This window comes from Phyllobates terribilis, unplaced genomic scaffold, assembly GCF_046119375.1.
Source record: "Phyllobates terribilis strain yellow unplaced genomic scaffold, ASM4611937v1 Scaffold_2__4_contigs__length_985480577, whole genome shotgun sequence".
In the NCBI taxonomy this organism is placed as follows: Eukaryota; Metazoa; Chordata; class Amphibia; order Anura; family Dendrobatidae; genus Phyllobates; species Phyllobates terribilis.
Window position 1 is genome coordinate 964,278,222 of NW_027362762.1, and position 72,089 is coordinate 964,350,310.

The following is a 72,089-nucleotide window of genomic DNA, read 5'->3' on the forward strand; positions in this document are numbered from 1 at the left end:
CATCACACACACTGGTGCCGGAAGCAGGTGGTCATGTGCCTGCAAGTATGTGACTTACATATCTCCGGCCACATTCCGACTAGACTATATCTGACCTCGCTCAGTAAACTTGCATTAAGCGAGGCCATGGTCATCTAGTTCGCATGTGACCACAGGTTTACAAATCATGCCCACCGCTGGAGGATCATAGAGTGACTGCAGACTTGTAGATTAAGACCGGACAACCCTTTTAATTCCAGAGAGCCGTACATGTGAAGAGGGTTCACATTATATATAAAGTTCAGCAAGAGCTGGATGTACGTGTGATATTAATCCCCACCCCTCGTAAATAGCTGATGGCACACATTATCACCCCCTTCCCCATGTAAATAACTGGGTGCACATCCCCCCCCCCTTGTTAATAGCTGGATGCACTTTTTGCACATTATCCCCCTCCCACCTTATAATGTGCAGCTATCTATCACCCCTCCCCATGTAGTCAGATGGGGGCACATTTTGTATTATTGCCCCCTTCCATTGAACATGTGGTAAATGTTCTTTATTAACTATTTGTGTGGTATGACTAATGGTTTAAGGACATAAAAATTCCAATTTCGGAAAATTATGACAAATAAATAAAATGGGAAAATAAGAAAGTCATGTCTCTTTAAAAAAGTGGAGGAAAAAATGAAAATGGAAAAACAAAAATTGGCCTCCATCAATTTTTTTCTTTTTTTTTTGTATATGAGAAAAAATTGATGACACCTGGAGGGTAAAAACGACCATTCTGACCGAAAACGGATGAAAAACAGACGAGGAAAAAATGGTTGTCAGCTTCCCATAGATCAGAATACATGAAAAATAATGATGGGAAAAAACATCTAGTTTTATACATAACAGCACACAATAGACTTACCTCCAAATGGAGAAGACTCCTCGTCAATGATCTTCAGAAAAATCCAGAAATAATCTGCTAATCCGCAAGTGATTCGCAAGTAATTCGCTAGTCCACAAGTAATTCGCAAGTAAATCGCTAATCCACAAGTAGAAGATCTAGGTAAGTGCTATCAAGAGACAGACAAATACCAAGTCTGACCTCTATGAGACGGAACGGAGTGTTTAAAGTTTCCGCTCTATTGTGACATCACTCACCTGTGTGACATCACTGCCAGCTTCCATATAAGGTAAGTGATGATGTCACAATGCAGCGTAATAACCAATCATTTTCTGTCACTACCTGCCCCTTATAAGGCAGCTGATAATGATGGTGGCACAAAGAGGGATGGATGAAATAAAATCCTGGCCGTTCTCCAGTTAATAGATGACAGCCGGTGGTTACAGAGGTTTGGCTGAGCTTCTCCTGTTTCCAGTTCTCTTCATATGGACATTATATCACATTTCATCTTTTTCTGACTGTTTCCTTTATCTTCTCATTCTGTGTAGAAAGATACATTGAGCTATATAATCTAGTGCTCAGGAGAACGTCTTCACACATTTGGTGGCGTCATTGGATTGTCTCACATTTCCACTGATAGGGGGCAGTGTTCTGAGAACTGTGTCATCATCTGTTGATAGAATTGTCCATGATTATCCATAAAGAGCCAGTGGTATAAGATGAGAATAATATGTATGAGATGAACTTCAGGAAAGGACAGACGACCACAAATAGGGAAAAAAAATTAGAGTAAAAGACAGGATTGAAAAACTGAAAAGTAAAAGTAATTGCTTCACTAAGATGATGGGGGGCTAATGTGTCCAGAGTCACCGTCCATCTACAATCACGCTGCTTTATATCCACCCCTCTAATGTTACAGTAACTTTTATCACTTTGTGTAACCATGAAGGATTTGGGATTTACACCCATGGTGCATCCTAAAATGTTATGGGATTGTCTTACCTGCTCTAATATCTCCTACGTGTTCCCGTGTGAGGACTTTTCGTTCTCCAGATGTCAGGCCCATATGTTTGGACAATCACATGTAGCAGTAAATCACATTAGAAGTATTACAAATGATTTAGTGATTGATTTGAAATTGGCACAAACTATCCAGAGATGTAATAGAGGTGTTGCATCAGAAATTGCAGCCCGGATAACGGCCATTATTGACACCACTTGAGTGTAAAGGATTCAGTAATGCAGGGGGGACATATCGCCGGTGCAGCTGCATCAGGGTCCCAGGGTGGAGGGGGGCCCACCGACACTAATGACTATTCCAGATGGATGTACATTAGAGGACGCACATTCTGCTGAAATGTATTGTGACGCAAAGACCCGCCGGCCAGTCAGAGGCCGGAAGCTGACATTGGCGCCTGTGACTATGGGCACGTGGCAGTGACGTGATTCGCCATGGCTAGGACGACGAAGTCAGCTGCCGACTCCTACTCTGGCTATAGAAGAGGACACCACGTCACCTGGGAGCGGAGGAAGGGAAGAATCAGGTTTTTATGTGTTGGAAAAGAACAGAACAGGACACATTATATCAGGAAGAGGCCCAAGATGGAGCACATTACCCCTGAAAGGGGCACATTATCCCAGGAAGGGATCCAGGATGGGGCACATTATCCCAGGAAGGGATCCAGGATGGGGCACATTATCCCAGGAAGGGATCCAGGATGGGGCACATTATCCCAGAAAGGGGCACATTATCCCAGGACGGGATCCAGAATGGGGCACATTATCCCAGGAAGGGATCCAGGATGGAGCACATTATCCCAGGAAGGGATCCAGGATGGGGCACATTATCCCAGGAAGGGATCCAGGATGGAGCACATTACCCCAATAAAGGGGCCAGGATGGGACACATTACTCCAGGAAGGGGCCAGGATGGGGCACATTTTCCAAGGAAGGGGACCAAGATAGGGCACACTATGCCAAGAAGGAGTCCAGGTTGGGAGACATTATCCCAGGAAGGGGTCCAGTATGGGGGATATTATTACTGGAAAGGGCCCAGGATGAAGGACATTATATCAAGAAGGAGACCAGGAAGGAGGACATTATTACTGGAAGAGGCCCAGGAAGGGGGACATTATACCAGGAAGGGGCCAGAATGAGGGATATCATTATATGGGGGGTGAACACATATGTCTTTATAGGACACTATAAGGGCCCATACATCTGACAAACATGCAGGTGACACACATTTATGTGATATGTCCGTGTGCTGACAGATTTTTTTTATCGGATGGCACATGGACTCAGAGTTTCATAGATCTATTCACATATCCATGAAAATCACAAATCACAGAATGAGATTTGCGAGACTCATAGCACGTCCATTTCTGATAGAATTTTGAGTATGAACATAGGAGAAACTCAATGGGTCCGTGTGCTGTCTGAGAAAAAAATCGGGCAGCACACCAACACATCACATTGTTACAGGAATGAAGCCTCATTATGAATAGCACAGTGCCATAGTATACAGTGGTGGCCAAAAGTATTGGCACCCCTGCAATTCTGTCAGATAATACTCAGTTTCTTCCTGAAAATGATTGCAATCACAAATTCTTTGGTCTTATTATCTTCATTTAATTTGCTTGCAAGGAAAAAACACAAAAGAGAATGAAGCAAAAATCAAATCATTGATCATCTCACATAAAACTCCAAAAATGGGCCAGACAAAAGTATTGGCACCCTCAGCCTAATACTTGATTGCACAACCTTTAGCCAAAATAACTGCGAACAACCGCTTCCGGTAACCATCAATGAGTTTCTTACAATGCTCTGCTGGAATTGTAGACCATTCTTCTTTGGCAAACTGCTCCAGGTCCCTGATATTTGAAGGGTGCCTTCTCCAAACTGCCATTTTGAGATCTCTCCACAGGTGTTCTATGGGATTCAGGTCTGGACTCATTGCTGGCCACCTTAGAAGTCTCCAGTGCTTTCTCTAAAACCATTTTATAGTGCTTTTGGAAGTGTGTTTTGGGTCATTGTCCTGCTGGAAGACCCATGACCTCTGAGGGAGACCCAGCTTTCTCACACTGGGCCCTACATTATGCTGCAAAATTTGTTGGTAGTCTTCAGACTTCATAATGCCATGCACACGGTCAAGCAGTCCAGTGCCAGAGGCAGCAAAGCAACCCCAAAACATCAGGGAACCTCCGCCATGTTTGACTGTAGGGACTGTGTTCTTTTCTTTGAATGCCTCTTTTTTTTCCTGTACACTCTATGTTGATGCTTTTTCCCCAAAAGCTCTACTTTTGTCTCATCTGACCAGAGAACATTCTTCCAAAACGTTTTAGGCTTTCTCAGGTAAGTTTTGGCAAACTCCAGCCTGGCTTTTTTATGTCTCGGGGTAAGAAGTGGGGTCTTCCTGGGTATCCTACCATACAGTCCCTTTTCATTCAGACGCCAACGGATAGTACGGGTTGACACTGTTGTACCCTCGGACTGCAGGGCAGCTTTAACTTGTTTGGATGTTAGTCGAGGTTCTTTATCCACCATCCGCACAATCTTGCGTTGAAATCTCTCGGCAATTTTTCTTTTCCGTCCACATCTAGGGAGGTTAGCCACAGTGCCATGGGCTTTACACTTCTTGATGACACTGTGCATGGAAGACACAGGAACATTCAGGTCTTTGGAGATGGACTTGTAGCCTTGAGATTGCTCATGCTTCCTCACAATTTGGTTTCTCAAGTCCTCAGACAGTTCTTTGGTCTTCTTTCTTTTCTCCATGCTCAATGTGGTACACACAAGGACACAGGACAGAGGTTGAGTCAACTTTAATCCATGTTAACTGGCTGCAAGAGTGATTTAGTTATTGCCAACACCTGTTAGGTGCCACAGGTAAGTTACAGGTGCTGTTAATTACACGAATTAGAGAAGCATCACATGATTTTTCAAACAGTGCCAATACTTTTGTCCACCCCCTTTTTTAGGTTTGGTGTGGAATTATATCCAATTTGGCTTTAGGACAATTCTTTTTGTGTTTTTTCATTGAAGACAAATTAAATGAAGAGAATAAGACCAAAGAATTTGTGATTGCAATCATTTTCAGGAAGAAACTGAGTATTATCTGACAGAATTGCAGGGGTGCCAATACTTTTGGCACCACTGTGTAGTGCACTGACTTGTTATATATAGTACCGTTCCTTAGTATACAGTGTACATTCTTGTTATATATAGCGCCATCTTTAATGATATAGTTTCCTCATATAACGCCGTCCCTTATTAGGTAGCATCCTCACTAGTTACAGTATGTATAGGGAGGTCTTTTATTATGTAACATCCTCTGTTATCATCAGCGCCGTCCCATTATTACATAGTATCATCTCTTCTTATGTACAGCACCGTCTCTTACGTAGCGTATTCTCGTTATTGTTATTCACAGCACCCTCTTTTATTACATAGTCCTCTCTTGTTAGATATAAATTGATTGCTGATGGGGGAGCAACTGACCAGAAGACCAGTCCATCAGCCCCTCCATCAGAAAAGAAGCTTTCCCATCCTCCATCAGCGGACATATCATTATATACAGTAGTGTTCAAAATAATAGCAGTCCAATATGACTAACCAGACTAATCACTGTTGTTGGTATAAATTATATCACCACATATCAAACAATTTATAAGTTGGTGCCGAATAGGGCCACAGATAGTTCATCAGACGATCCCCAAACTCAGCATTCAAGCCACAGTACACTGCAAACAGTGAAGCATGGTGGTGAAGCATCATGATATGGGCGTGTTTCTGTTACTATGGTCCGGACCTATTTACCACATACCAGGGATCATAGACCTGTTTGCATATATTAAAATACTTGAAGAGGTCATGTTGCTTTATGCTGAAGAGGATATGCCCTTGAAATGGGTGTTTTTCCACAAGACAGTGACCCTAAACACACCAGTAAATGAGAAAAATCTTGGTTCCAGTCTAACAAAATTGAGGTTCTGGAGTAGCCAGCCCAATTCCCGGACGTTAATCCGATAGAACACTTGTGGGGTGACATCAAAAATGCAGTTCCTGAGGCAAAGCCAACAAATGCCAAAAAATTATGGGATGTAATCAAAGCATCCTGGGCTGGAATAACAGTTGATATGTGCCAGACGTTGGTTGACTCTATGCAACATAGATGTGAAGCAGTTCTATAAAACTGTGGGTACACACCTAAATATTAGGTTAGTGATTGACAGGAATGCTCAATCATCAAAAAAAGAAGAGGACAGCTTGTGAGTTTCTAAACACAAATCCAGACACTGCTATTTTTTAGAGAAGCCCAATGTTCATGTTTCGTTATTTTCTGCAAAGTATTTAAAAATTATACCCATTTCTCTTCATGCTTTGAGTCAGAAAACAGCGTGCAATGTTCCCAATGCTGGAAATAAAAACTAGGATAAAGATTTTGTGCTTAACTCATGTTTTTGAACACATTGCTAATATTTTGAAAATTACTGTATATCTAACAAGAGAGGACGGTATGTAATAAAGAACAAGGAGCCATAAATAACAAAAAAACAAGAGAATCTGATGTGTAAGGAATGGTGCTGAACATAAAAAGAGAAGGCACTGTGTAATATGGGACAATAATATACATATGAGAGGAGTCTATGCAATACAGTATATATATATATTGTAAGGTGGCTGCCGGACAGGTCGTGGACGGGAGGTATGTGTCCCCGAAGTGCCAAGCTTCGGTGATGTAGGACTCAGAGAAGCAGGCTCCAGCACACATAGTGCTGAGAGGAATTTAATGGGCCCGGATTACAGGGCCGGGTTTTACGAGCAGCTGAAAGAGCTGGGGGGGGGGACAGCTGCTCACTTACCTCCAGTCCAGGTCTTGGAAGGCTGATTTAAGACAGCTGCGCCTGTCTATGTCAGTCTGTGTGTGTTGGGCAAGGTTAGCAGACCTTGCATGTGACTCGCCCCCTGGGCCGTGGGGTACCCGGAACCGGGCCTTCTAGTGTACGGTGCTGATGGGGGTAGTAGTGGCAACCCAATCCCGTGGCTCAGGGTGGTCAGACCAAGTTGTGGCAGTCTATCAATCAGTGCTTTAAATGTCCGACTACGCCACCCGTGGATTGCGGTCAGAGATTACCGCCGCTGTGAGGCAGACCGCTGAGGCTGGTGTTGGTGTGCAGCACAGGGGTAGGATAACTCCCCACGGGAAGAGTGTAGCCTCAGGGCAGTGTAGGTGGATGCTGGGGGTGATGGTGCAGGCGCAGCAGAAATCACACAGAGTCCAATGATGCAGTCCAGGGTCTTTTACTCACAGTTGTTATTAATGACCCCGCAGTACCGGTTAGGAATGGGCCTCGGTGTCTGAGAGCATTCGGGGAACCCCACTGGTCAGGGTGAGTGTGTAGGCCTACCATTCTCTCTATGCTCTTTCTGACTATCCCCCTTTTCGTGGTGTAATAGCCCACGTCCCTGAGCTGGCCGTGTACTACTCGCCTGTATGGCTTGCGACTCGGGCCTTGGGTACCTGTTGCTTGCTCCTCGCTGTACCGGTCCCTCTGTGTGGCGGAGCCTCCAGGCTTCTTAGGCCAAGGGACCTGAAATCCCTCGCGGGTTGGTTCTCTGCTGCTGGGCTTGTAACCCTGACAGCCTCCGACCCCAATGTCCGGTTGGATTGGTTCTCTGCCAGGACCGACTCTCGTCGCCTCTGTCCCTGGCTCGTGGCTTCTCCACTGCCTCACGACCTCCTCAGCTACAGCTGAACTGTCCCTCCTTCTCTGGGGCACAGCTCACTCCAGAGCTAGGTCGTCCAGTTCTCTCTAACCCTGCCCCCAGTTCCAGCTTTTATAGGGGCAGCCAGCTCCCCCTGCTGGCCTGGGACAGGAGGTGCTGTATGCTAATTGTCCCTGACCAGGGAACCTCCCTCCTGCTCTCAGACACAACATTAAAAGACATTTGTGGGACCCAGACCTGGGGTGACACATTCCTCCCTAGTAAAAGTTTAGTACTCCGGGACTAAGCCTTTTTGGCCAAAAAACAAACAGGTTAAATATGCATGACCATAAAACATTACACGGAAAGAAAATAGCAAACAACAGCACAAATTGAGTTCTTAGGGTCACAGTGTGGTCTGTGATCAGGTGTCCATATCACCAACACAAGGGGAGCCCTAACCAGGTGGGGGTCTGTCCTAGCCCCGAGTCCTTGACAGTCTTTATTCATTCCGTTGGTTAAGCTCCGAACATATTTTACAAGAAAGTCCCGGTTACTCAAAGTTTATAACCTGTTAGTCCATTTAGTCAACTGAAAGAAACTGAAAAAACATAATAACTGGTCATGCAATTAACTGTTTAAACATTTGACAATTATTTACAAGGGTTATTTACAGTTCTTAATACACCCTATATTTTTCAGCGAGTGGGTATCTGCCCCCTAGTGCTCAGGGTTGACCTGCGTAACCCACTGTCTGGTGGTGGTCTAACCTGGCTTTCCCCACTAGCATTTAGGGTACAGCTACTAGCTGGGTTTACAGGCAGTGCAGGCAGCTGTCTGCGGGTCCTTTGACTTACCGCAGGTATGGCAGGCTCACTGTCAGCAGAGGGTTGACTCTCCTGGGCTGCTGGCATGGGTTCTTCTGCCTCTGGGGCTGCTTGGTCTTCTGATTCCCACTGCTCTCCTGTAGGTTCCTGCTGGGTTGGTGGAAGGAAGTGTAGGACGGGTACCACTATTGCATCATTTATCCGAGTCCAGGACCGGGGAAACTCTCCAAGTACTGTGCTGATCATTTCTTCCTTGTCCTCTGCGGGTTCAAGGTCTTCTTGATATTCTCCTGCACTCTGTAGTTGCTCGGGGCACCTTTTTAGGTGGTCTCTGGAGACGGTGCTAGTGGTTTCTCCTCCATCCTTGGTAATTACACATACCTTCGGGTTGTTGTGGTCGGACTGCAGTACTGTGTACGGGTCGCTCTCTTACTGGTCATCTAGATTGTGTAACCTTCTCTTCCGCTTCAGGACCTGCTCACCAGGTTCAAGGGGACCAGCAGGGGCGTGTTGGTTGAAGAGCCTCTCTTGCTTTTCTCTCGCTTGAGCCAGACTCCTCTCCACACTCTCCTGTACCTTCTACTGTAGCCGCCGTTCCGTATCCCAGTCCGTGTCTGGGGAGGTGTCCTCAGGTGTCAGGACTCCCATCTCCAGGTCGATCGGCAGCTTACCTGGTCTTGCCCGCATCAGTAAGCCGGGGTGCAATTTGTAGCATTCACCGGGATATGGTTGTATAAGTCTATCAGGTCTGGCAGCTTCTCCGGCCACAGGCTGCGTTCTTCCAGGGGCAAAGTTTTGAGGAGATCAATGACGATATTATTCATTTTCTCACACAGCCCATTTGTTTGCGGGTGGTAAGGCTTTGTTTGAATCTTCTTACAGCCGTAGAGGTTGCAGAACTCCTGGAAGATTTCAGCCTCAAACGCTGGACCTTGATCTGTCAAGACCTGTTCCGGATACCCGTGTGGACGGCAGAAGTGCTGTTGGAAGGCTCTGGCCGCTGTTTGGGCTGTCAAGTCTTTAACAGGAACCACCACCAGGAACCGGGAATAGTGGTCCACTATTGTCAGGGCATAGACGTAGCCCGACCGGCTTGGAGCCAGTTTCACATGGTCCAGAGCTACCAGCTCAAGAGGCTGCCTGGTGACGATAGGCATCAAGGGTGTCTTCTGGCTGGTACCGTCCTTCCTTCTGAGGTTACATGGGCCGCAGTCCCTGCTCCACTTCTCTATGGCCCCTCTCATACCGACCCAGTAGAACCGCTCTCTCAGTAGGAACTCCAGTTTCTTCCACCCGAAGTGTCCCGCTCTGTCATGGTAGGCCTCCAGGAACATTGCTGCATCTCGTCTCGGGACCACTACCTGCCAGGTCAGCTCGTGCGTCCGGTGGTTGACAAACCTTCTACACAGCTTACCCTCATAGAGGAATAGCCTGCTTTTCTCCTTCCATAACTGCTTGGCTTCCTCTGGAGCGTCCGAGCCAGGGCTAGCGTCTGCCTGGGTCAACAGGTCTTTCACCAAGCGAATTGCAGTGTCACTATCTTGCGTTTCAACCCAGCCGTGGTGAGGTAAGGGATTGAACATGCCGGTGGTCAAGTCTTTGTCTCTTACACAGTGGGAGTACTGAGTGGCCCCATACCGGTGGAATGCAGGGAGCTCTATTTCCTCCAACTCGTCTGGATCTTCTCCCTCATTGGGCAAGTGGGGCATTCTCGATAGGGCATCTGCATTGACATTGGCTCGGCCTGCCCGGTACTTGATGGTGAAGTCATAGTTTGCTAGCCGGGCCATCCACCGCTGCTCTAGGGCACCAAGTCTTGCATTGTCCAGATGCGTCAACGGATTGTTGTCCATGTACACAGTGAACTTCGCAGAGGCCAGGTAATGCTTGAAACGTTCCGTTACGGCCCACACCACTGCCAAGAACTCCAGCTTAAAGGAGCTGTAATTCTCCGGGTTTCTCTCGGTGGGCCTCAGCTTCCGGCTGGCGTACGCGATCACCCTTTCTCTGCCCTGTTGTTTCTGTGACAGTACGGCTCCCAGACCCACATTACTGGCATCTGTGTGGAGGAAAAAAGGCTGGCCATAATCGGGGTAGGCCAGGATCTCATCCCCCGTGAGGGCCATCTTCAGCTGGCGGAAGGACTCCTCTTCCGGCTTGTCCCACTTGAAGGGTGGCTTTTGGCTTCGGGTCTTAGATTGTCCTATAAGGAGGTCCTGCATAGGGGCTGCCATCTTGGTGAACCCGGGGATGAACCTTCGGTAGTAGCCTACCAACCCGAGGAACTGCCTCACTTCTTTTATGTTAGAGGTGCTTGGACAGTTCTTTATTGCCATGATTTTGTCAGGGTCGGGGGCTACTCCTTCTGCACTCACCACGTGTCCCAGGTACTGTACCTTCGGCTTTAACAGATGGCACTTGGAGGGTTTCACTTTCATGCCAAAGCCTGCCAGGGCCTCGAACACCTCGGCCAGGTGCTTTAGATGTTCCTCGTAAGTCGTCGAATAGACATTCACGTCGTCCAGGTAAAGTAGGACCGTCTCAAAGTTTCGGTGCCCTAGACAGCATTCCATCAGCCTCTGGAAGGTCCCGGGTGCGTTGCAGAGCCCGAATGGCATACAGTTGAATTCACTTAATCCCATCGGGGTGGTGAAGGCGGTCTTCTCCTTATCAGCCTCTGCCACAGGAACCTGCCAGTACCCGCTTGTAAGATCCAAAGTGGAGAAGAAGTTAGCTGATTTTAGTGCGGCTAAAGACTCCTCTATCCTAGGTAACGGGTACGCGTCTTTATGGGTGATACAATTGACCTTTCTTTAGTCCACGCACATTCTCATGGTACCGTCTTTCTTTTTTACCAAAACTAAGGGAGCTGCCCAGGGGCTACAGCTATCTCTAATGACCCCAGCTTCTTTCATTTCTCTCAGCATGCCCTTTGCGTTCTGATAATGTGCAGGGGGTACAGGTCTGTGTCTCTCTTTTATTGGTGGGTGGTTCCCCGTGGGGATGTGGTCTTCTACCCCTTTCACTCTGCCGAAGTCTAGCCGGTGCTTACTAAAGATTCTCTCGTACTCTTGAACCACCCGGTAGACTCCTTGTTTTTGGTGCAAGGGAGTGAAGTCAGCACCCACATGGAGTTTCTGGCACCAGTCCTCCTTGGTTTTCTGGGAGCCATTACCCTCCGCCTGGGGAGATGGAGGCAAGGGTTCCACGGCCCTGACAGCATTGTGTTCAACAGTATATAATTTGGCTAGTGTAGCGTACCGGGGCAAGTGTACTTCCCTTTCCCCAATGTTTAAGATCCGGACGGGCACCCTTCCATGGCGGACATCGACCACCCCCCGGGCTGTCAAAATTGTGGGCCTGCTGTCTGAGTACACGGGTTCTACCATGGCTTGGTAGTCTCTCCCTCTTAACCCGATTGCAGTCCGACACCAGATCATCATTTCACTTTTGGGGGGCATGGCAATGGGGAACGGGTCGCTCATCCTCACGCTACCGATCTAACCACCAGACAGTTCTACCTGTTGCCGTCTCATCAGGGCTCTTATCTCTTTCTGGAGGACCCTCTGTTGGCTTGAGCTCGCATTCATCGCCACCTGCTCCAAAATTACAATTACTTCTGAAAGACCATTTTCAATCACTTTAGTACCCAAGGTTATTTTAGGGTGACTTTCTTGACGGTCAATGTCCACAATGATCACTCCCTGTGCCGGCAGTTCAACTTTACCAATCTTAATGGTCATCTCTCTGAACCCCACCTGCGGCACGGATTGACCATTGCTGGCGATGATGCTCAAGTCATCGTCTGGATAACGAGTTATATCAGTGTCACTCCAGTACTGCTTGAAAAGTACATAGGGGATGGTAGTCACTTGGGACCCGGTGTCCAGCAGTGCACTCATGGGGACACCGTCCAGCACTACGGGTAAAACCGGGCATCCCCCTACGTACTTATCATGCCAATTAGACGGGCCTGATGACCTTATGCCTGGGAGTTGGCCCTTTGCCCCAGGTCGGACCCATTTAAAGTATAGTACCTGGCTACGTGTCCCGGCTGGCTGCAACGGCGGCAAATCGGCTGACCATCCTCAGTGTAACGGTCGGTGGGCCTCCCTCTGAACGACGGGATCCTCCTCTGTCGACGCCATGGGACATCCTCCAGACTGGAATCCAGCTTGATTGGTCCTGACGGGTCCCCCTGTAACGACTGTACGGTCCTGGTCAATGCAGCAACACTCTTTGTTAGTTCTTGGACCTGATGGTGCAGGTTTGCAGACGGGGATGGATTTAGGGCCTGCGCATCAGCCCCCACAAGGTCTGCGGGATGGGGCGCTGGTAAGTGATGGCAGGGCGCCGGGAAGCTACAGCGCCACCCGGTGCAGGTTCTCGGAGCACCCGGATGGCCCTATCTTTGAACTGTGCAAAAGTAAAATCGGGGTTCTGTAGGGCCATGAGGCGCAGCTGGGTTCTGTGGACGCTGGACAGCAGACCTTCTATGAACTGGTCAGTCAATAGTTTATCCGTATCCTGCACGCTGCCAGGGTCAGCTTGCTTAATTGCTCCCAAAGCTTCCTGTAAATTTAGGGCATAATCTCTGATGCTATCTTGAGCTCGCTGCTTACATCCATAGAACCGCATTTTGATTTCTGCTGAGGTACGGGTATCAAAGGTGTCCCGTAGACGGGTCAGAACCCCCCTTACAGTCTTTTTCTCCTCAGCTGTCCAAGACTTTACCTCCCGCTGGGCCGCACCAGTTAACTGCCCTATCAGTATGCTTACTTTCTGTTCTTCTGTCAGGGGATAAACTTTGAACAGGCTATACAGCCTTTCTTTAAAGTCGCCCAAGGTATGCGACTCGCCGGCATACTGTGGCAGCCAGGCCGCTCCGGGGATATAGGGCATGGAAAACGGCATCACAGCTGCAGCGGCTACGCTGGTGGTAGAGGGTCCCTCCGCGTCCGACATCTTCCTCCCCCCTAGTTAACTGTGGCCTACCTTCCGGCGATCCTCTTCTGTAGGCCGCAGCTCCGCTCGCGATGCTCTGGGCGAGGACCTTGCGTCGCTCGGTGATGACGTCGGCGTCCGCTGGATCTCCTTCCAGGACCTTGCGCAGCGTCTCAGCGTAGGGCGGGGCTTCAGTTCTCGCGCGTTTTTGACGTCCACGCCCCTCTTCTTCCCGCGCGGCGTCCCGAAGATGGCGCACGATGGCAGGAAACGGCTCCGATTGGCGGGAAATGGCCCCGAATGGCGGGAAACTTCACTCAGGTATGGTATAGAGTCTTTTTCAGGCACGCAATACCCGTTTGTGGCGGGTTGGTCACAATACTGCCGACTATGCCAAAGCTGACTCGCCCCCTGGGCCGTGGGGTACCCGGAACCGGGCCTTCTAGTGTACGGTGCTGATGGGGGTAGTAGTGGCAACCCGATCCCATGGCTCAGGTTGGTCAGACCAAGTTGTGGCAGTCTATCAATCATTGCTTTAAATGTCCGACTACGCCACCCGTGGATTGCGGTCAGAGGTAACCGCCGCTGCGAGGCAGACCGCTGAGGCTGGTGTTGGTGTGCAGCACAGGGGTAGGATAACTCCCCACGGGAAGAGTGTAGCCTCAGGGCAGTGTAGGTGGATGTTGGGGGTGATGGTGCAGGCGCAGCAGAAATCACACAGAGTCCAATGATGCAGTCCAGGGTCTTTTACTCACAGTTGTTGTTAATGACCCAGCAGTACCGGTTAGGAATGGGCCTGGGTGTCTGAGAGCATTCGGGGAACCCCACTGGTCAGGGTGAGTGTGTAGGCCTACCGTTCTCTCTATGCTCTTTCTGACTATCCCCCTTTTCATGGTGTAATAGCCCACGTCCCTGAGCTGGCCGTGTACTTCTCGCCTGAATGGCTTGCGACTCGGGCCTTGGGTACCTGTTGCTTGCTCCTCGCTGTACCGGTCCCTCTGTGTGGCGGAGCCTCCAGGCTTCTTAGGCCAAGGGACCTGAAATCCCTCGCGGGTTGGTTCTCTGCTGCTGGGCTTGTAACCCTGACAGCCTCGGACCAAAATGTCCGGTTGGATTGGTTCTCTGCCAGGACCGGCTCTCGTCGCCTCTGTCCCTGGCTTGCAGTTTCTCCTCTGCCTCACGGACTCCTCAGCTACAGCTGAACTGTCCCTCCTTCTCTGGGGCACAGCTCACTCCAGAGCTAGGTCGTCCAGTTCTCTCTAACCCTGCCCCCAGTTCCAGCTTTTATAGGGGCAGCCAGCTCCCCCTGCTGGCCTGGGACAGGAGGTGCTGTATGCTAATTGTCTCTGACCAGGGAACCTCCCTCCTGCTCTCAGACACAACATTAAAAGACATTTGTGGGACCCAGACCTGGGGTGACACACATGTGCTTCTCAGACTCTGCTGGAGGCAGAGAAAAAGCACTTTGTTTAAACGGCTGAGGCCGTGCTGCATGGACTTGTTATTTTGAGCTTTGTTCTGTTATTCCTTTTTGTCCCAGGAAAAGGCTGTTACTTTTGTTTCCTCACTGGTGTATGGACCCTAAATAAACCACCAGTTTGTTTGAACCCGTGGACTGCATCACTGTGTGAACCTGTAACTACCTCCAACGTGGCTCAGTGAGTACAAATCCCTACAATTGGTGCTAGAAGCACGGGCACAGATCCCAAGCGGCAGTGTGACTGCTACAAGAAGATGTATATATCCTGGGTGAAGTCAGCCATAAGCCAGCAAGTGTCACCGGACAAAATGGAGGACCTGCTTAAACATCTGTTGCAAGCACAGCAGGCGCAACAAGCGCAGCACCAGCAGCAGCAAGCGCGGCACCAGCAGCAGTACCTGCAGAGCCAGCAGAGCATGCAGCAGCAGCAGCAGCAGGAAACAAATAAAGTTCTGATGCAGCAGATCCAACAGCAGCAAAGACAAATGGAAATCTTGGCAGAGCAGATCCGTGGCAGGACGACCGCCACATCCTCAGATCCAGGTGATGACTCACACGTCAGGAACAAGTAAGAAGAGCATTACAAAAGATGACCCCGAGTGATGACGTTAAGGCATTCCTGACGGTCTTTGAGAGGGTGGCAGAGAGGGAGAAATTGCCTCAAGAGCAGTGGGCGGAGGTACTGGCGCCATATTTGACAGGCGAGCCGCAGAAGGCCTATTATGACTTAGCCTTGTAGGCACTGAGTTGAAAACTGAGATTTTGGCAAGCTTGGGAGTGACTCTGACTGTCAGGGCGCAACGGGTGCACCACTGGGCCTATTGCAGTGACAAACCTCCCTGGACCCAGATGTTTGACCTCCTGCACCTGGTCCAAAAGTGGTTGCAACCTGAATCTTCCTCCCCAGCACAGATGGTGGAGAAGGTCGTTATAGACAGGTTTACACACTTTCTCCCGAAGTCGGTGAAATCCTGGGTTGCCCAGGGAGATCCCCATAATGCCGATGACTTGGTGGGGTTGGTGGAAAGATACCAGGCGGTTGAAAGTCCGTTGGAAAAACAAGGGGTCATAGCCTCTCAATACTGGGGTTCCCAAAAGGCGGCGGACACCCAAAAGAAGGGAGCTAGAGCCACACCTGCGGGGCGTCCTAGAGTTCAAGAGGGGTCTGAGTTGATGCCCAAGTCCCACCCCATAATATAGTGTCTTGGAGATGTCATACCCCTGGCCATATTGCCGCCCAGTGTCCCATAAACTCTGAGCCAATGGACTGCAACATGGGCCGGCGTTGCTCTTATTTTACCTACCACGCCTGCAGCGCGGTTCCTCAGCATGGCGAGGGCCCTCAGGCATGCTCAGTGTCAGTAAACAGGGCACAAGTCTCTGGACTATTGGACTCAGGAAGTTTGGTGACCCTGATAAGGGCCACACTCCCTCATCGACTGGTTCCTGGGAAGGTGGTGGGTGTTCGGTGTATCCATGGGGACGCTAAGAACTATCCTGTGGCCCAGGTGGATGCAAACACGGACTGTGGCAGCACATCTCACGAAGTGGTGGTCGTTAAGGACCTATTGTATCCCATAATAATTGGACGTGACTTTGCATTATTCTGGGAAATGTGGGGGAAAGCGGGGACACCTGGTTGCTCGGACGACAGCCAAATCGCCCTTATGGAAACTTACCCGCAGAACATGGTAGATGAGTTTCCCATGTGTGTGTTTGTGGGCGATGAGGATGAGGCAACATCCCCTGAGGCCAATATCCCTGAGCTGGAGGTGTCCGAGGGAAACTTTGGAACTGCCCAACTCAGGGATTTAACTCTGAAAGGAGCCTTTGAAAATGTTACTGTGTTAAATGGGGTGCCTCAGGAACCGAGGGCTGACACTCGGTTCCCTCATTTTGCTGTGAATGTGGATTTACTGTACAGAGTAACCAAGCCACGGGGTGAGGTAATAGAACAGTTGCTGGTGCCAGGGCCCTATAGACACAGGATGTTAGACATGGCTCATTCTCATGTGTTGGGTGGTCACCTGGGTTCAGACAAGACTCAGGAACGGGTCCTCCAGAGATTCTACTGGCCAGGTTGCTATAGAGAAATAAAGAGTTATTGTCATTTCTACCCCACATGCAAGATAACCTCCCCATTGGCCCACTTTCGCAGTCCCCTAGTGCCTCTACCCGTCATACAGGTTCCATTCGAATGCATAGCAATGGATCTAGTGGGGCCTCTGGTCAAGTCCGACCGAGGGCATCAGTATATCCTGGTGGTATTAGATTATGCTACACGGTATCCGGAGGCTGTACCACTACGAAACTCCTCCGCCAGGTGTATAGACCGGGAGTTAGTCCACATGTTTTCAAGAACGGGTTTGCCTAAGGAGATCCTAATAGACCAAGGAACTCCATTTATGTTGAAGTTCATGAGGGAATTGTGCAAGACATTGCAGATTGCATAACTGAGAACCTCTGTGTACCATCCCCAGACGGATGGACTGGTCGAGAGGTTTAACAAAACCTTGAAAGCAATGTTGAGGAAAGCAGTGGAAAAGGATGGCCGAGACTGGGACTGTCTGCTTCCCTATCTGTTGTTCACCATCAGGGAAGTTCCACAAGCTTCCACAGGTTTCTCCCCGTTTGAACCACTCTATGGACGACACCGTCGAGGACTCCTGGATGTGGTGGAAGAGTCCTGGGAAGCTGAGACCACTTCCTATAGGAGCGTGGTGGTGCACGTTGCCCAGATGCAAGAGAGGATTGCCCACGTGATGCCCATTGTGGGGGAGCACCTCCTCAAGGCACAAAAGGGACAGTCCAGGGTGTATAATAGGTCGGCCAGGGTGAGATCGTTACACCCAGGAGATCGAGTGCTTGTGCTAGTACCCACAGTGGAGAGCAAGTTCATGGCCAAGTGGCAGGGCCCCTATGAGGTGGTAGATAATGTGGGGGAAGTCAACTATAAAATCCACCAACAGGGGAAGAGGAAGCCCTACCAAATTTACCATGTTAACTTGATTAAGCCATGGCAAGATAGAGAGCCCGCGGAAGCTCCCTGTTTAGTGGGTGAGGCTGAGGCCGATGTGAAAGAGGTTAAGGTGGCAGAGTCACTGTCACATGCCCAAAAGCAACAGTGCAAAGAGTTGCTACAGCGAAATAAAGACCTGTTTTCGGAGTAGCCAGGACTCACTCAGGTCATAGAGCATGAGGTTCTCACAGAGCCTCATGTTCGAGTCAATCTAAAACCATACCGGACACCCGAGGCCCGCAGCGAGGTGATCTCAAAAGAAGTGAGGCGGATGCTCAACCTGGGAGTAATTGAAGAGTCCAAAAGTGGATGGTCCAGTCCTATAGTCTTAGTGCCGAAACCAGATGGGGAATGGCGGTTTTGCAACGACTATACTGTAGGAGGCTGAACGAGGTCTCGAAGTTCGACACCTACCCAATGCTTAGGGTAGATGAGCTTATCGAAAGGCTAGGACCCGCTTGGTACATCACCACTCTGGACCTCACCAAAGGATATTAGCAAATTCCCCTGTCCAAAGAGGCCAAGGGGAAGACAGCCTTCTTGACGCCAGACATATGTTATCAATACGTCAGGATGCCATTTAGGTTGCATGGAGCTCCGGCCACCTTCCAGAGAGCCATGGACCGGATCTTAGCACCCCACAAAAAGTGTGCAGCGGCCTACCTAGATGACATCGTCATATTCAGCCAGGACTGGGAAAGTCATCTGGACAAAGTTCAAGCCATACTTGATGCCCTAAGGAAGGCAGGCTTTTCTATCAACCCGAAGAAATGTGCCATGGGGATGGAGGAAGCCAATTACCAAGGGTACGTGGTTGGTAGATAGGAAATAAAACCACAAATAAATAAGGTCGAGGCGATCTTGAACTGGCCACAGCCCCTCTCGAAGAAGCAGGTCAGGGTGTTTCTAGGCATTGTGGGCTACTATCGAAGATTTGTCCCTAATTTTGCCCTGATAGCAGCCCTACTGACGGTTCTTCTGAAAGAGACGAAGTCGGCTATGGCCAAGTGGTCCTCAGAAGCAGAAGAGGCCTTCCAGGAATTGAAACTTGTCCTCTGTAAACAGCCAGTTTTAGTGGTGCCCAACTTCTCCAAGGAGTTTGTGGTCCAGACGGATGCATTGGATGTCGGGTTGGGACCAGTCGTGTCCCAGGAGATTAACGGAGAAGAACACCCTGTAATATACCTCAGTCGGAAGCTCTCCACTTGTGAGAAGAACTACTCCATTGTAGAAAAAGAATGTTTGGCGTTAGACACTCTGAGATATTACCTGTTAGGTAGAAGGTTCAGGTTAGTGTCAGACCATGCCCCACTGAGGTGGATGCAAGAAAAGAAGGGGAACAATGCCAGAGTGACTAGGTGGTTCCTGGCTCTACAAGATTTTAGTGTCCGGGTACAGCATAGGCCTGGGAAACAACATGAGAATGCTGATGCCTTGTCAAGGGTTTATTGTATGGTGACAGAAGGTGGCAAGGTATGTAAGGTGGCTGCCGGACAGGTCGTGGACGGGAGGTATGTGTCCCCAAAAGTTTGGACACACCTTCTCATTTAAAGATTTTTCTGTATTTTCATGACTATGAAAATTGTACATTTACACTGAAGGCATCAAAACTATGAATTGACACATGAGGAATTATATACTTAACAAAAAAGTGTGAAACAACTGAAAATATGTCTTATATTCTAGGTTCTTCAAAGTAGCCACCTTTTGCTTTAATGACTGCTTTGCACACTCTTGGCATTCTCTTGATGAGCTTCAAGAGGTAGTCACCGGAAATGGTCTTCCAACAATCTTGAAGAAGTTCCCAGAGATGCTTAGCACTCGTTGGCCCTTTTGCCTTCACTCTGTGGTCCAGCTCACCCCAAACCATCTCGATTGGGTTCAGGTCTGGTGACTGTGGAGGCCAAGTCATCTGGCGTAGCACCCCATCACTCTCACCCTTGGTCAAATAGCCCTTACACAGCCTGGAGGTGTGTTTGGGGTCATTGTCCTGTTGAAAAATAAATGATGGTCCAACTAAACGCAAACCGGATGGAATAGCATGCCTCTGCAAGATGCTGTGGTAGCCATGCTGGTTCAGCATGCCTTCAATTTTGAATAAATCCCCAACAGTGTCATCAGCAAAGCCCCCCCACACCATCACACCTCCTCCTCCATGCTTCACGGTGGGAACCAGGCATGTAGAGTCCATCCATTCACCTTTTCTGCGTCGCACAAAGACACGGTGGTTGGAACCAAAGATCTCAAATTTGGACTCATCAGACCAAAGCACAGATTTCCACTGGTCTAATGTCAATTCCTTGTGTTCTTTAGCCCAAACAAGTCTCTTCTGCTTGTTGCCTGTGTGACGCTCACAGCCCTCACCCTGGGAAGTGGGGTTACTCGGAGCCGGGTCAGATGTTTGGTGGGTTGTAGCCGTGGCCTGGACCCGTTCCGTGCCCAGGGCGGTCACATTAAAAGATGTAATGGGCTTTCAGAGTTGGTGTTAATCGAGTGGTAGTGTTGACTACGCCACCTGTGGTTTCTGGTGATCCACCACCAGCGCTGCGTTCAGTCCTCTGAGGCGGGATGTAGTGGCAGCAGAAGATGGTACTACTCCCCACAGGCGGAGCAGGGCCTCAGGGCAGAGGAAAGGACTGGTGGAGGATTTGAGTAGTAGTGGGAGATGAGGTGCGGTGTAGTGCAGTGCAGCGCAGAAATATAGGACCGGAGGCCATAGGGGTAGTCTTCCAAGCTTTACTCACGATAGAATGCACAGCTGCAAGGCTTCTCCCTGCTCCTCACGGTGTGCTGCGGCCACCAGGAAAGGGCGTTTGGCACACTCCGGATAATTCAGGTGCGCTAATCAGGATCCCAAGCACCCAGGTGTTCCTAGAATGTTCCACTAGGTCCTATCCTGTCCGTGTGTGATGCGTGTACTAAGGCCGGGTCTCCCTCTGGACTTTGCACAGAACAAAGGTACGGGTGGCGACTCCGCTTCGTCCGTTACCCGTTGGGATCCACTGAGCCTCCGGGCTTCTCCGACTAAGACTTGAAGTGACAGAGTCAGATATCGGGGGCTGGTACCCCTTTTGCAGCAGGAGTCCCTCTGGCTAGGCCAGAATAGCGAGGACAGGTGGCGTATGCCGCTCCGTCTGCATCCTCCTGGGATCCTTTTGCCTGTGGAGCTTTTCTCCTCTATTCCCCTCCAGGCCTTCTTAGGTAGGAACCTTGACCGGGTAGAGACAACAGTTAACTCCCGCCTGATCCTCGCCTCAAGGCCAGAACACGAGGACCGTGTCCCCATCAACTGCAGGTTCACAAAGAAAGCCACGTTCAGTGATGAAGATCACAATCAAAGACCTTGAACCCAAGATGGCCGTTAATTAAATATGAATTAGCAAGTGTAACCTCTAAGTGTGTCCTCCACCCTCACCCACTACTAGGTTCCCCCTATCTTTGGTTCCCCCATCTCCTCTTATCCCGGCTGGGGCAGCACTCTGGTGCATATTAGCCCCCCTACAGGTGGGAGAGGTGTAGTGTTGAATGCAGAGGTGGGGTCCTGAAAGGCACTCCATCCTTACCTCGGAGAGGAGATACCGCACCTCATTAAAGAGATGCAGTACCCCTGTGGCGACCGAACCCTCAGGGGCGCCACACCTGTCCTTAGCAGTGGTTTACTAGCAGCTATTTTACCATGAACGCCTGCTGCACAAAGTCTCCTCTTAACAGTTGTTGTAGAGATGTGCGTGCTGCTAGAACTCTGTTTGGCATTGACCTGGTCTCTAATCTGAGCTGCTGTTAACCTGCGATTTCTGAGGCTGGTGACTCGGATAAACGTATCCTCAGAAGCAGAGGTGACTCTTGGTCTTCTTTTCCTGGGGCGGTCCTCATGTGAGCCAGTTTCTTTGTAGCGCTTGATGGTTTTTGCAACTCCACTTGGGGACACTTTCAAAGTTTTCCCAATTTTTCGGACTGACTGACCTTCATTTCTTAAAGTAATGATGGCCACTCGTTTTTCTTTACTTACAGTAACTGCTTTTTTCTTGCCATAATACAAATTCTAACAGTCTATTCAGGAGGACTATCAGCCGTGTATCCACCAGACTTCTGCACAACACAACTGATGGTCCCAACCCCATTTATAAGGCAAGAAATCCCACTTATTAAACCTGACAGGGCACACCTGTGAAGTGAAAACCATTTCTGGTTACTACCTCTTGAAGCTCATCAAGAGAATGCCAAGAGTGTGCAAAGCAGTCATCAAAGCAAAAGGTGGCTACTTTGAAGAACCTAGAATATAAGACATATTTTCAGTTGTTTCACACTTTTTTGTTAAGTATATAATTCCACATGTGTTAATTCATAGTTTTGATGCCTTCAGTGTGAATGTACAATTTTCATAGTCATAAAAATACAGAAAAATCTTTAAATGAGAAGGTGTGTCCAAACTTTTGGTCTGTACTGTATATAAAATTTACAGCTTGGTCACCAGGGGCCTCAAGCTGTCAGTGTCTTCCCCTGATCCTCAGTGTCTCTTTAATGTAATAATGCTCCTGAACATGGATGTAGATAGAAAGAATAGGCGTCCTATAGGAAAAGTCCTTTTGCGTCACAATCAAAAAAGGGCATATCTCACAATTTTTAAGAAAGAGAGAAGGATATAAATTGCAGCATTTACACAATTATTTGGCCCCTACTGAGGCCCCTAAGTGGCTTCGCCCACTATGATACCCCTTTCATGACCACCATTTAGTGTTATTCCCCCACACAGTAGGATGACCCCAACAGTATGATTGTCCCACAAACCCCACTCAACACATGATGTCACACAACACCCCACACAGTAAAATGGTCACCAAAGCCCTCCCTCACATTATGGTATTCACCACAGCCCCTAATATACAGCATGAGGTGCACAGCAGACCCCCACACAGTATGATGTCCACCACAGGCCCCTATATAAAGTATGATGTCCAGCAACGTCGCCCCATACAGTATGATTTCAACCATAACCACTCCATACTGTATGATGGTCAACACAGCCCCCCACACAGTATAATGGAACCCATAGACATCCACATAGTATGATGGCCTCCACAGCCCCCCACACAGTATAATGGACCCCATAGATATCCACATAGTATGATGGCATCCACAACCCCCCACACAGTATAATGGACCCCATAGATATCCACATAGTATGATGGCCTCCACAGCCCCCCATACAATATGATGGTCCCACACAGTATAAAGTCCACCATAGCCACCCCACACAGCATGATGGTCACCCACAGTCATCTCACACAATATGATGCATCACCCACAGCACCCCCCCAGCACAAACACTAGGATGATCCCTCATAGCCTTAATACAGTATAATTGTCTCCTCACAGCCCCCCCATAAACTATGATAGCCTCCCCAACAGCTCCCCATATAATATTATGGTCCCCCCAAATAGCTCCCCATATAGTATGATCGTCCCCCCAACAATCCCCCATATAGTATGATAGTCCAGTCCACTCCACAGCTCTCCATTTACTATGATGGTACCCCCAACAGCAGCCTACATCAGCACAATCTTTGAAACATAATTTTTTTTGTTAGGGAGCTATAAGGGTTAAAAGTTCACCAGCGATTTCTCAACTTTACTACAAAATTTACAAATCATTTTTTTAGGGACCACCTCACATTTGAAGTGACTTTGAGGGGTCTTTATGACAGAAAATACCCATTCTAAAAACTGCACCCCTCAAGGTTCTCAAAAGCACATTCCAGAAGTTTATTAACCCTTTAGGTGCTTCACAGGAATTAATGCAATGTGGACGGAAGAAAATAGCATTTAAGATTTTTTTCCCAAAAATATTAATTTAGGCCCAGTTTTTTCTATTTTCACAAGGGTAATTGGGGAAAATGGACCAGCTTCGAGCAGGGCAACAGAAGATGGCATGTAGCGATTTGAGCAGCCATGGTCACCCGATGGTGAAGGTGGGAAAGTGCAATTACTGTCGCAAGAGGTGGATAATGATGAATCACAATGGAGAGAAAGTCAGGAGGAGGACCAGGGTGCGGAAGACGAACCAGTGGATGATGAAGTCACTGACCCAACCTCGCATGGGGACATGCAGAGTGAGGACAGCAGCACACAGGGGGAGGGAGGCGTAGCACCACAACAGGCAGGAACAAGAAGTGTGGTGGCCACAGACACAAGGCGAGCAAATGCTCTCCGGAACACCAACACAACAGAAGTTGCCAGTACAACTATTAGGTCTTCCTGAGTCTGGTTATTTTTTACAGACTGTTTAGATAACCCCAAAAAGGCCATTTGCAACATCTGCCAGGTCAGCTTCTGCAAGAGCACCAAATCTACCAGTCTGACCATCACCAGCATGCTCAGGAACAAGACAGAAAAAGCACCTGACTATCTGGGACGAACACCAAGGTCCAGAAATAGTGTCTGCAGGTGACACCACTGCCTCTTCTGCTGTTGTCTGTGCACGCCAATCCCCTGTCCATGGTGCATGCGAAGATGCTTTCTGCCCTGCACTTGTCATTGCAGACTTGCAGCCATCATCGTCCACATCCTCGTCCCTTTACAGCGTTCAGTAGTCCCTACCACAGTCCTTGGAATGCAAGTGCAAGTATGCAGCCAACCACCCACCCACTCACAGGCTGCAATACTAAACTGCCACATTTCTGGACTGCTTGCACTTGAAATGTTGCCTTTTAGGCTTGAGGAGGCAGAAGCTTTCCACAACTTTATGGCGGCAGCAGCAGCCGGGTGTCCATACTCGGTCCCCAGCCGCCACTATTTCTCCTGGAACTGTCTCCGCCTTCCACAAGCGCGAGTCCCAGAACATTACCCGTGCCCTCCCCAGTGCACTTAAGTGGGAAGGACTGCCTAACCACAAACACGTGGACAAATGAATGTGGCCAGGCATGGTACATCTCACTGATGCATGCCACTGAGTTAATATTGTGGAAGCCAGGACCCAGTGGAACCCTAGGAGGGAACACGTCCTCCCAACGGAGAGGATTGTGGGCCCTGGGTCAATCAGGGTTATCCCTACATTCTACAGCTCCTGTACCACCTCCTCCTCCTCCTCTTCTTTAGCCTCCATCTCCATCACTTGATTCATTTTTTCAGGACATATTCCAGATTATTTACTTAAACTTCGTGTGTGCCAATAACAATAAGCAGGACTGTATGCTTAGGCAACAAACCACACACTGTTGCAGAGTTGTTGAAAGCTGTATCAGAGAACCTGGTGTCGTCTCTGAAGCTAGGCAAGCTCACACATGTACCATGCCTGGCCCATGTGCTCAACTTAGTGGTTCTGCGGAATCTCAAAATATATACTGATCTGCCAGAGCTGCTTGTGAAAGTACGCTGCATGTGTGCCCATTTCAGAAAGTCAGCTACAGTTTCCGCCGCCCTTGCAGTGCTACAGCAGCGTTTGCAGCTTCCAGCTCACCGACTGGTGTGCGATGTAACTACGCATTAGAAATCAATGTTGCAGATGTTTGGAATGATTTTGAGCAGCGGAGAGCAGTTGTTGAGTACCAGCATCAACACGTCCGTCGGCATTCAGGTCAGCCTCCGCACATAAGAGCTGATGAGTGGGCATGGATGTCTGAGATCTGTGCCCTCCTCCAAAACTTTGAGGACTCCACCAAGATGGTGAGCTGCGATGATGCCATAATTAGCATCACCATCCCGCTTCTCTGTCTACTGAAACACTCTCTACTCACAATTAAAGAGGAGGTGTTGCAGGCGGAGCAAGGAACTATACAGGGTGATGCTACCAAGCCCAGCCTCATCTCATCTCAACGCGGATTGGGTGATAATGAGGAGGAGGAGGAGGAAGAGAACATAGACAGTCAAACTCTTGGTGAGATCATGGAAGTCTTGGCTGTTGGCAGTCTGGCACACAAGGCCGACTTTATGTTACCTTGCCTTTACCGTGAGCATCGTGTTGTACGCATTCTGGGCATTACAGAGAACTGGCTCGGCACGAGAGAATTCTTGGAGATGGAGGTGTGAGGTTCTGATTAAGGAGGATGTCTTTATTGTATTCTGTAGTGATTGTTTAACCTAACCCGTGCAATGACTGGCACAGGGTAGAGGCGTCGGTGAAGCGGTTGATAGAAATACGACCCTGGCTGCTGTATTCAGAAGGGATTGGAGAGGAGACAGTTTGTTTAGCGGGAGACCGATTAGAAGAGAGTTGCACTAGTGAATAAGGGCGACAGTAATAGTTTCTACAGTATCAAAGGTGAGAAAAGGTCGAATTCTGGAGAAGTTTTAAAGGTGCAGGTAATATGAGCGAGTGATTGATTTTACACATTGAATAACAGAAAGTTGTGTGTCAAATATGACTCTAAGAGAGCAGGTGTACCGAGTGGGAGATATGGTGGCAGCACCTAAAGGAAATTGCAGATATAGGTAGGTTAGTAGAGGGAGGAAACCGAAGGAGTTCATTTTTGGAGATATTAAGTTCAGGCTCTTGTGGAAGATTAAGATAAAAAAAAAATTGCCCTGGCCCCTGATATCTGGGGCTATGTCTACAAATATTTGTAATTATTACAGCAGCAGCAGACAGGACGTTCAATGGACCCTCTTGCGCTATGTGCACTGCAGTCTGCCACATACACTGCCTGCCTGCATAACTCCTGCCTAGCACTGATTATATGCAGCTGGATTAGTCCTCAGAAGGACTGTTAGTTCAGATGGATATTTGTATATATAAATATATACAGTATATATATGTTGTGGAATACCTATACTAACAGGACGTTCAATGGACCCTCTTGCACTATATGCACTGCTGTCTGCCACATACCCTGCCTACCTGCCTGCCTAACTCCTGCTATCACCACTGAATATATGCAGCTGGATTAGTCCTCAGAAGGACTGTTAGTTCAGATGGATATATATATCTGTTGTGGAATACCTATACTAACTATAGGTGCATCTCACAAAATTAGAATATCATCAAAAAGTTAATTTATTTCAGTTCTTCAATATAAAAAGTGAAACTCATATATTATATAGAGTCATTACAAACAGAGTCATCTACTTCAAGTGTTTATTTCTGTTAATGTTGATGATTATAGAAACAGAAAAAACTGACGGCACTTCCAATACAAGAAATAGGTGTGAACAGGTGCTTACTAGGAGAAGCTACCTCCATATACAATTAACAAATAAAGGAGCACTCTGAAACGCTAAGTATGTAAATATGAAGTATGAAATATGAATCGCATTTTTTACAGCAGTAATGCTATTCATATTTAATCCTTTTATTTACATACTTAGCGTTGCAGAGTGCTACTTTATTTGTTAATGTTGGTGATTATGGCTTACAGCCAATGAAAACACAAAATTCTTTATATCAGTAAATTAAAATAATTAACAAAAAACACCTGCAAAGGCTTCCTAATCATTTACAAAGGTCCCTTAGTCTGTTTAAGTAGGCTCCACAATCATGGGAAAGACTGCTGACTTGACAGATGTCCAGAAGGCAGTCATTGACACACTCCACAAGGTCCCAGAGTTCCACTTTTCATTTGGAAATCAAGGTTCCAGAGTCTGGAGGAAGCATGGAGAGGCCACAATCCAAGCTGCTTGAGGTCTAGTGGGAAGTTTCCACAATCAGTGATGGTTTGGAGAGCCATGTCATCTGCTGGTGTAGGTCCACTGTGTTTTATCAAGACCAAAGTCAGCGCAGCCGTCTACCAGGAAATTTTAGAGCACTTCATGCTTCCCTCTGCCGACAAGCTTTTTGGAGATGGAAATTTCATTCTCCAGCAGGACTTGGCCCCTGTCCACACGGCCAAAAGCACCAATACCTGGTTTACACACAACAGTACCACTGTGCTTGATTGACCAGCAAACTCGCCTGACCTTAACCCCATAGAGAATCTATTATAGGGAATCTATGGTGTATTGTCAAGAGGAAGATGAGAGACCCCAGAGCCAACAATGCAGACGAGCTGAAGGCTGCTATCAAAGCCACCTGGGCTTCCATAACACCCAGCAGTGCCACAGGCTGATCGCCTCCATGCCACATTGCCGCATTGATGCAGTAATTGATGCAAAAGGAGCCCAACCAAGTATTGAGGGCATTTACTGAACATACATTTCAGTAGGCCAACATTTCGAATTTTAAAAACATTTTTAAAGCTGTTGTTATAGCGTATTCTAATTTACTGAGATAATGACTTTTGTGTTTTCATTGGCTATAAGCCAAAATCATCAACATTAACAGGATTAAACAGAAATAGATCACTCTGTGTGTAATGACTCTATAGAATATATGAGTTTCACAGTTTGTATTGAAGAACTGAAATAAATTTACTTTTTTATGTTATTCTAATTTTGTGAGATGCACCTGTATAAACAAGCAAATCTCTCCCTGACGTAGCAGCATCTCTCCCTACTCTGCCTGTTTCCGGGGTAGACTGTTGTGGCGCCCTGCTCTGCAATAGTGCCACAGATCCTAGAGGGGTGCACTAAAGGATTTCTCCACAAGAGGCCCTCAGAGCATACACACACCTCCACCCGACCTCAGACCACCAGAGGGAGCCCAGATAGGGATATATAAAGGAGGGTGGAGGCATGAAGTGGGGAGTCTAGCTGGAGAGTTCCTGCAGAGTGAGACACAGAAACAGGTCAGTCTGCAGGGGAGTCTAGAGAGAACACAGCTAATAGCTCAGCAGTGGAGCACCAGGCTCCTGAAAGCTAGACTCAAGTATCTCAGGCCACAGATCTAGGAGCGTGCCGACGCTCTAGAGAGTGGCAGAAGAGGCAGCCAGCTAACTGCCAGTGTGTGTAGCCTAGCTAGGGCCCAGAGTAGGCCGAACGCTAGAGGAGTAGTAGCATTGGGGCAGAGGAGCTTCACAAGCTCACCCCAGAAAATATACCGGACACCGGGTCCGAGTCTACAGAGCTGTACACCCCCTGTAGAGAAAACCGGATTTTCCTGGTAGACTTCAGGTCCCAGGACCACCCAGGAGCTGTTACGTAACAGAGCCAGGAGTCACAGAGGCCCCACAAACCGGGAGAGTGTTCTCCAAGAGAAGGCCCTATCACAAAGACAGCCTGTGCAGAACAGAGACTAAGTTAGGCCTAGCTCCAGGCAGGCCAGAGACTAACACTAAGCGGTGAAGAAACAGGAGGCCCTACACCTGCTCACTGGGGAGAGTGCTGCAGTGCACCCCTCACCCTACAGTGCTCCGGACGGTACCTGCATTTCCACCAGTAAAAGGTGCAGAAGCAAACTGTGTGTGTGTCCCCTGTTCTTCCTTGGACCCGGCTGGGTCACCGCCATATCATGCACCTCGTCAAACATCACTGCCCTGAGGCCTGCTCCACCTGTGGGGAGCCATACCATCTAAGCTGCCACAACACCAGCCTCAGTGGACTGCCGCAGAGCTGGTGATCCTCACCAGACAGCACAAGTGGCGTCACGAACTTTGACATTTCAATTTGCCCTTTTTTAAGAGAGACCCCATGGTACGGGCCCGGGAGCCGACCACTGCGACATCCCGCAGGACCAGGCATTAAGGCCCGGGCGCTGAGTAGTCCCCATCCCCTGGGCGCCACACTGTGATGAGAATATCGGCGCCAGGTCTTATATAGACCTGATGACGCTTTGTGGCCAGCCAATCACTGTAATGCCACAACCAACATGGCTACGGCATTACAGTGCATGGCAGGCCATCCCTGCATGTTCATTGGCTCTCTAAAGAGCACCAAACATGCAGGGAGGGGACCCGAGTTCCCGCCCGAGCAGCCCGGGCGAGTACCTAACAGTGGCTAGCATGTTCACTCACTAGTGAACAGCACATTGTAGTGACTGGTACATTGTAGAGCCCAGTACGTTGTAGTGACCAGTACATTGTGGTGACCAGTGCCTTGTGCCCAGCTCATGCTTTTGGAGACATGCGGGCTCTCATTACTACAGAAATGCCAAACTTGTGGATGCTAAATGTGGTTTAGGCACACTGTGAGCCTCAGAAAGGAGGGGGGTATTTGGGCGCACAGAATTTGCTGAATTTCTTTTGGGGGATGAGGAGCCATTTCACTTTTCCAGAGCCTTTGTATTATCAGTAATGTGGAAGCCCCTATATTTCTGTTAACAGATGACATACGTGAGTGGGGGCTTTTTTTGTGGATTGAGTTGAAGCTTTTGTTAGGAACATTTTACATAATATTTTGAATCACAATTATCTGGCACTCTATGTGACTCTAATGACATGACTCAGATAAAACCCCCTAGGGATCCATTCACTATAGTGAGGCAACAGAGTTACTCTGGACTCCGTCTGGCCTCTGTTCAGCATTGTCCTTCTTTTCAGAAGTGAAGAAAACTGTGGCTAATGGCGCGACCTAATAAAAAGATGGACTTTCAAAGATTTACACAGAAATCCTGGTGTTAGCGCTCAGCGTAGAGCACAGAATAAATGTGAACCGAGCCTTACTGCAATCTTAGGGAGGCAGAATGAACAAATCAACAGGAGGTGAAGAATTGGTTTTATTTATTTTTTATGCCGTTCCTCGTGTGATGTAAAGGATTCGACGACTTTTTCTTCGGGTCTGTGCTATTACAGCGATACCAGTTTCATATCAGGTTTTTATGTTTGGCAGCTGTCACACACTAAAAGACGCTTTTTATTGCAAAAACTAGTTTTTGCATTACCATATTTTGAGAGCTATAATTTTTCCATATTTCTGCTGACAGAGTCATGTAAGGGCTGTTTTTTTGCGGGATGAGTTGATGATTATTATTATTATTATTATTATTAATTTATAAAGCGCCATTGATTCCATGGCGCTGTACATAAGGGTTACATAGAAAATAAGAATATCACTACAGTAAACAAACTAACAAAGATAGACTGGTACGGAGGGAAGAGGACCCTTCCCTTGCGGGCTTACATTCTACGGGAATGGGGAGGAGACAGTAGGTTGAGTTGATGTTTTTATTGGTACCATTTTCGGTCACATATCATTTTTTGATCACTTTCTATTCTGATTTTTGGGAGCCAGAATGAACAAAAACCAACAATTCAGGATTTTTTTTTATGCCGTTCCACGTGTGGTAAAATTGATGAACAGTACGATTACAGCGATACAACATTTATAACTTTCTTATGTTTTGGTGCTTTTACGCAATAAAAACTATTTTATAGAAAAACATATTTTTGCATTGTTTTATTCTGAGAGCTATAACTTTTTTTATTTTTCTACTTATGGAGCTGTTTGGTGGCTTGATTTTTGCCGGACAATATGATGTGTTTAGAGAGACCATTATTATCTAGATTCATCTTTTTGATCACGTTTTATTCCACTTTTTGTTTGGTGTTATGATGATAAAGCATCAATTTTTGTCTTATTTTTTTTTTCTTTTTTTTTTTTACAGTGTTCACTGAAGGTGTATCTAGTAGGACAGTTTTATAGGTACACCAAACGTGTACTTTTGTTTTTTTTTCTTCATAAAAATCTTTATTTATGGGTACAATATATATATATTTTATTATTATTATTTTGTGATTTTTTAAAAAAAATATTTTTACAACTTTTTTTTACCTTTTTTATGTTTTACTTTGTCACACGATGGGACTTTCACTTTCTGCAGTCAGATTGCAGTTATACAGCATAGCAATGCACGAGCTTTTATAACCTGTCAGCCCTGCAGAAACAGGTTAGTTAGATCATGCACTGCACATGATCTAACTAACTTGCTAGTGCCTGGTAACCCGGATGTTGCCATGACGACATCGGGTCACCATGGCAACGATCGGGTCCCCGCGAAGTCTTAGGTTGGGCAGAGGGGGCTACCTCCCTCTGTCTGCCTTTTGAATGCTGTGATCGATATTGATGGCAGCATTTAGGGGGTTAAAGTGCTGGAAGCAGTGCAGGCACCACTCCTGGCACTGAGAGCCGAGTGTCAGCTGTCAGAATCAGGTGATCGCGCACACAGCTCCTATGCACGCAAAATCGCCTGAACATGTCCAGTAAAGGTACTGAAGTGAACCGTTGTGTGTCTGCCTATCCTTCCTCCGACCCGGCTGGGTCCCCTCTGTCCACCTGTGTGGAGCTGTACCAACTGCGCTGCCAGAACACCGGCCTCAGAGGACTGCCGCAGCGCTGGTGAACCTCACCAGAATCTACAGGTGGCGTCATGAACATTTCCCCTATCCCATATAAACTTTTCCCTTTTGTCTTTTTACTGACCGCCCTGGGTCACGGACCGGGCCAGCCACCGTGATATTCCCCCAAAAGCAGCCACAAGGCCCGGCTGCCGAGTACCCCACGGCCCAGGGGGCGTGTCAGCACCACTCCTGGCACTGAGAGCCGAATGTCAGCTGTCAGAATCAGGTGATCACGCACACAGCTCCTATGCACGCAAAATCGCCTAAACATGTCCATACGTCCAAGATTGGTAAGTACTTAACGACCTGGACGTATAGATACATCCAAAGTTGTGAAGGGGTTAAATGAGTTCTTAGGCTATATTACACAGAGCTTCTGAATAAGGTGAATAGTAACTCCTACAACTTGTGTCCATACTGCCATATGATGGGTGCAGGCGTTGTACATCTGGCCTGGGCCTGGGCATTTTTTAGTCTGCCTGCGGTCTCCTGACTGCCTCCTCTTGCCTGCCTGTGGTTTTCTGACATCCTCGGCCTGCTTGTCTGCTGTCTCCTGATGTCCTCCACCTGCCTGCGATTTCCTGATGTCCTCCACCTGCCTGCCTGTGGTTTCCAGCATTCCACCTATTTACCTACTGTTTCCAGACCCTCTACTCACCAACATGCTGCACTGATGCCCGTGGCCCATGTGCCCACGTGGACCTTTGGCATATAGGATCCATCTCACCCAGTGAGCCCCTTGAAGTGCTTATTTTGTGGATAGTTGCCTTTCTAAGAGCTGCTGAATTTCGTGCACTTTGTTGGATGTGATGTAGCCAGGATATCATCGATAATTCAATAATTAATAATTTAATAACATAGGGTAAGGAGAATTGGTGTCAACATCTTCAGATATATAGGAGGCTCTATTGCATGAAGATGCTGTGGTGGTTGGAGATTTTGTTGAATTTTGGTTGCGCCATTCCAAAAAGGAGCAGAAGATGGCTAAAGACTCATTTTGGGTGCGTTGAGAAGGGTCCATTATATGTCCATTGGCTTGCTCTAAATGATACTTGGGTTTAGGAAGGGCACATACAGGCGCACTAGTAACACATAGGGATAGTTCTTTTTGTCCCGGTATCAGTTTTCAGTGGTGATTGAGAAATTTGGGGTGAGAGTCAGATTCTCCCCTCATTCATTTCGATATGGGGCCACAGCTGAAGCTGAGCTATGAGGCCTGCATACTGAAGTGTAACCGAAAATAGGCAGGTGGGAGTTTAGGAGATACAAGCTATAGGTGCGTATACCTCCTGGCTGCCCACTGTGTTTCATAGTGCTTGACTGTACTACTGATACTGGGAAACGTACCCTCATGTGTTTTTACCCTCAAGAAACAGTTCGGAAAATAGCGCTAATATTTAAAATGGCTTTTTTTCATACTCAAAATAGTGCCACTGTTATGTCTCCAGAAATAAGAGGATAATTTTTGGATAAAACGTGTAAATCCATCAAAGGATCCAATAAAAAATTCTTCTTCCTTTAACATCCATTGCAATGAATAAGGACATCAGTCAGAAACGTGTCTGCGGTTATTAATGATGATGGATTTTAATGGACTTTAAATAAAGAATCACTTTTTATTGGACCCTTTGCTGGATTTACACGTTTTCTTCATGGTGGAACCTTGCAATACTACAAGATCATCCGGGCAATATGGATCCATTTATCCATGGGTGAGCTGATTTTCTGTGGACCCCGACGGGTCTCACAATACTTTCTCTATAATTTTTGGATGACTTGATAAAAAGCCTTTGTAATTACCAAATGATTTTGTGACTAGCAAACCAATTGCAGGCCACGAAAAAAGGATATTCTTGTCACTTCTTGTTGAGAGGCCATTTTTTTATTCACAATTAAAGCAGTACAGTACACCTGTTTTGTTTCCCTGTTAAACAGATAATATTTGGACAGCTCTTAAAAAAACTATCACTTCTTCATTTAGCAAAGTACAAAGCCACCCAAACAGGGATAATTATTACAGTCAACCAAGTGAAAATGCCACGGCTACTTCCGTGTGCACCACCTGTCTATGAACTGCAGCAATGCATGCAGTGGCCACCCCCTCCAAGAAAAAAAGGATAATTTTTAGACTGTTTACACAATTTAGGTAACATAAAATGTCTGATACTGCAGTGTGTTGTCGTTTTTACACACGTTTTCCAACCCTAGCTAGAGTTATTGTTACACCAAGGTGCATGGTCAGATATAGGGCTAGTGATAGAGCTACTTTATTAGACCTACATCTGATTAGGTTTAGGCTGAAATTAGGTCTAGGTCAGCTTGTCATTGATAGACAATTTGATCAAAATAATAATAGTACTAATAAGATAAGAACTTATAACTATAGTATTTTTGGCAGTATTGCAATACCTAATTCACATGCAAAACCGGATTAGTTGTTATCAGGACCCTCAGCATTTGAACAGCCACTACACAATGTATGGAGTTGTGCTGTTCCAGCTCTGTACGCTGAAGGAATTCTGCTACCAGGAGCCTGCTAACATCTGATCTCTAGTAGTATCGGTCTTCGAACCCCAAGTGATCTGAAATCGATTTTTTTATCTTATATGTCATCAATATCCTAGTTCCTGGGCCTCTATATTAGGCCTTAACATACATAGGCAGAATAATCAAGACAGTGCAGGATCAATCTCCCTAGATGTTTATCGTCAAAACATCTGTATCTGGTAGACATGAGTGGATCAGACAATATTAGAAATAAGCCTGTTTTTGTGCATTTTCTCAGGAAATTTGATTCAAGAAGTTATTTTCAGAGAATTTAAATCCTTGAGAACATAATAAACGTAATATGTAAAAAAGATAAAATACTTAGACTCCCCTCACCGCTCACCTCTCCAGACTGTCCCACCTCACCGTCACCCATCTGGTCCTCATTGCATCTTCAGATCTCATTGAATTCCTTGGGCCTTCAATGTTGGGCCCGGACTTTCTGGTCAGATGAGTTTCGGGAAGGACTCATCAGACCAAGCTCGTGCCAAGAGTCACGAGGTTATGGCATGCGCCATGACTTTGCATGCATGCACTGAAGACTCCAGGGAATTCAACGAGAACAGATTGTGGCGAGGAGCGGAGGGGCCGGAGAGGTGAGAAGTAAGGTGAGAATTTTTTTTCTTACATTTTGATGACCTTTTTTGGTTCTGCAAAAATAATAATTTTGGTGAATATTGATTTTTTGTAAATTTAAAGTAGCATTCCACTCTAATTTATTTGCTCAACTCTAGTATATGGGTACAATTTGGAAATGTGGAAAACTTATGGCTACTTACTATCAGCATAAAAACAAAATAAGAGTTTTTTTATAATTTTTATTTTAAGTTCCTATAAATTTGGGAAATGTCACATTTTCGCCATCCAGGATGTTCAGTTCATGGCTACGTATCTTCATTTTGTAGGTTTCATTAGGTTTACTTAGACTTCTATTGATGGATATTTCACAATGAAGTCTCATAAAATATTACTTCCACTCTTTTCACTTTTTCATAGATTAAGTTACTACGTGTTCCAACTTTCACAACTTTAGCAGTTCCAATGCTTTTCCACTTGGTGCCCAGGATGTCCGTGGCACGGTTACTTGCCTCCTGCACCTTTGGATTATAGGATTGAGTAATGAGTCTCCTCAAACCCTTAAACACGTCACATAAATCCATTGGGTAGAGTTCTTCATAGGGTAAAGCATCTCTTATCATAGTGAGGTGTTTCAGAACAGCCTCTACGTCGTCTACCAAATACAGCATTTCAGTACAGTGGATCATCATCTGCACCAGAAGGGCAGGTTCTTTTTGCCCGAGTTGTTCGTATATTTTGCAGGACTTTTCGCCATCAGCACTTAACAGCTCTTCTACGTTGTTACATCCGATGTAAGGTAGACAATGCAACAGGGCTGCAGTACCGGATGCCCTAACCTGCTGGTCTGTGCTGTGTAACGATATCAGTAAGTCAGGTAGGCATCTCCTGACGTGTCCGCTGAAGCCTCTCTTGTTCCGGTTGCAGTTCTGGGCGAGATCTGCAAATAATGAAGTGGAGTATGTCCGGATCACAAGGTTCTGTTCGTTTAGGTAGTCAGCACAAAGACTAACAATCCTCCCAAATGTCCTGCCAAGTTTTGATTTTTTCAGCAGGGTAACAAATTTTGACAGGGCTTGTAAGCTTTTGATGACCACTTTTATCTTCCGATGACCCGATAATTTTCTGTAAAGGCAGTCATAGATGACGTCTTTCAGTTGATGCACCTGTCTTGGTGCTCCTTTACAGGCATTTCCTAAAGCTTCTACAGCAAGACAAACCTCAAGCTCGTCCGAGCTGTCCATCTTTGAAGCCATTGATAAGATAAAATATTTTGCCATATTCCCTTCCAGGAGCTCAGGGTGGAGTAGGAGCTCCGAGAAGAACATGACACTGATGAGTTTGCTTGTTCTGACAGCAGATCTCATTGCTATAAGCAGGTAATGGATGACCTTTCTTCTTTCCTCATCAGTTAAGACAGATGTAATATAACGACACATCGCAGTCTGGGTTGTGTCTGTGTCATGGAGGACATCAGACTCTTCCAGATGGTTTGTGAACCCATAGCTAGGGTGCAAAAGATGGTAACAAAAACCAAAGCTTTCAGATGGTCCAGCTTGGTATTGTGTAGGGGAAATCAAGTGATCCACGGTCAGTATATTCTGCGCTGCACTTTTCTCTTTCCAAACTCCCATGGTTTTGGTGGAAATGAGATCCAATGTTTTCAGCGCGCTGCTCTGTGGATGTTCCTCATTGATTTCCAAGCGCTCCATGACTTCTTCGGAGCAGTATACAGCAATGTTAGCCAGGAGCGTCATAGCTGCACCAGTTATTCCCTGATGTTTCTCACTCTCTGCTTTCAGCATGTGTTGATAGGTCTTATCAATCAGCTCGTTATTCAGAAAGTTGTCAGCGTCCGCTCTGGCAGATGTTACGGTTGTCAAGAACAGGAGGGCATTCACCAAATCCTGTCCATCCAGATGGTGCAGATGTTCTATAAGCACGCTGGTCATGGTCTTCATTTCTCCAGGCTGAAATGATGTGACAATGCCTGGAATAGTGTCCTCCAGGAGCGGGACAGCGAGCAGCTCCAACGAGGCCAACAGGTCTTTATAGAGATGGCTGGATGCCATGCTGGAATGCTTCATCATATAAGAAGAGGAAATCTGCCAAGAATGGAATATGATATTAGAGGAAACGACATGTAAATTGTCAATGGAATTAATACCCATTATAATTACAACTATTTATGCAATATAAATGTAAATAATAAAATGATATTTCACATCACAGGTGTTGTCATTTTTCGACTCAAATTTCAGAAATTTCTTCCATTGATGTGTAATGGTGTAAGGAATAGTGATGATCGAGCGCTAAAATGCTGGAGTGTTCGTTACTGCTAACGAGCAGGTCGGACGCTCGCCCATCACTAGTTCTAGCAAAGAAAAGAACATTTTTCAAGAATGATGTGAATATAAAGTAGACATGTGCAGGGGCATTCATAGAAATCATGGGACCCCATAGCAAAAGTCTGAATGGGCCCTTACACCATCCCCCCAAAAAAGGAAAAAACTAAAATAATCAGCAGATGCTCTTAAATCCAGGCATGTATTAGTTATAGGCCATAGATTGTATAAGTCACAGATTGTCCGGAATAGAAGGCAATGTAAATTGTAGAGCTGGGATTTTATTTTTTTTCTCATTTGAGTAAAATAAAACACTTACATCCAACAAGATATGTTCCTTGTAACAGTCAAATAAGTAGTATCTCAAGATGAGAAGATAAAGCAGGAGGAGAACCTGAAACCGCAACACATATAGAAAGTATTTAGTTTTCATAAGAAATTAACCTTCAACAAATTGTATAAATCAACAGTATAAGTGAATATAAGAAATTTTGTAATATCTCATATCAGAAGAATTGGCTTCATTCTATTCTTATGAGTCAATTCTTCCTCTCCCCCGTCTCCTGAACTTATTAACTCTAAATAAACTGCACAAATCCATCTTGCTCAGAGATTTCACAAATTAGGAAAAAGAGAAGGAGAACAGCGAGGAGGAAGCACAAAATCATTGTCCTGCAGGTGTATTAGATTATACTAGAGCAGGATTTACAGCTACAATGCTCAGTACTGCTATATAATTTCCTTTGTGCTACCTGAGGACAAATCTAAAATACTTTTTGCATGGGAGACACTAGTTCAAAGCCAATTGCAAATGCCAGAAATAGCGCTATTCCTCACATCATGTACACATATTGCAAATTATGCTTAAATATTACATAAAAGTATAGTTACCCTCTAACTGCTTTACTCCAATAGTCGATCCAAGAAAGTCGTTGTCAATAGTAATACTAGAGAATGTAGCTAGTATCTAAGTAATAGACAGGGAATAGTTTATCAACCCTAAAATGAACAATAGATCGGTCAGATTTTATTCTTTTATTTTTAAGCTGGAAATGTTTCTTATATTATCCTCAGAATACTTACAGTAATAGCTGGTGAATTCCCCAATGTAAATCAGATTTCTCAGCCAAAACCAAAGTTTAAACTTGAGTTTTCAACACTCAACAAGCAAAACTTTGATAACTTTCCAAGAGTAGAGTGTTATTCCAACCTATAATATAAGTAACAGATTAGTTTTTGGCATTTTATTTTCCCCAGTTCTGTGTGTACAGCGATGGTAGACCCGATCACCACACACCACTTAATTGTCAGCTTTTATATTAGATCTAAACTAAATAATTTTCAGCCTTAGGTCACGTTCACACGTTCAGTATTTGGTCAGTATTTTACAGCAGTAAGAAATGCCTAAATGTGTATCAAACAGCCGATAATCAGACAACAAGTAGGGGATTGATAGTCGATAAATGGCGCAAGTTGTCAGATGCAATTCTGGCCTCACTCAGTGGTCGGTGCCAACAGCCGTGGTCCGGCCGCCTCCACTTATCTAATTAGTCTAAGGAAGAAGGACCCGGGAGCCCAGCACCTCCGCCATTATACTCACTGGAAAGATGTCCGGCTCTCTGCTGTGTCCTGTACACGCTGAAGGTCTCTTCTATGTACGGTGGTGACTGACGTCCCCTCTGTGGTCCTTGACCAGACAGAGTCAGGAGTGAGATCTGAAGGAGATGAAAAAATATTGATGTCATAATACATCTCGCTATAATACACCGTGCTATAATACACCGTGCTATAATACATCATGCCATAATACACCGTGCCATAATACATCGTACTATAATACATCTCGCCATAATACATCGTTCCATAATACACCGTGCCATAATACATTGTGCCATAATACATCTCGCTATAATACATCGTGCTATAATACACCGTGCTATAATACACTGTGCTATAATACACCGTGCTATAATATATCGTGCCATAATACATCGTGCTATAATACACCGTGCTATAATACACCGTGCTATAATACATCGTGCTATAATACATCTCGCCATAATACATTGTGCCATAATACATCGTGCTATAATACATCGTGCTATAATACACCGTGCTATAATACACCGTGCTATAATACACCGTGCTATAATATATCGTGCCATAATACATCGTGCTATAATACACCGTGCTATAATACACCGTGCTATAATACATCGTGCCATAATACATCGTGCTATAATACATCGTGCTATAATACACCATGCCATAATACACCGTGCTATAATACACCGTGCTATAATACATCGTGCCATAATACATCGTGCTATAATACATCGTGCTATAATACACCATGCCATAATACATCGTGCTATAATACATCGTGCTATAATACATCGTGCCATAATACATTGTACCATAATACATCGTGCTATAATACCGTGGGCAGCTTGCCATGCCCCTGTAATAATTAGATCGCCGGCTGTCCATTATTGTTACTATTATTTATTTCTAAAGGGAAGCTGTTACCTCTCCATTACTAACCTCTGTGCTTGATGTCAGCTGTCATAAAACAGCTAAAATCAACCCCAAAACTATTACCCCTCTTGTCAACACACCAGGACAAGTGGGAAAAGCCGAGGCTAAGCACTAGTATTGGGCATCTAATGGATGGACCATTTCAGGGTCAGCTGAGAGCTAATGCTCTTAATCTGGGAGGGGGTCAATATCCATGGCCCCTACCCAGCCTATTGCAGTTGTCTGTTCAGTAAAAATGGAGGGGTATCCCCACATGAATTTTTTTGGGTCTCTCTTTTTACTAACCAGTAAAGGCTAAGCAAACAGCTGTGAGCTGTTATTAATAGGTTGGGAACCTTTATGGCTATTGGCCTCTTCCCAGAATATTAACACCAGCCCCCAGCTGTCTGCTTTCCCTCAGCAGGTTAAGAAAATAAGGGGGACCCCAGGCTGTTTTTTATTACATTTATTTATTTAATACTCACAACATCATCAGCGTCGCCTGGTCTCGCTGATCGCAGTGAGACCAGGCGACAATGATGAGAGGTGGATTCAGTGCCTGGTGATTGGGAACAATGCAAACTGTACTGCTTTTCCCAGATGCTGATATGTGTCACACTGATGGTGCAGATGGATTTATGATCGCTGGGACTTAGGCAGCATGAATCAGGTAAGCACCAGTAAAGGGGTTGTCTGGTCTTAAGGTAGGAATCTGCAGGCACTCTATGTGAGTGCAAACTTACGAATCCTCACATCACACACACTGGTGCCGGAAGCAGGTGGTCATGTGCCTGCAAGTATGTGACTTACATATCTCCGGCCACATTCCGACTAGACTATATCTGACCTAGCTCAGTAAACTTGCTTTAAGCGAGGCCATGGTCATCTAGTTCGCATGTGACTACAGGTTTACAAATCATGCCCACCGCCGGAGGATCATAGAGTGACTGCAGACTTGTAGATTAAGACCGGACAACCCCTTTAATTCCAGAGAGCCGTACATGTGAAGAGGGTTCACATTATATATAAAGTTCAGCAAGAGCTGGATGTACGTGTGATATTAATCCCCACCCCTCGTAAATAGCTGATGGCACACATTATCACCCCCTTCCCCATGTAAATAACTGGGTGCACACCCCCCCCCTTGTTAATAGCTGGATGCACTTTTTGCACATTATCCCCCTCCCACCTTATAATGTGCAGCTATCTATCACCCCTCCCCATGTAGCCAGATGGGGGCACATTTTGTATTATTGCCCCCTTCCATTGAACTTGTGGTAAATGTTCTTTATTAACTATTTGTGTGCTATGACTAATGGTTTAAGGACATAAAAATTCCAATTTCGGAAAATTATGACAAATAAATAAAATGGGAAAATAAGAATTCATGTCTCTTTGAAAAAGTGGAGGAAAAAATGAAAATGGAAAAACAAAAATTGGCCTCCATCAATTTTTTTCTTTTTTTTTGTATATAAGAAAAAATTGATGACACCTGGAGGGTAAAAACGACCATTCTGACCGAAAACGGATGAAAAACAGACGAGGAAAAAATGGTTGTCAGCTTCCCATAGATCAGAATACATGAAAAATAATGATGGGAAAAAACATCTAGTTTTATACATAACAGCACACAATAGACTTACCTCCAAATGGAGAAGACTCCTCGTCAATGATCTTCAGAAAAATCCAGAAATAATCTGCTAATCCGCAAGTGATTCGCAAGTGATTCACTAGTCCACAAGTAATTCGCAAGTAAATAGCTAATCCACAAGTAGAAGATCTAGGTAAGTGCTATCAAGAGACAGACAAATACCAAGTCTGACCTCTATGAGACGGAACGGAGTGTTTAAAGGTTCCGCTCTATTGTGACATCACTCACCTGTGTGACATCACTGCCAGCTTCCATATAAGGTAAGTGATGATGTCACAATGCAGCGTAATAACCAATCATTTTCTGTCACTACCTGCCCCTTATAAGGCAGCTGATAATGATGGTGGCACAAAGAGGGATGGATGAAATAAAATCCTGGCCGTTCTCCAGTTAATAGATGACAGCAGGTGGTTACAGAGGTTTGGCTGAGCTTCTCCTATTTCCAGTTCTCTTCATATGGACATTATATCACATTTCATCTTTTTCTGACAGTTTCCTTTATCTTCTCATTCTGAGTAGAAAGATACATTGAGCTATATAATCTAGTGCTCAGGAGAACGTCTTCAGACATTTGGTGGCGTCATTGGATTGTCTCACATTTCCACTGATAGGGGGCAGTGTTCTGGGAACTGTGTCATCATCTGATTCCAGGTCGACCATCACCAGGACCACATGTCCTCATACCGGCTATTAGATGGGGGATAGACTTTGTCAGAGGAACATTTCCATGAGAAGTGATGACATATTGCTGATGGCCGGGGTAGGACTCAGACCTCTGCGACCAGGGCCAGCTCAGCTCCAGCTTTATTCCGGCTCTTGGATTCTTGTTGGGTCCTTTTGGCTTTTGAGTTTTGCTTTTTGCCTTCTTCGATTATTTTTACTTTTTCCTTCTTGTTTTCCCAGAGCTCATACTTTTTTATTCTTTGGTTGATAGAATTGTCCATGATCATCCATAAAGAGCCAGTGGTATAAGATGAGAATAATATGTATGAGATGAACTTCAGGAAAGGACAGACGACCACAAATAGCGAAAAAAAAATTAGAGTAAAAGACATGATTGAAAAACTGAAAAGTAAAAGTAATTGGTTCACTAAGATGATGGGGGGCTAATGTGTCCAGAGTCACCGTCCATCTACAATCATGCTGCTTTATATCCACCCCTCTAATGTTACAGTAACTTTTATCACTTTGTGTAACCATGAAGGATTTGGGATTTACACCCATGGTGCATCCTAAAATGTTATGGGATTGTCTCACCTGCTCTAATATCTCCTACATGTTCCCGTGTGAGGACTTTTCGTTGTCCAGATGTCAGGCCCATATGTTTGGACAATCACATGTAGCAGTAAATCACATTAGAAGTATTACAAATGATTTAGTGATTGATTTGAAATTGGCACAAACTATCCAGAGATGTAATAGAGGTGTTGCATCAGAAATTGCAGCCCGGATAACGGCCATTATTGACACCACTTGAGTTTAAAGGATTCAGTAATGCAGGGGGGGACATATCGCCGGTGCAGCTGCATCAGGGTCCCGGGGTGGAGGGGGGCCCGCCGACACTAATGACTATTCCAGATGGATGTACATTGGAGGACGCACATTCTGCTGAAATGTTTTGGGACGCAGATGTGGCACCCCAGGGGTCTGGTTTCCACAGTAACAGCAATGTTATGTCTGAGAGCAGGTGGGAGGTCTCTTGGTCAGGGATCCTATGCATGCCACACCTCCTGCCCAGTCCTGGGAGGGGAAGAACTTCCCCTATATAAACCTAGGGCTGAGGCAGGGTTAGTGTGTAGAGAAGAAGTAGAGACAGAGAAGAGAAGCAGATATAGGAAAAGAACATCAGGAGCTCTGTGGGAGCAGTGCTATAAGGAGTCAGGGGCTGGCAGCTGCAGAGCTCGCCCTGACTGAGAAGCTATCACCGGACCCGGAGTCCGAGGCTGTGGGGACTAATCTTTACCCAGCAGCAGAAACCGCCCGGCAGGGGATTTCAGGTCCTCTGGCCAAGAAACCCGAAGGCACGGTCACACGCGTGGGACCAGCACCGCCGTCGTGGAGCGGACGCCACTAGAAGGCCCCGAGTCACCGGCCATACGGGTGAGCACCACACGGTACACTCAGGGACGTGGGCTACTTTTACCCGCCTCTAGCAAGGTAGCCAGAAGAGTACAATTAGTTGGGGAGGCCTACAACTCCGCCTGGCCAGGGGAAATCCCATCTGCTCAAGGACTGACCAGGCCCCGATCGCTAGCCAGTACTCCAGGAGGGTCTATCTTTATCACCAGTAAAGACCCTGAACTACACCGCATCGTCTCTGAGTGATTCCTGCTACCCCCATCATCCACGTCGGCTGCCCTGAGGCCATACCCCTCCCGTTGGGGGTGATACTATCACGCTGCACAATCCTACCACCGGCCTCAGCGGTCTGCCCTGCAGCGGCAGCTCCTTCGCTGCATTCAACGGGTGGCGTAGTCGTCCAACATCTACCGCTAATACAACGCCACTTAGTCTGACTCCCTAGGCACGGACCGGGTCACCGCCACGAGACTACAACCCTCAACAGATCCGACTCCGGGTAAGCTCCTGCATGCGCAACGCTGTGCGACACAGGCCCAGGGGTGCGTCAACTTTTGGCGTAGTCGGCAGGATCTACCGCTAATACATCGCCGCTCAGTTTGACTCCCTGGGCACGGACCGGGTCACCGCCACGAGACTACAACCCTCAACAGATCCGGCTCCGGGTAAGCTCCCGTGCGCGCGATGCCGCGCGACAAAGGCCCAGGGGCGCGTCAACTTTTGGCGTAGTCGGCAGGATCTCGTGCCCGCAACCACCGGGTACTGCGTGCCTGAAAAAGACTGTTCAAACTTACCAGTGGTGAAGATTCCCGCCATCCGTGGAGGTTTCCCGCCATCCGACGCCATCTTCTACCTTCTTCCCGCCATCCGCGAAGTTTTCCCGCCATCCGGCGCCATCTTCTGCCTTCTTCCCGCCATCCGTGGAGTTTTCCCGCCGTTGGACGCCATCTTGAAGACGCCGCGCGGGAAGAAGAGGGGCGTGGACTCCGAAAGCGCGCGAGAACTGAAGCCCCGCCTCACGTCCGGACGTTGCGTAAGGTCCTGGAAGGAGCCCAGCAGACGCCGACGTCACAGGAGCACGACGGAAGGTCCTCAACCCTGACGATCCACTGCGGAGCCGCGGCCTACGGAAGAGGATCATCGCAAGGTAGGCCACGGTCCACTAGGGGGGAGGAAGATGTCGGATACGGAGGAGAGCTTCACTGCCTCAACCCCCGCCAGCGCCACCGCTGCTGCAGTCATGCCTTTCACCATGCCCTATATCCCGGGAGCGGCCTGGCTACCCCAGTACTCACTGGAGTCACATACCCTGCATGACTTTAGAGAAAAGCTGGATAGCCTCTTCCAGGTGTATCCCCTCACAGAAGAGCAAAAAGTGAGCATCCTGGTGGCCCAATTAACCGGGGCAGCCCAAAGGGAGGTAAAGTCCTGGCCACCTGGGGGGAGGACTGTTGCAGGGATACTAACCCGGCTGAAAGACACCTTTGATACCCGCACCTCAGCCGAGATCAAGCTTAGATTCTACGGGTGCAAGCAGCGAGCACACGAGAGTATAAGGGACTATGCCCTGAACCTACAAGAGGCCCTGAGAGCCATTAAGCAGACCGACCCTGACGGCGTGGGAGACGAGGACAGGCTGTTGACTGAACAATTTATAGAGGGTTTATATTGCAATGCCCACCGAACCCAGTTGCGGGCAATGGCCTTACAGGACCCTCATCTGGGATTTGCACAGTTCAAGGACAGAGCCATCCGGGTGCTCCGAGAACCGGCACCAGGTGGCGTTGTGACCCACAGACGCCCCACTACCACTTACCACCAGGAGGCGGCACCCTTGTCGGCAGGGCCTGTGGGAGCTGATGCGCAGACTTTGAACAATGACCCGGCTCCAGACCTGCACCATCAGGTCCAAGAGCTAGCTAAAAGCGTTGCCGCGCTAACCCGAACTGTGCAGTCTTTACAGGTTTCCACTCCAGGGAAGATCCAGCTGGCATCCGGACCGGAGGACATCCCGTGGCGTCGACCAAGGAGGACCCCACCGGCCAGAGGAAGACCCAGCGACCGATACAACGAGGACGGACAACCCATCTGCCGCCGCTGCAATCAACCCGGACATATGGCAAGGTACTGTCCTTTAAACTGGCACAACCTGGGGTAGAGGGCCAAACCCCAGGAAAAAGATCATCAGGCCCATCGAACTGGCGCGACAAATATGTGGGAGGACGTCCAGTCTTGCCTGTGGTACTGGATGGCATCCCCATGAGTGCCCTACTGGACACCGGGTCACAGGTTACCACTATCCCGTACGTGCTCTTCAAGCAGTACTGGAATGACTCGGATATCACCCGCTACCCTGACGACGACTTGAGTATCATCGCCAGAAATGGTCAGCCCGTGCCACAGATTGGATTTAAAGAGGTGACCATTAAAATCGGTAGAGTCGAATTGACGGCACAGGGACTGATCATAGTAGACATTGACAAGCACGAGAGTCACCCAAAGATAACTCTAGGAACTAATGTAATTGAAAATTGTCTTGCAGAGGTGATTTTCCTTTTACAGCAGGTTGCCAAGAACGCCAGCTCCGGCCAGCAGCGAGTGCTCCAGAAAGAGATCCGGGCACTGATGCGACGGCAACAGATAGAACTCTCCGGTGGTGAGATTGGTAGCGTAAGAATGTGTGACCCTTTTCCTATTGCCATGCCCCCGAAAAGTGAAATGATGATTTGGTGCCGGGCAGCTATTGGTCTGAGAGGTAGAGATTACCAGGCAATGGTAGAACCAGTTTACTCAGACAGTAGGCCCACCATTTTGACAGCACGGGGGGTGGTCAATGTACGCCATGGGAGGGTGCCCGTTCGCATAATAAATATCGGGAAGAGGGAAGTGTACCTGCCCCGGTATGCCACGCTAGCCAAATTGTATACCATCAATCAAAATTCCATACAGTCCGTAGAACCCTTGCCTCCATCTTCCCCGGAGGAAGGTAACGGCTCTAAGGAAACAATGGAGGACTGGTGTCAGCAACTAAATTTGGGTACTGACTCCACTCCCTCACACCAGAGACAGGGAGTCTATCGGGTGGTTCAAGAGTACGAGAGAGTGTTTAGTAAACACCCGTTAGACTTCGGGCGAGTCAAGGGGGTAGAACACCACATCCCCACGGGAGACCATCTTCCCATAAAAGAGAGGTATCGACTCGTACCCCCTGCACACTACCAACACGCCAAGGGGATGCTTAGGGACATGAAGGAGGCTGGGGTGATCAGGGATAGCTGTAGCCCCTGGGCAGCTCCACTAGTCTTAGTCAAAAAGAAAGACAACACCATGAGGATGTGTGTAGATTACCGGAAAATCAACCGTATCACACACAAGGATGCGTACCCCTTACCAAGGATAGAGGAGTCTTTGGCTGCTTTAAGATCTGCTAACTTCTTCTCTACCTTGGATCTCACTAGCGGGTACTGGCAGGTTCCTGTAGCAGAGGCGGACTGGGAGAAGACCGCATTCACCACCCCGATGGGACTTAGCGAGTTTACCTGCATGCCGTTCGGACTCTGTAACGCACCAGGAACCTTTCAACGATTAATGGAGTGCTGTCTGGGCCACAAAAACTTCGAGACGGTCCTGTTGTACCTGGACGATGTCATCGTATATTCCAAGACTTATGAGGACCACCTGAAACACCTGGCGGAAGTGTTCGAAGCTCTGGCAAACTACGGCCTAAAGGTAAAACCCTCCAAGTGTCACCTCCTAAAACCAAAGGTGCAGTACCTGGGACACGTGGTGAGCGCTGACGGAGTGGCTCCCGACCCTGATAAGATCACCGCAATTAAGGAATGGCCAAGTCCCTCCAGTGTAAAGGAAGTGCGGCAGTTCCTCGGGTTGGTAGGCTATTACCGCAGATTCATCCCCGGTTTCACCAAAAAGGCAGCTCCTATGCAGGACCTCCTGATAGGCCAGTCCCGGAAGGCCAAGAACCAGAAGCCGCCCTTCAAATGGGAGAAGTTAGAAGAAGAGTCCTTCCGCCAGCTGAAGATGGCCCTCACGGGAGATGAAATCCTGGCGTACCCTGATTACAGCCAGCCCTTTATCCTCTACACCGACGCAAGTAACATCGGGCTAGGAGCCGTACTGTCCCATATCCAGCAGGGGAAAGAGCGAGTAATCGCTTACGCCAGTCGAAAACTGCGACCCACCGAAAGAAACTCTGAGAATTACAGCTCATTTAAGCTAGAGTTCCTGGCAGTGGTGTGGGCAGTCACCGAACGCTTTAAGCACTACCTCGCTTCTTCCCGGTTCACCGTGTACACGGATAACAACCCGTTGACACACCTGGACACGGCAAGACTCGGTGCCCTAGAGCAGAGATGGATGGCCCGTCTGTCCAACTACGAGTTCACAATCAAATACCGGGCAGGACGCTCCAATACCAACGCGGACGCCCTGTCCAGGATGCCAAACCTACCGGACGTAGGAGAAGATCCAGAGGGACTGGAAGAAGTCGAACTCCCCGCGTTCCACCGTCATGGGACTATCCAGTATTCCCATCGGGTAAGGAGTAAGCAAGCCGCTACGTTTAACCCCTTGCCTCACTACAACTGGGAGGAAACGCAAGACAGTGACCCTGCCGTCCGACTGGTGAAGGAGATGCTGACTCGGCCAGAGGCTCGCCTTGACCCAGACGCTCCGGAGGAAGCCAAACAACTGTGGGCTGAGAAGAGTCGACTGTTCCTTTACAAAGGGAAGTTGTGCTGCAGAATGGTTAACTCCCGGACGCATGAACTAATCTGGCAAGTAGTGGTGCCACGAAGAGACGCAGCCATGGTGATGGAGGCATACCACGACGGGGCTGGACACTTCGGATGGAAGAAGCTGGAGTTCCTGCTGCGCGGGCGGTTCCACTGGGTAGGCATGAGGGGAACCATCGAGAGGTGGTGCAGAGACTGTGGCCCGTGCAACCTAAGAAGGAAGGACCGTGCCAGCCAGAAGACCCCCCTTCAGTCCATCGTCACCAAGCAGCCGTTGGAACTGGTAGCCTTGGATCATGTAAAACTGACCCCAAGCAGAAGTGGCTACGTCTACGCGTTAACCATTGTGGATCATTACTCCCGGTTCTTGGTTGTCGTCCCCGTTAAGGACTTAACAGCTCAAACGGCAGCTAGAGCCTTCCAGCAGCACTTCTGCCGTCCACATGGGTACCCGGACCAAGTGCTGACGGATCAGGGACCTGCCTTTGAAGCGGAGGTCTTCCAGGAATTCTGCAATCTGTATGGCTGCCGGAAGATAAGGACGACACCCTATCATCCGCAAACTAATGGACTTTGTGAGAAAATGAACCAGGTGGTAATGGATCTTCTGAAAACGTTGCCCCTGGAAGAACGCAGTCTGTGGCCTGAGAAGCTGCCCGACCTGGTGGACCTATACAACTACATCCCTGTAGGTTCCACCAACTGTACCCCGGCTTACCTAATGAGGGCAAGGCCTGGTAAGCTACCTGTTGACCTGGAGATGGGAGTCCTGACACCCGAGGACACTTCACCGGAAGCAGACTGGGACACAGAGAGGCAGCAGCAGTACCGGAAAGTACAGGAGAGCGTGGAGCGAAGTCTCTGTCTCGCTAGGGAAAGACAAGAGAAAACTTACAACCAGTATGCTCCCGCTGTTCCCCTGGTACCCGGAGAGCAGGTCTTGAAGAGGAAGAGACGGCTCCACAAGTTGGACGACCAGTGGGAGAAGGACCCGTACACTGTACTGCCCTCAAGCCACGACAACCCAAAGGTTTGTACCATCAGTAAAGACGGAGGGGAAACCACAGCCATTGTATCCCGGGATCACCTGAAGAAGTGTCCCGAACAGCTACGGAACCCAGAAGGAGAGCAAGAAGACCCTCGACCCGTAGAGGAAAGGGAAGATATGGTTAGTACTGTGCTCGGAGACTTCCCTCGGTCCTGGACTCAAGTCAATGGTGCAGTTGTGGTATCCCAAGTGCCTACGGAGCAACAGGTAGAGCTGGAAGAGCAGCCGGTCCAGGAGGCAGCAGACTCCACACAAGCAGAACAGGAGGATCAACCCTCTGCTCATAGTGAGCCTGCCGTACCCCTAGTGAGCCAAAGAGCCCGTAGACAGCTGCCCAGTTTACCCTTGACAGCTCCTACACCCTGTAGTTCAGGGCCAGACAGTCAGCTCCGTAGGTCCACTAGGGCCACTAGAGGCCAGTTACCCGCACGTTGGAGGATTTGAAGTGTTTAAATTGTTTTATTTGTGGTCACCTGTCTGTTACTTGTAAATAATTATGTGTTTCTAGTTATTTTTAGGAGTCCTTGGTGGATTTACCGGGAATCCTTGTACAATTGGTTGGAGCGTAACCTAGGAATGGACTAAAGACTGTTAAGGACACGGGGCAGGACAGACCCCTACCTGGTTACGTCTCCCTGTTTTGGTGAAATGGACACCTTGCTTTTCTTCAAAACTGCACCCGGTTGCGGATACGCCGTAACCATCTTTATGTGTTTTTCTTATTGTATTATAATTGTTTATACCTTGTTATGTTTTTCTAAAAATATGTTTAGTCCCGGAGTACTAAATTTCACTAGGGGGGAATGTGGCACCCCAGGGGTCTGGTTTCCACAGTAACAGCAATGTTATGTCTGAGAGCAGGTGGGAGGTCTCTTGGTCAGGGATCCTATGCATGCCACACCTCCTGCCCAGTCCTGGGAGGGGAAGAACTTCCCCTATATAAACCTAGGGCTGAGGCAGGGTTAGTGTGTAGAGAAGAAGTAGAGACAGAGAAGAGAAGCAGATATAGGAAAAGAACATCAGGAGCTCTGTGGGAGCAGTGCTATAAGGAGTCAGGGGCTGGCAGCTGCAGAGCTCGCCCTGACTGAGAAGCTATCACCGGACCCGGAGTCCGAGGCTGTGGGGACTAATCTTTACCCAGCAGCAGAAACCGCCTGGCAGGGGATTTCAGGTCCTCTGGCCAAGAAACCCGAAGGCACGGTCACACGCGTGGGACCAGCACCGCCGTCGTGGAGCGGACGCCACTAGAAGGCCCCGAGTCACCGGCCATACGGGTGAGCACCACACGGTGCACTCAGGGACGTGGGCTACTTTTACCCGCCTCTAGCAAGGTAGCCAGAAGAGTACAATTAGTTGGGGAGGCCTACAACTCCGCCTGGCCAGGGGAAATCCCATCTGCTCAAGGACTGACCAGGCCCCGATCGCTAGCCAGTACTCCGGGAGGGTCTATCTTTATCACCAGTAAAGACCCTGAACTACACCGCATCGTCTCTGAGTGATTCCTGCTACCCCCATCATCCACGTCGGCTGCCCTGAGGCCATACCCCTCCCGTTGGGGGTGATACTATCACGCTGCACAATCCTACCACCGGCCTCAGCGGTCTGCCCTGCAGCGGCAGCTCCTTTGCTGCATTCAACGGGTGGCGTAGTCGTCCAACATCTACCGCTAATACAACGCCACTTAGTCTGACTCCCTGGGCATGGACCGGGTCACCGCCACGAGACTACAACCCTCAACAGATCCGGCTCCGGGTAAGCTCCTGCATGCGCAACGCTGTGCGACACAGGCCCAGGGGTGCGTCAACTTTTTCCCAGGGGTGCGTCACAGAGACCCGCTGGCCAGTCAGAGGCCGGCAGCTGACATTGGCGCCTGTGACTATGGGCACGTGGCAGTGACGTGATTCGCCATGGCTAGGACGACGAAGTCAGCTGCCAACTCCTACTCTGGCTATAGAAGAGGACACCACATCACCTGGGAGCGGAGGAAGGGAAGAATCAGGTTTTTTATGTGTTGGAAAAGAACAGAACAGGACACATTATACCAGGAAGAGGCCCAAGATAGAGCACATTACCCCAGAAAAGGGCACATTATCCCAGGAAGGGATCGAGGATGGGGCACATTATCCCAGGAAGGGATCCAGGATGGGGCACATTATCCCAGGAAGGGATCCAGGATGGGGCACATTATCCCAGGAAGGGATCCAGGATGGGGCACATTACCCCAGAAAGGGGCACATTATGCCAGGAAGAGGACTAAGATGTAGCAGATTACCCCAGGAAGTGGCCCATTATCCCAGGAAGGGATCCAGGATGGGACACATTATCCAAAGAAGGGGCACATTATCCCAGGAAGGGATCCAGGATGGGGCACATTATCCCAGGAAGGGATCCGGATGGGGCACATTATCCCAGGAAGGGATCCAGGATGTGGCACATTAATCCAAGAAGGGGACCAGGATGGGACATATTATACCAGGATGGGGCACATTACCCCAATAAAGGGACCAGGATGGGGCACATTAATCCCAGGAAGGGGCTCAGGATGTAACACATTACCCATGATGGGGCAGATTACCCCAGGATGAAGCACTTTATCCTAGGAAGGGGAAAAACATGGGGCCCATTATCCCAGGAAGGGGCCAGGATGGGGCACATTATACAACGAAGGGGATCAAGACGGGGCACATTATGCCAAGAAGGAGTCCAGGTTGGGAGACATTATCCCAGGAAGGGGTCCAGTATGGGGGATATTATTACTGGAAAGGACCCAGGATGAAGGACATTATATCAAGAAGGAGACCAGGAAGGAGGACATTATTACTGGAAGAGGCCCAGGAAGGGGGACATTATACCAGGGAGGGGCCAGAATGAGGGATATCATTATATGGGGGGTGAACACATATGGCTTTATAGGACACTATAAGGGCCCATACATCTGACAAACATGCAGGTGACACACATTTATGTGATATGTCCGTGTGCTGACAGATTTTTTTTATCGGATGGCACATGGACTCAGAGTTTCATAGATCTATTCACATATCCATAAAAATCACAGAATGAGATTTGCGAGACTCATAGCATGTCCATTTCTGATACGATTTTGAGGATCAGAATAGGAGAAACTCAATGGGTCTGTGTGCTGTCCGAGAAAAAATTCGGGAAGCACACGACACTTCACATTGTTACAAGGAATGAAGCCTTATTATGAATAGCACAGTGCCATAGTATATAGTGCACTTACTTGTTATATATAGTACCGTTCCTTAGTATATAGTGTACATTCTTGTTATATATAGCGCCATCTTTAATGATTTCCTCATATAACATCTTCCCTTATTAAGTAGCATCCTGACTAGTTACAGTATGTATAGGGAGGTCTTTTATTATGTGACATCCTCTGTTATGGTCAGCGCCGTCCCATTATTACATAGTATCATCTCTTGTCATGTACAGCACCCTTTTTTATTACATAGTCCTCTCATGTTAGATATAAATTGATTGCTGATGGGGCAGTAACTGACCAGAAGACCAGTCCATCAGCCCATCCATCAGAAAAAAAGCTTTCCCATCCTCCATCAGCGGACATATCATTATATACAGTAGTGTTCAAAATAATAGTGCAGTATCGCCGTCTCTGCACCCTGACAGGCAGAGACGCCGTCCCTCTTACCACCGAGCTCCCGGCCCGGCGTCTTCCGGCTCTCCTGCTGCTGCTGCCGGCTCCCTCCCTCTTGAAGGGGCCGCGCGTGCCGTCCTAAGGAGTCCCCGGCCAATGGCAAGGTTGTAGCTTTGTGCCCTAAACTCCGCTTCAGCCCTCAGGTCCCGCTGCTTGTCTGATTACCAGTCCAGTCCGCCAGCTTGAATGATTACCAGTCCAGTCCGCCAGCTTGACTACAAGTCCAGTCCGCCAGCCCGACTACCAGTCCAGTCCGCCAGCCTGACTACCAGTCCAGTCCGCCAGCCTGATTACCAGTCCTGTCCGCCAGCCTGACTACCAGTCCTGTCCGCCAGCATGACTACCAGTCCAGTCCGCCAGCCTGACTACTTGTCTCCGCCTACCAAGTGTACTTTCCAGCCCGACGGTCTGACTACGATCCAAACCCACCAGTCTGTCTATGGCCTGGCTTGCCTGCCTACCCGGAGAACGTACCAGTTACCTGCTGTGCCTATCTGTCAACTTACCTGGAGGCTCCTACCAGTTACCTGATGTGCCTATCTGTCAGCCTACCTGGAGCCTCCTACCAGTTACCTGCCGTGCCTATCAGTCAGCCTACCTGGAGGCTCCTGTGTGTTACCTGCCGTGCCTACCCGAAGGCTCCTGCCAGTTACCTGTGGGAGGCACCTGCTCTCATACAAGGACAGGCCCAGGCTAGTGACGCACCCCCTGGGCCGTGGGGTACCCGGAGCCGGGCCTATGTAGATGCTGGGGGTTGTAGTCACCGTGGCAGTGATCCGGTCCTTGACCCAGGGCGGTCAAACCAAGGGGGTAGTTTATGTGTACAAAGGTCAATGTCCGACTACGCCACCTGTGGATTGCGGTTATAGTTAACCGCCGCTGCGGAGCAGTCCGCTGAAGCTGGTGGTGTGTGCAGCAAGGTGATGTGACTCCCCACAGGTGGAGTGTAGCTTCAGGGCAGCGTGTAGGGATGATGATGGTAGTAGTGCAAGGTATCGGTAATAACAACACAGAGTCTTTGCAGTGCAGTCCCAGGGTCTTTACTGTTGGCAATGATATAGGCACCAACGGGAGTACTGGCTAGTGATAAAGGCCTGGTCAGTCTGGGAGCAATCCTAGAGTCCTCCTGGCCAGGTAGAGTTGTAGGCCTTCCGTTCTAACTGTACTCTTTGGCTATCCCGTTTATAGTCGTGTTGTAGCCCACGTCCCTGAGTGCAATGTGCTGTGCTCACCCGTATGGCTGGCGACTCGGACTCTGTGTATTCCTCGCTCCTCTGTGGCGGTACTGGTCCTTTCGTGTGGCTGAGCCTCCAGGCTTCTGATGGGGCCAGGAGACCTGCAATCTCCTGCCTTGCGGTATCTGCTGCTGGGTATACAATCCCCACAGCCTTGGACTCCGGTGTTTCTCTGTGTGAACTATCCAGGGCGAGCTCTCTCCAGCTCCAGTCCCTGGCTTCTAGTTCCTGTGTGTCCTGCTTCACTCCTCACACTAGACTGTCTAACCCCGCCTCCAGATCCAGTTATAAAGGACAGGATCCTCCCCTTTCTGGACTGGGCAGGAGGTGTTGTATGTAGTGTGTTCCCTGACCAGGAAACCCCTGTTTTGCTCCCAGACATGGTATTACTACCACTGTGGCAACCAGACCCTGTGGGGTGCCACATTCCCCCCTAGTAAATTTCAGTACTCCGGGACTGAGCAGATTTTTCAAAAATACAACAGGTAACAATACATTAACATATTTACAACCATTAGAGTCTCTATAGGGCACGGTATCATCCTCAACCAGGTGTCCATTTTCCTTGGCACTGTACTTTAGTAGATATGGGGACCTGTCAAAAGCAAACCCCAAACGTTGGCCTTGGGCGTGGCTGCAAGGCTTAGGCAGTCCCATTGGACCACAAGGGGACCACGCCAGACAGGTTTTTGTTCCGTGGTCTGCTGAAAAGGGGCACTTTACAGGTGCAACTGTTTACAAGGTAAGATTTTGGTTACCCATCGTCCATAACCTGAAAGTCTTTGAAACCTGTCGGTTAACTGGGAAAACATGGTTAACACACACATAAAACAATTCAACATTACAGTTAAAGCTACATTTAGATTCTCCAGCGAGCAGGAATTTGACCTCTGGTGCTTCTGGTAGACCTGCGTAACACACTGTCTAACTGTGTTCTACCTTGGTCCCCTGTATTTACCCCTGGTGTGGTGGGCTCTGCATGGACTGCACTACAGGTGTGTGACGGTGTCTCTGGTAGGTTGGGCAGCTTCCTACGGATCCTTTGGCTTACCGTGGGCGTGACAGTTTCACTACTAGCAGTGGGTAGATTCTCCTGGTCTGCTGATGAGGAATCTTCTGTCTCCGGGGCCAATGATTCTTCCAACTCTACTGGGGCTTCTTCAGCTTCTCGAGGGGCTGGCTGGAGGAATGTAAGGACTGGTACAACAATGGCGTTATTCACCTGTGTCCATGACCGTGGAAATTCTCCGAGTACCTTCTTGACCATTTCTTCCTTTTCCTCTGCGGGTTGAGGGATATCTTGGTCTTCTTTAGCATGCTGCAGCTGCTCGGGACATTTCTTCAGGTGGTCTCTGGAAACTGTAGCTGTTGTTTCTCCTCCGTCCTTACTTATGAGGTACACCTTAGGGTTATCATGGTTTGAGGGTAGAACGGTATACGGCTCTTTTTCCCACTGGTCATCCAACTTGTGGAGCCGCCTCTTCCTCTTTAGCACTTGCACTCAAGGTGACAGGGGAACAGCAGGTGCATGTTGATTGTAAGTCTTCTCTTGCCTTTCTCTTGCTTGGGACAGACTTCTTTCAACACTTTCCTGTACCTTGCGGTATTGCTGTTGCCGCTCAATATCCCAATCTGCATCTGATGAGGCATCCTCTGGTTTCAGAACTCCCATATCCAGGTCGACGGGCAGCTTACCAGGTCTTGCCCTCATCAGGTAAGCAGGTGTGCAGTTGGTGGAATTCACTGGCATGTGATTGTAGAGATCTACCAGGTCTGGCAACTTTTCTGGCCGCAGGCTGCGTTCCTCCAGGGGCAACGTCTTCAGTAGGTCTATCACCACCTGGTTCATCTTTTCACACATCCTATTGCTCTGGGGGTGATAAGGCGTTGTCCGGATCTTCTTGCAGCCGTACAGGTTTCAGAATTCCTAGAATACCTCCGCTTCGAAGGCCGGACCTTGGTCAGTTAGCACGCGTTCTGGGTAACCATGGGGGGGCAGAAGTGCTGCTGGAAAGCTCTGGCTGCTGTCTGAGCCGTTTGGTCCTTGACTGGCACTACTACCAGGAACCGGGAGTAGTGGTCTACGATGGTGAGGGCGTAGACATAGCCTGACCTGCTCGGGGTTAGCTTCCCATGGTCCAGGGCTACCAGTTCGAGTGGCTGCTTGGTGATGATGGGTTGCAGGGGAGCCCTCTGGCTGTCACAGTCTTTCCTTCTCAGGTTGCATGGTCCGCATTCTCGACACCACCTCTTGATTGCTGTCCTCATGCCAACCCAATAGAACCATTCACGTAGCAGGACTTCCAGCTTCTTCCACCCAAAATGCCCTGCGCCTTCATGGTACACTTCTAGGACCATAGACGCATCGCGCCTCGGAACTACCACCTGCCAGACCAGCTCATGTGTCCGGGAGTTGACAGTTCTTCGACACAGCTTCCCTTCATAGATGAACAGCTTGCTCTTTTCTTTCCACAGCTGTTTGGTCTCTTCAGGAGCATCTGAATCAGGGTATGAGTCCGCTTGTGTCAGCAATTCTTTGACTAGGCGGACAGCCGTGTCACTGTCTTGCTTTTCTGCCCATCCGTGGTGGGGCAGTGGATTGAAGGTGGCCTCCCTGTTGGCAGAGCATCTGTTCTTCACGCAATGGGAGCACTGCTTTTTTCCATGGCGGTGGAAAGCGGGGATCTCTATCTCTGCCAATTCTTCTGGGTCTTCTTCCCCGTCTGGCAAATGAGGCATTCTGGACAGTGCATCTGCGTTTGAATTCTTGTGCCTAGCCCGGTACTTGATAGTGAATTCATAGTTAGACAGTCGGGCCACCCATCTTTGTTCCAGGGCACCAAGTTTTGCAGTGTCCAGGTGTGTCAGCGGGTTATTATCCGTGAACATGGTGAATTTTGAGGAGGCAAGATAATGTTTGAAGCGTTCTGTCACGGCCCACACGATGGCAAGGAACTGCAACTTGAAGGAGCTGTCGTTTTCTGGGTTCCTTTCTGTAGGCCGGAGCTTCCTACTGGCGTAGGCTATCACCCTTTCTCTGCTTTGTTGGATCTGGGACCGCACCGCTCCTAGTCCCACGTTGCTCGCGTCCGTGTGAAGGATGAAGGGCTGGCCATAATCATGGTAGGCCAGGACCTCGTCTCCTGTGAGAGCAATCTTCAACCTGGTGAAGGACTCATCTTCTAGCTTGACCCATTTGAATGGTGGTTTCTGGCTCTTGGCCTTCCTGGACTGGCCTATCAGGAGATCCTGCATGGGTGCCGCCATCTTGGTGAAGCCTGGTATAAACCTTCGGTAGTAGCCTACTAACCTGAGGAACTGCCGCACTTCTTTGATGGTGGAGGGTCTCGGCCAGTCCTTGATTACTGTGATCTTGTAGGGGTCTGGCGCTACACCGTCAGCGCTTACCACATGTCCCAAGTACTGTACTTTGGGCTTCAGCAGGTGGCACTTTGACGGCTTCACCTTGAGGCCAAAGCCGGCCAGGGCTTCAAACACTTCCGCCAGGTGTTCCAGATGATCCTCATACGTCTTGGAGTATACTATGATGTCATCCAGGTACAGCAGGACCGTCTCGAAATTCTTATGTCCCAGGCAGCACTCCATCAACCGCTGGAAGGTTCCTGGGGCGTTGCAGAGCCCGAACGGCATGCAGTTGAACTCGCTGAGTCCCATCGGGGTGGTGAATGCGGTCTTTTCCTTATCCGCCTCTGCTACAGGAACCTGCCAGTACCCACTTGTAAGATCAAAAGTAGAGAAGTAGTTAGCAGATTTTAATGCAGCCAGTGACTCCTCTACTCTGGGTAGCGGGTATGCATCTTTATGTGTTATGCGGTTAATTTGCCTGCAGTCTACACACATTCTCATCGTGCCATCCTTTTTCTTTACAAGAACTAATGGAGCTGCCCAGGGGCTACAACTGTCTCTTATTACCCCAGCCTCCTTCATCTCTCTTAACATCCCTTTGGCATTTTGGTAGCGTGCTGGAGGTACAGGCCAGTACCTTTCTTTAATGGATGGACGGTCTCCCGTGGGGATATGGTGTTGAACCACTTTTACCTGCCCGAAGTCGAGTGGGTGTTTACTGAAGACCCTCTCATACTCCTGTACCACCCGGTATACTCCTTGTTTTTGGTGTTGAGGGGTGGAGTCGGTGCCCACATGCAGCTTCTGGCACCAGTCCTCCAACTGTCCCTTGGAGCCATTACCCTCCGCCTGTTGGGATGGAGGTAAGGGTTCCACTGCCTTTATAGCATTCTGGCTGACGGTGAATAGTTTAGCCAGGGTTGCGTACTGGGGCAAATGGACTTCTTTTTCCCCAATGTTCAGGATGCGGACTGGCACTCTCCCATGGCGGACATCAACCACCCCCCTGGCTGTCAAAATTGTGGGCCTACTATCTGAGTAGACGGGCTCTACCAGGGCCTGGTAATCTCTACCCCTTAGACCGATGGCTGCCCGGCACCATATCAGCATTTCCCTTTTTGGGGGCATGGCAATAGGGAATGGGTCACTCATCCTAACACTGCCAATCTCACCACCAGACAGTTCTACCTGTTTTCTTTTCATCAGGGCTCTGATCTCCCTTTGTAGAACCCGCTGCTGGCTGGAACTGGCGGTCTCCGCAACCTGCTGTAACAAGACAATTATTTCTGCAAGACAATTTTCAATAACATTAGTGCCCAAAGTTATCATGGGATGACTTTCTCGGCGGTCAATGTCAACAATTATCAGTCCCTGTCCTGGCAGCTCGACTTTGCCAACTTTTATGGTCACTTCTTTAAACCCCACCTGGGGTACGGGTTGACCATTGCTAGCATATATACTCAAATGTTCATCTGGACGGCGGGTAATGTCCGAATCAGTCCAGTACCGTTTGAAAAGAATGTAGGGAATGGTGGTCACCTGGGATCCAGTGTCCAGCAACGCGCTCATTGGAAAGCCGTCCAGCACGACAGGTAGGACCGGTCGTCCTCCCACATATTTGTCTCGCCAGCTTGATGGGCCTGGTGGTCTTATGCCTGGGGGTTGGCCCTCTGCCCCAGGTTTTGCTCGTTTAAATGACAGTACCTTGCATAATGTCCTGGCTGGTTGCAGCGGCGGCAGATGGGTTGTCCGTCCTGGTCGTAGCGGTCGCTGTTCCTCCCTCTGGATGGTGGAATCCTCCTCTGTCGTCGCCACGGGACGTCCTCCGGACTGGAAGCCAGCTGGATCTTTCCTCTGGGAGACACCTGCAAGGACTGTACAGTTTTGGTTAGTGCTGCTACACTTTTGGTTAGTTCCTGGACCTGATAGTGCAGGTCTGTAGAGGGGGCATTGTTCAGAGTCTGTGCATCAGCTCCTACAGGCTCTGGGGAAACGGGTGCCACCTCCTGGTGATAGGTGATAGCTGGGCGCCGGTGAGCTGTGGTGCCACCTGGTGTTGGTTCTCGTGGCACCCGGATGGCTCTGTCCTTAAATTGTGCAAAGTCTAAGTCAGGGTTTTGCAGAGCCATTATGCGTAGCTGGGTTCGGTGGGCGCTGGACAGTAGACCCTCAATAAATTGCTCAGTCAACAGTCTGTTTTCATCACGCACACTGTCAGGGTCTACCTGTTTGATGGCCCTCAGCGCCTCCTGCAGGTTCAAAGCATAGTCCCGTACACTGTCCTGTGCCCGTTGTTTGCACCCATAAAACTTCATTTTGATCTCTGCTGTAGTACGGGTGTCAAAAGTGTCCTTTAGGCGGGCCAGTATCTCTTTTACAGTCCCTTTTTCTCGGGCTGACCAGGACTTTACTTCTCTCTGGGTTGCACCAATCAACTGGCCTATGAGGATGCTCAGTTTCTGCTCCTCGTACAGGGGGTATACTTTAAATAAACTGTTTAGTCTCTCCTTGAAGTCATTCAGGGTGTGCGACTCTCCTGAGTACTGGGGCAACCACGCGGCCCCGGTATATAAGGCATGGTGAATGGCATTCCTGCGGCAGCGGCCGCGCCAGTGGTTGAAGTTCCCTCCATTTCGGGCGTCTTCCTCCCCCCTAGTGAACCGTGGCCTACCTTCTTTCTCTTTTTTTCCGTAGGCCGTTGAGGACCTGGCGTCGCACGCGTCTGGCGTCAGCGCTCGCTGGGCTCCTTCCAGGATCTGGCGTTGCGTCAGCGCGCGGGGTGGGGCTTTGGACTTCGCGCGTTTTCAGCGATCATGCCCCTCTTCTTCCCGCGCGGCGACCCGAAAATGGTGGACAATGGCAGGAAAACAGCGGCAATGGCGGGAAAACTTCACTACGGTATGCGACACAGTTTCTTAAAGGCTCACACTACCCGGTGGTAGCGGGCACGTAATCCTGCCGACTACGCCAAAGTTGATGCGCCCCCTGGGCCGTGGGGTGCCCGGAGCCGGGCCTATGTAGATGCTGGGGGTTGTAGTCACCGTGGCAGTGACCCGGTCCGTGACCCAGGGCGGTCAAACCAACGGGGTAGTTTATGTGTACAAAGGTTAATGTCCGACTACGCCACCTGTGGATTGCGGTTATGGGTAACCGCCGCTGCGGAGCAGTCCGCTGAAGCTGGTGGTATGTGCAGCAAGGCGATGTGACTCCCCACAGGAGGAGTGTAGCTTCAGGGCAGCATGTAAGGATGATGATGGTGTTAGTGCAGGGTAGCAGTAATAACAACACAGTCTTTGCGGTGCAGTCCCAGGGTCTTTACTGTTAGTAATTATATAGGCCCCAACGGGAGTACTGGCTAGTGTTAAAGGCCTGGCCAGTCTGGGAGCAATCCTAGAGTCCTCCTGGCCAGGTAGAGTTGTAGGCCTGCCGTTCTGACTGTACTCTTTGGCTATCCCGCTTATAGTCGTGTTGTAGCCCACGTCCCTGAGTGTAACGTGCTGTGCTCACCCGTATGGCTGGTGACTCGGACCCTGCGCATTCCTCGCTCCTCTGTGGCGGTACTAGTCCTTTTCGTGTGGCTGAGCCTCCGGGCATCTGATGGGCCAGGAGACCTGCAATCTCCTGCCTTGCGGTATCTGCTGCTGGGTATACAATCCCAACAGCCTCGGACTCTGGTGTCCGCTCTTCTGTATGAACTATCCAGGACAAGCTATCTCCAGCTCCAGTCCCTGGCTTCTTCTCCTGTGTCCTCAACTCGACTACAGGCCCTGTCTCTCTCTGTCTCTGACTGAGCTAACCCCGCCTCCAGATCCAGTTATATAGGGCAGGATCCTCCCCTTACTGGCCGGGGCAGGAGGTGTTGCATGTAGTGTGTTCCCTGACCAGGAAACCCCTGTTTTGCTCCCAGACATGGTATTACTACCACTGTGGCAACTAGACCCTGTGGGGTGCCACACTTGCATTCCAAGAAAACAAAACAGACGCTAAATTCTATCATCATCATCATGGTCCTGACCTTGGCACTTTCAACTCCCCTGATGGAAAAGCCAGGGCCCACTGGAGGAGTATGGTTCTCTGGTGGGCTCGTCCAATGCTGCCCTAAAGCAGGCAAGGCTAAGAAAAGTGTGGGGGAAGTTCCAAGGAGAAATACGGGCGGCTGGGGACCATTTATGGACACCCGGCCGCCCCCAGGCGGCTGGGGACCATGTGTGGACACCCGGCCTCGGGGCGACTGGGGACCGAGTATGGACACGCGGCCGCCCCCTGGCAGCTGGGGATCGAGTGTGGACACCCGGCCGCCGGGCTGCTGGGGACTAAGTATGGATACCTCGCTGCCGAAGCAGCCATGAGGTAGTGGCCAGCTTCGGCCTCCTCCAAACTAAAAGGCCCCATTTCAAGTGCAAGCTAGCAGTATGGCATTGCAGCCTGGGGGTGGGTGGGTGGCAGGTTGCACATTTATATTTCCATTCAAAGAAAACAAAGCAGATGCTAACTTCTATCATCATCATGCTCCTCACCTTGGCACTCTCAACTCCCCTGATGGAGAAGTCAGGACCCACAGGAGGAGTCTGGTTCTCTGGTGGGCTCGTCCAATGCGGCCCTAAAGCAGGCAGGGCTATGGGGATGTTCCGCGGAGAAATAGGTTCGGCTGGGGACCGAGTATGGACACTCGGCCGCCCCCTGGCGGCTGGGGACCAAGCGTGGACACCCGGCCGCTGGGCGGCTGGGGACTGAGTATGGATACCTCGCTGCCAAAGCAGCCATGAGGTAGTGGCCAGCTTCGGCCTCCTCCAAACTAAAAGGCCCAATTTCAAGTGCAAGAGAGCAGTATGGTATTGCAGCCTGGGAACGGGTGGGTGGCAGGCTGCATACTTGCTCTTGCATTGCAAGGAATGGGGGAGGTACAATTGAATACTGCTCTGGGAGAAGGACTTGCACGGGGATAGTTGCAAGTCTGCATCTTCTGATGCGGCAAGGATCACTTCTGATGGGCACACTTTTAGGCAGTGACCTGGGTGTCAGAGATGCTTCCAGGGGTCTTCCCCATGCTGTCCCCATGTCTTTTCAGCACTGTATGCATTTGTCACACAGCACATGGCCAGATAAGGTTGTAAAATGTTAAAATGACATTTCCCGGTGAATGCATTTGTCACGGTTGAAAGCAATACAAAAGTGCAAAAACGCATAAAAATGCTACTTGTGAACATAGCCCAAGGTGTGGAGGAGTATTTTTGTTTTTAGTTATTTATTTTACCTTATACACAAGTCTTTACCCTGGAAATGATGTTCCTTAACATATTTCACAGGAAAGCACTTTCAGTTTAGTTTTTGAACGTTTTCTTGTGAGCCCGTAAAAGTGGCTTAATACCTCTGACCACGTTGTTGACAGCAGTGACCTAGGGGTCAGAAATGCTTCCTGGGGCGATGCCCATGCTGTCCCCATGTCTTTTGAGCACTGTCACTATCGTTTTGGGTACTTTTTAGGCTTTCTACAGACTGCGGGGGTTCCACCGCAAAAATGCTCGCGTCTCCCACAGACTAACATTGGGCTCGTTGCTCCGGTCGAGCACCTGAGTATCACGGTGAGCTTGGCCCGAGCTTCGAGCACCCGAGCATTTTAGTGCTCGCTCAACACTAGTAAATATATAAGCAGCGAAGAAACCGTATTCACAAGTATATACCAGCATCCAGGAATGAATAAACCATACACACAAATATATATCAGCAGTGAAGAAACCATATAGAAAAGTATATACCATCATCCAGCAAATTAATAAACCATGAGAACAGCAAGACACTAATTGTAGGTGCGGACTGGTTAGCGGAAAGACAATCATGAGAAGGAGGACAGCTTGAGCCTTCCTCCTTTTTCTGGTCACTTGCTTTCCCCACATGAGCAGGTGATGCCGTTCCATGTGCTGACAGAGTGTTGTAATTCCTAGTCCATGTGTGCCAGGATCTACGCGGCTTATTTCCAACTGCACAGTCTGCACAATGCAATAGATTGGGTCTCCAGTAGTGTTCAGCGAGCATGCTCGACACTGCTCGGTACTCGCCCGAGTATTTCACTACTCGGAATGTTCGGCGAGCACCGAGCATTTCCGGGTTACTCGAGCAGGAGCTCGGGTCTCCGCCCTGCACGTTTGGCACTCTTTACAGAGCCAATGAACATGCAGGGATTGCCAGCCAGTCACTGGAATGCCGCAGCCATGTTGTTTGTGGGTATTACAGTGATTGGCTGGCCGCACAGCGTCACCTCGAGTATTTAAAACGGGGCGCCGCCATCTTGGACACAGTCGCTCAGGATCAGACAGTGTAGGGAGAGTGCTGCTGAGTTAGGGAGAGATATATAGTGCAAAATAGGTAGTGTAGGGTTTCTAAAGCCTGCCAAATCAAACAAACAGTCCTTCTCAGGACTAATATCCATCCCAGATATCAGGCAGGCAGGCTGTATAGGAGACGCAGTGGTTATACTAGCAAATGCTGCATTACAGTCCTGTGTGCTCCTGTTGGTCAAATTGCTAGACTTATCCCCCGGTCTCAGGGGCCAGGAAAAATTCTTTTTTTTTCTATCTAAATCCTGTCATTTTTTTTTTCTCAGTCAGACTGTACAAATACCAGTCTTATTAACCTTTTGGTATTTTTTTCCCTCCTCAAAAAAAATTGAGTGTGTCTGTGACTGTTCAGACACCAATATATCTGTTTAAAAGAGTCTGGTGTATGCCAGAGAAATAGAACTGTGGTTTTGCAGTTCCACGGGTCAAATCTCTGTATTATCCTGCTTTTGGCATTTTTTTCTGTAAAAAAACACTGTAATAGTGTCTCCCTGTCTGGTCAGACACCAATATATCTGTTTAAAAGAGTCTGGTGTAGGCCAGAGAAATAGATGTGACACCCCAGGGGTCTGGTTGCCACAGTGATAGAGATATTACGTCTGAGAGCAGGTGGGAGGTCTCTTGGTCAGGGATCCTATGCATGCCACACCTCCTGCCCAGTCCTGGGAGGGGAAGAACTTCCCCTATATAAACCTAGGGCTGAGGCAGGGTTAGTGAGTAGAGAAGAAGTAGAGACAGAGAAAAGAAGCAAATATAGGAACAGAACATCAGGAGCTCTGTGGGAGCAGTGTTACAAGGAGTCAGGGGCTGGCAGCTGCAGGGCTCGCCCTGACTGAGAAGATTTCTTACCGGACCCGGAGTCCGAGGCTGTGGGGACTAACTCCTACCCAGCAGCAGAATCCGTCAGGCAGGGGATTCCAGGTCCTCTGGCCAAGAAACCCGAAGGCACGGTCACACGCGTGGGACCAGCACCGCCATCGTGGAGCGGAAGCCATTAGAAGGCCCCGAGTCACCGACCATACGGGTGAGCACCACACGGTACACTCAGGGACGTGGGCTACTTATACCCGCCTCTAGCAAGGTAGCCAGAAGAGTACAGTTAGTTGGGAAGGCCTACAACTCCGCCTGGCCAGGGGAGATCCCATCTGCTCAAGGACTGACCAGGCCCCGATTGCTAGCAAGTACTCCGGGAGGGTCTATCTTTGTCACCAGTAAAGACCCTGAACTACACCGCATCGTCTCTGAGTGGTTCCTGCTACCCCCATCATCCACGTCGGCTGCCCTGAGGCCATACCCCTCCCGTTGGAGGTTATACCATCCACGCTGCACCATCCTTCCACCGGCCTCAGCGGTCTGCCCTGCAGCGGCAGCTCCATAGCTGCATTCAACGGGTGGCGTAGTCATCCACCATCTACTGCTAATAGACTGCCACTTAGTCTGACTCCCTGGGCACGGACCGGGTCACCGCCACGAGACTACTACCCCCATCTGATCCGGCTCCGGGTAAGCTCCCGCGTGCGCGACGCAGCGCGACACAGGCCCAGGGGCGCGTCATAGAACTGTGGTTTTGCAGTTCCACAGGCCAAATCTCTGTATTATCCTGCTTTTGGCATTTTTTGCCATAAAAAAAATCTGTAATAGTGTCTCCCTGACTGGTCAGACCCCAATATATCTGTTTAAAAGAGTCTGGTGTAAGCCAGAGAAATAGAACTGTGGTTTTGCAGTTCCACTGTTCAAATCTTTGTATTATCCTGCTTTTGGCATTTTTTGCCGTAAAAAAAAACTGTAATAGTGTCTCCCTGACTGGTCAGACTCTAATATATCTGTTTAAAAGAGTCTGGTGTAGGCCAGAGAAATAGAACTGTGGTTTTCCTCTTCCACGGTTCTAATCTCCTTTTTATTACCGTTTTTCCATTGATAGTGCGAGTGTAAGCTATTTTACTTCATTTACAATGGGCAAGGCGCGTGGCAAGGGACGTGGAACTGGACGTTCTGGTGATGGTGCGTGTAGAGGACAGGGCCGTGGCCAAGGTGAAAATGTGCCACAGCTAACAGCCACATCTTCTCGCTCCCACTTCTTGACCGAATTACTAGGGAAGCACACTACAACACCAGTATTGCGAACTGATCAGTGTGAACAGGTTATTAATTGGATAGCAGATAATACTTCCAGTTACCTGGGCACCACCACCTCCGGTCTGTCTTCCACACGGTCAAGTTTTAGTAGCCATGAGTCTCGACTGAATACTCCTCACCCTGATGCTCCTTCCTACCACCATGTCGAGTGTCGTCAGACAGCAACTGATCCCACACTTGGAAACTCTGAAGAGCTGTTCACTGGTCCATTTCCATATTTGGGCCCCTCGCCTGCTCCGCTTGAAGTGGTGGAAGAGGAGATCCCATGTAGCGATGGCCAAATACCCTACAAGACATGTGTGGTTGACTGGCCTGATATTGATGTGAATGGTCCCTGTTCTTCCTGCTCTTTCTCCTTTGCCACCACCTCATCCATCATTCATCACCTGAAGCTTTGCTTTAACGGGAGTCATAGAACTGGGATAGCAGCAGGAAAACATCCAGCAATCCTCGGAGGAGGTCGGATATGCGCCAAAACGCTGACCACCTCAGGCCTAGCCGCTACTACATACATGCGCTTCCATTCCAAGAAAACAAAGCAGACGCTAAATTCTATCATCATCATCATGCTTCTTTCTCACCATGGCAGTCTTAATTCCCCTGATGGAGAAGCCAGGGCCCACCGGAGGAGTCTGGTTCTCTGGTGGGCTCGTCCAATGCTGCCCTAAAGCAGGCCAGGCCAAGAAAAGTGTAGGGGAAGTTGACAGGAAAAATAGGGGCGGCTGGGGACCGTTTATGGACACCCGGCCGCCCCCAGGCGGCTGGGGACCGTGTGTGGACAACCGACCGCTACCTGGTGGCTGGGGACCGAGTATGGACACCCGGCGGCCCCCTGGCAGCCGGGGACCGAGCGTGGACAACCGGCCGCCGGGCGGCTGGGGACTGAGTATGGATACATCGCTGCCGAAGCAGCCTTGAGGTAGTGGCCAGCTTCGGCCTCCTCCAAACTAAAAGGCCCCATTTCAAGTGCAAGCTAGCAGTATGGTATTGCAGCCTGGGGGTGGGTGGGTGGCAGGTTGCACACTTACGCTTGCATTCCAAGAAAACAAAGCAGATGCTAACTTCTATCATCATCATCATGCTCCTCACTTTGGCACTCTCAACTCCCCTGATGGAGAAGCCAGGGCCCACCGGAGGAGTCTGGTTCTCTGGTGGGCTCGTCCAATGCTGCCCTACTAAAGCAGGCCAGGCTAAGAAAAGTGTGGGGGAAGTTGACAGGAGAAATAGGGGCGGCTGGGGACCATTTATGGACACCCGGCTGCCCCTTGGCAGCTGGGGACCGAGTGTGGACACACGGCCGCCGGGCAGCTGGGGACTGAGTATGGATACCTCGCTGCCGAAGCAGCCATGAGGTAGTGGCCAGCTTCGGCCTCCTCCAAACTAAAAGGCCCCATTTCAAGTGCAAGCTAGCAGCATGGTATTGCAGCCTGGGGGTGGGTGGGTGGCAGGTTGCACACTTGTGCTTGCATTCAAAGAAAACAAAGCAGATGCTAACTTCTATCATCATCATCATGCTCTTCACCTTGGTACTCTAAACTCCCCTGATGGAGAAGCCAGAGCCCACCGGAGGAGTCTGGTTCTCTGGTGGGCTCGTCCAATGCTGCCCTAAAGCAGGCTAGACTAAGAAAAGTGTGGGGGAAGTTGACAGGAGAAATAGGGGCGGCTGGGGACCGTGTGTGGACACCCGGCCGCGGAGCGGCTGGGGGCCGAGTATGGACACCCGGCCGCCCCCTGGCGGCTGGGGACCGAGCGTGGACACCCGGCCGCCGGGCGGCTGGGGACTGAGTATGGATACCAGGCCGCCGATGCAGCCATGACATGGTGGCCGGCGTCTGCCTCCACATGCCTAAAAGGCCCAATTTCAAGTGCAAGCAAGCTAGCAGTATGGTATTGCAGCCTGTGGGTGGGTGGGTGGCAGGCTGCACACTTACGCTTGCATTGCAAGGAATGGGGGAGGTACAATTGAACATTGCCCTTGGACAAGGACTTGCAAGTTGATAGTTGCAAGTCTGCATCTTCTGATGCGGCAAGGATCACTTCTGATGGGCACACTTTTAGGCAGTGACCTGGGTGTCAGAGATGCTTCCAGGGGTCTTCCCCATGCTGTCCCCATGTCTTTTTAGCACTGTAGGCATGTGTCACACAGCACATGGCCAGATAAGGTTGTAAAATGTTAAAATGACATTTCCCGGTGAATGCACTTGTCACGGTTGAAAGCAATACAAAAGTGCAAAAACGCATAAAAATGCTATTTGTGAACATAGCCCAAGGTGTGGAGGAGTATTTTTGTTTTTGGTTATTTATTTTACCTTATACCCAAGTCTTTACCCTGGAATGGAAGTTCCTTAACATATCTCACAGGAAAACTGTTTCAGTTTAGGTTTTGAACGTTTTCTTGTGAGCCCGTAAAAGTGGCTTAATACCTCTGACCACGTTGTTGACAGCAGTGACCTGGGGGTCAGAAATGCTTCCTGGGGCGATGCCCATGCTGTCCCCATGTCTTTTGAGCACTGTCACTATCGTTTTGGGCACTTTTTAGGCTTTCTACAGACTGCCGGGGGTGCCGCCGCAAAAATGCTCGGGTCTCCCATAGACTAACATTGGGCTCGTTGCTCGGGTCGAGCACCCGAGTATCACGGTGAGCTCGGCCCGAGCTTCGAGCACCTGAGCATTTTAGTGCTCGCTCAACACTAGCTTCCAGCAACGTGGAAAATAATTCTCACATCCCAGATGACCACACATAGGAATCATCACCAGAGCTTTCAGGAACTGTGGAGCCATCTACACCAACATCAGTCACAACATCACCTGCTCCGGAGCTTACTGCAAAAGAGGCATAGCTTTCCCCAAATCTGTGAGCAGGACATTTAATGCCCTTAATGCTCTTTAATGCCAACTCCACCAGCCTCCCCATAGCATCACCTCCTTGGCACCCCAATTTGGTTCCCATTCATCAGCAGCATTATCCATGTCCAGAGCTCCTTACCATCCCCCGCCTGATTCACACCTCGAGATTTTCCCAGATGAGCGCTACTACTACTGCCTGTGCCGCTATCACCATGGCTCACAGAGACAGCACTGCAGATTAGCTTCAGAATCGAGTCCCCCATCTCCTCCTGTCCCATGTCATCAATGTACAAAGCCTGTCTGTTCATCTCTTCCAATACGTCAACTGGAAGACGTTTTTCTTGAGAATTATCTTCCTTAGCCCCCGGGGTGCTGTGGGTTAGAGGACTAAGAGCCAGAACAGAAACAGGAGTCATGGACGAAATTGAAAGTCTGCTATGTACAATTTTAAGTATTATAGCAGCAGAGGAGATGGACTAAGAGGAACACTGACTCCAGCTGATGGTGTCGCTGTCAAAGGCTACATCATCCTCCTGCAACTGAGATGAGGGATGTGACATAAACTCCATTACACCCTCTGCTTCCTCCCCACTGATATGCTTACCAAAGGCAAAGGAGACCAAGTGTGACCTGAATTTGGTACTTTTACTGCCTGGATGGTTGCTGCCAGCTGTGCTGGTGGTGGTGCTGCTGCTAGAGGCTCCCACATTTTTTTTGCCATGGTCTGGATTTTTTTTCCTCTCTTGGTACCACATCCATTGCAAGTGCCAATTTTGTTGATTAACGTACATTTTGGAGACAAATATAACTTTTACATCGTTTACAAAAAAAATGTGACCACACTTATCAAAGGCTGGAATCCACTAGAAATAGTAGGTAAGGTACATGTGTCAGCCGTAAAGGCTAATGCAACAGTCTGCCAGTAAGATCAGTATGCGTGTAGTGTCTTCAATTTGATAATTAAAGCAGCTGTGGCAAAACAGACCTGCAAAGTTACAGGGGTATTCTGAAGTTGTCTGTTGAGCAGGTCAGAGCAGTGCAAGCGCCTTAGTTTCCTTACTTCCTGATTTCTTGCAGGGCGGGCTCTCCTCCTCCTCCTCCTCCTCCTCCTCCTCCGTGAGTGACAGCTCTGGTGATACAACTGTAGTATTAGTAGGACTATAATACTGTATTCACACATTGCGTTTTTTCAGCGTTTTCTTGATGTTATTTTATGCTAGTTTTTACCTGCGTTTTACGGTACCAGCAAAGACTATGAGATATCAGAAATCTCATGCACACAGATTGGTATTTTAGTCTTCAGTATTTTTAGTAAAACCTTGGCTTTGCCAAAATGCAGCATGTCACTTCTTTCAGTCTTTTTTCAGCGTTTTTCACCCATTGAAAGCAATGGGTAATAGAAAAAATACTGAAAAACGCAGGTATCAGGTTTTGCTGCGTTTTTTGTGCCAAAATCTGAGGAAGTTGAATTAGGTTATGTTATTTTTGGGTTTGGAAAGGGCACATACAGGCGCACTATTAACACACAGGGATGGTTCTTTTTGTACCGGTATCAGTCTTCAGTGGTGCTTGAGAAATTTGGCGCCAGAGTCAGATAGATTATCCCTTCTTTCATTTCGAATTGGGGCTAGCACTGAGGCTAGGCTATGAGGCCTGCAGTCTAAAGTGCTACCAAAAATAGGCAGGTGGGAGTCTGGGAGATACAAGCTATAGGTTCGTCTATACCTCCTGACTGCCCACTGTGTTTAATAGTGCTTGACCGTACAGCTGTCATTTCTGGCCCTAAACTGCTAACCATGTCCTTGACTGACTCGTCCTAACTCTCCACCATGCTGCTCATGCCGCAGCCACTGCACCGCCATGCTAGCCACACACCTCCTGACTGCCCAATGTGTTTCATAGTGCTTGACTGTACTACTGATACTGGGAAACGTACTCTGATGTCTCTACCCTCAAGAAACAGTTCTGAAAATAGCACTAATTTTTAAAATGGCTTTTTTCATACTCAAAAGAATGCCATTGTTTTGTCTCCAGAACTAAGGGGATAATTTTTGGATGGCTTGATAAAAAACCTTTGTAATTACCAAATAATTTTGTGACTAGCAAACCAATTGAAGGTCACAAAAAAGTGATATTCTTTTCACTTCTGGTTGAGAGGCCATTTTTTTCTTCACAATTAAAGTAGTACAGTACACCTGTTTTGTTTCTCTGTTAAACAGATAATATTTGGACAGCTCTTAAGAAAAAAACTTTTTCATTTAGCAAAGTACAACGCCACCCAAACAAAGATAATTATTACAGTCAGCCGTGTGAAAATGCCACAGCTACTTCCGTTTGCACCACCTGTCTATAAACTGCAGCCATGCATGCATTGGCCATCCCCTCCTAGAAAAAAGGAATAATTTTTAGACTGCTTATACATTTAGGTAGCTTAAAAAGTCTGATACTGCAGTGTGTTGTGAAATATGCTGCTGTGTCATATATGTTTTTTCAGGGCATCTATGGGATTCGAAGAGCCTTTGATTTGGATCATTTGCGTCTGTGATTATGATTAAACCTTCTTTCCTCCAGACGTAGAAGATGCCCCCTTGTCCTCGTCTCAGTCCTCAGAGTAAAAAGATCAGTAGAAAGGTCTTTGTACTGTCCCCTCATATACTTGTACATAGTAATAAGATCACCCCTAAGCCTTCTTTTTTCCCCAAGTGTAATAACCTGTCTTGGTATTGCAGACCCCCCAGTCCTCTAATAACCTTGGTCGCTCTTCTCTGCACCCGCTCTAGTTCAGCTATGTCTTTCTTATACACCGGAGACAAGAACTGTACACAGTATTCTAAGTGTGGTCGCACTAGTGACTTGTATAGAGGTAAAATTATCTTCTCCTCATGAGCATCTATGCCTCTTTTAATACATCCCATTATTTTATTTGCCTTGGCAGCAGCTGCCTGACACTGGCCACCAAACGTGAGCTTGTCGTCCACCAATAC